This window comes from Alligator mississippiensis, chromosome 2, assembly GCF_030867095.1.
Source record: "Alligator mississippiensis isolate rAllMis1 chromosome 2, rAllMis1, whole genome shotgun sequence".
Classification (NCBI taxonomy): Eukaryota; Metazoa; Chordata; order Crocodylia; family Alligatoridae; genus Alligator; species Alligator mississippiensis.
Window position 1 is genome coordinate 275,375,815 of NC_081825.1, and position 72,089 is coordinate 275,447,903.

The 72,089-nt window shown below is 47.8% G+C and overlaps 1 long non-coding RNA gene across 2 annotated transcripts; it reads right to left on the reverse strand.

Annotated features, from left to right (window-relative positions):
- Positions 1-29,708: 29,708 nt before the first annotated feature.
- Positions 29,709-43,928, reverse strand: LOC132248432 (uncharacterized). Of its 2 annotated transcripts, none has more exons than XR_009459626.1 (3): positions 43,861-43,928; positions 32,385-32,604; positions 29,709-30,559 (listed from the first exon to the last, which is right to left on the reverse strand). It is a non-coding gene; the product is annotated as an uncharacterized LOC132248432 (long non-coding RNA). The 2 variants fall into 2 exon arrangements; XR_009459625.1 differs by lacking the exon at positions 43,861-43,928 and adding an exon at positions 35,895-35,987.
- Positions 43,929-72,089: the final 28,161 nt, after the last annotated feature.

Below are 72,089 nucleotides of genomic sequence, written 5' to 3' on the forward strand. Positions count from 1 at the left end.
CCAGCAGATCAGTTGGGAGAAGGGGTAGAGGTGGATTAAGGTGTACTGGGGCTCTGGGCAAGCACAAAATTGGAGTACCCCACCCCCAAGGGAGCTGAGCTGCAGAGGTGGGGAGAGGGGCCCCTTCCCCTCCTAGTGCTGGGGGGGGAGGCTAGGTGGACCCTGCCGGGCTGGGGGGCACATGCCTGCCTCATCACCCTGCTCCTCATCCCCGCTATGGCTGAATGTGTACACAGACACAGGTGCGCACACTTTACTCTCTGCACATGGATGTAAACACAGGCATGCACACACACAGATGCACACATTTTCCCCTCACAGGACCTTCCCACTCTCAATCACACAGAGACAGCGTGCTGTGAGCCGAGCCGTGGCTCAGTCTTACTCCCCACCTGGCCTCCATTACATTTATCTGCAGGGAGCTGCTACCCAGGTGTCCCGTGCATACAGCCACATAGATGCAGAGGGCTGCACTGGAACCACCGTACTGTCTTTGCAGGTGAAAGGCAGCGCTGGGAGGGGTGGAGGTGGGGGGGCTAAGATGAATTTTGGGCGGCTATAGCCCCAAGGCCTTCCCAGTGCTTCCCCTGCAAACAGTGGTGATGCATAGGGGGTACACGGGTGCACATGCACCCTCGGAGAATGCTGGTGCACCCCCTGACAGCCAGTGTTCTCCGCTTAGGCGACAGGCAGGGGGGCAGGCAGGAGCGCTGGTGTCTCCCCTGAGAGCACCAGCTGGGGAGTGGGGGCACCATGAGAAGCGCTGCTGGCACTTCTGGGTTGGTGCGCGTGACCTGCAGGGGAACTCCCCCCACTCAGTCATTGACTGGCTGCTAGCGGGGCAAGTGCCCCCCCACCCCACCCCCAACTCAGGAGGCATCAATCGCCCATGCCTGCTAAGGTATGGCACGGTGCAGCACTCCTGGCTTGGCCCTAACTGTCCCCCCTTTTCCCCCACCAGGTGGGGCACAACTCTCTCAGCTTGGCTCAGCCCCCTCCCTGCCAGACATGCGCCACCCGTCCCACCCCCCCCTCCCTCAGGTGCGGTGTGGCTCTCCCGGCCCAACTTCAGCCCTGCCCCCCCCCCCAATTGGTGGAGGGGCCCCACTTCCAGCTCCCAGGGAAGCAAATGTGAAAGCCACAGTTTTAAACTTGGCTCCAAAAATGGGCACCAAGGTTAAAACTGCAGCTTTTGCTTCCCTGCTGATGAGGATTCCAGGGCCCTGAATTGGTAGAGGCCCCTGGGTTTGTGTCTAACTTGCCCATTCGTTAATCTGCCTATGGTAGGGGGTAGATCGAGGCCCCTGCAGTGAGGGGCAGGGGTGAGTGGGGCCCTGGCTAGGCTGGGTCAGGGAGGGTCTGAACCTGGGTAGCTCATCCAGCTGCACAGGAGCTCCTGCCACTGCATGCGCCCTGGCAAAGGCCTGGGGTGCACACCCCTCCCAGATGTGTGCATGGGGGGGAGGTGCTGCTGCTGTGTGCTCGGCTTTGTGCCCCCAGCCCCACTGCAGCTGTGCATAGTGGCAGCCGCCTTGCCCCGTGCACAGATCATGGCGGGGAGAATTGGGGTGAAAACCCAGTGCATAGTGGCAGCTGCCTCATCCCATGCAGAGTTCAGAAGGGCACGTGCTCCCTGGGGCTCCACTAAGGTGTGTGCAGTGGTGGGAACCCCCCCCCTCCCCCCACGCATCTGAACGAGCCACCTGGGCTCTGTGTCTTCCCTGGCCTGGCCAGGGCCCTACTCACCCAGTGGCAGGGGGTGCAGAGGGGGATAGTCCCACTCCCCTGGCCTGGCCCCACTGGCGGGGGACACGGCTCAGCCCAGCCTCTCCCCATATGCGTCTTGCTGCTCCTGATCATGGAGCCTCTGCCCATTGATCTCAGCACGGGGGGACTTAGCCCCCCCAGAATGAGATTGACTGGGATCAGGGTTGTGGGTCCCCGCATGAGCTCATCTGCCCTGGCCCTGTACCGGAGCTGACTCCAGGCAGGTGCAGATCAGCTGGTACGGAGACCCTCCCCCACCCCAGGATCGAGACATGCTACTCCCCTACTCCTGCCAAAAATCCCAACCAGATCTGTAATCTCATTACTAATGCTCTATTTCACACATTTCACCTGTCTCCCTCCCACAGCTACAGCATGGAAAATAAATCTGGGGGGGGCAAGCAGCCCTTTTCTTTCTGTTTTCCCCCAACTTTTTCCTTGGCAGTCCCTTTCTATTCTCCTTACTGTCAGACCCTGTCACCCTGAGCACGTAGAAGTGAGAAGCAAATTTGAAAACAATAACTTTGAAATTAAACATAGCCATAGCAATTTGCATATAGTACCTATACACTTAGTTTATCAAGAATTGATGCATGTTACTTTGCTTTGAAACTGGTGAAAGCTTTAGCACAGGTACTCCATAAACACACTTTTGAGCAGTACTTTGGTGCCTACTTATATGTAGTACAAACTTTGCGTGATGTTAATTCAAAGGCTCATGATTTTCCATAGAGTTCACTGGGCTGGCCTCCAGCAGCATCAACAGCATTTCAAGCCATGGTGACCCCACAACTCAGCACTGCTCTGCATTAGGGCTGTGCAAAACAGCACTGTTCCAATTCGACTTCCGTTTCGACGATTCGATGGAACAGTTTCACTTAGAGATTCATTTCGTTTCGAAAGCACTGTTCTGTTTCATTTCGTTGAAACGGTCTTGCTGTTTCAGCATTGTTTCAATGTTTTGTCCATAGGTTATTATGGGGAAACATAAAATGCAGCAGGCAGGCAGATCGAGGGGGGGTCACCCACACCCCTTGGAGGGCTGCCAGGATTGTGCTGGAGTCCTCTCAGGGATGTGAGTCCCTGATCTGCCTGCCAGATGAAAGAAGTTGGGTGCTGCCTCCTGGGACCAACACCAGGAAGATCGCTAGTGCTACCGGTCCCAGGTGGCAGCACCCGAATCCTCCCAATCTACCTGCTGGATGAGAGCTTGTGTGCACCCCCAGGAGGGCTGCAGGAGCTGTGCCAGAGTCCTTCTGGGGGTGCAGATGCCCGATCTGCCTGCCAGATGACAGACCAACTTCGGGCGCAGCCTGGACCCAGCACCGGGAAGATCGGTGCTGCTGCTGGCTTCAGGCAGAAGCACCCAGCTCCTGTCAGCCGGCAGGCAGATGGGGGCGTGCAACCCAGGGAGGACTCCGGCACAGCCCCCCGTAGCTCTCCTGGGGGTGCTGGCAAGTCCCTGATCTGCCTGCCGGCTGAGAGGAGCTAGATGCTGCTGCCTGTGGTCAGCAGGGCCAGGGCAGATCTCTCTCGAGACATAACATATTTGGTTTGTAAAAACTATGTTTTCCTTGGCCAATTTAATAGATTGACTGTATGAGGCTGCTGCAGATACAGGTGGGTAGGTATACTGTTTCCCAGCCAGAACTCTCATTCACTGTGTGAAGGAGGGTTTGTAGTGTTAGGTAGTCATCGCACTGGCCATGTTTACACTGTCTTTCTGTATAGACATGGTTCTGGCACTGAAAAACAAGCCCTGCCCACATGCTCTTGCTCTGCACATGTGCAAAACCAGCAGTTGGGCAGAGTAGCAGATTTAGAGGGGTCTAGAGCATGCATCCTGTTGCTACTTTCTAATGCACTATCTTAGGAGAGTCTTAAAATGGTACTGTTCCACCCTCTCCCCCAGTACTTCTAAAATATCTGCTTCTCACCCCTTGCCCCGTACACATTGGGGCACAGGACTGGGAAGCAACTGCCCTGAAGACTGGACAACTTCCTTTGCCCCCAGGAGCCCAGGCCTAACCCCTGTGCCCCCTACTAGCCTGGGGATGGTACCCAGGAGAGCCTGGAGCTCCCCCTGGCTCCTTTAGTGGGGCAGAGGAGGGCCAGAGCAGCCCTGCACTGAACTGCTCTCATTGGGAGCCAATTTGCTCCAGAGGGTGCTTGTGTAGACACTTTCCTAAGGAAAGTTTACTGCACCTTATTTTACCTGTGCAGTAACCTTAAGGCTCATTATTAGCACATGTAGACATACCGGCTAAGCTTTCCAGGTAATAGGGATACTCTTCTATAATCACTGTTAACTTTCTTTGTGTGTTTCAGGAATGGTTTAGGTTCCTACTGGTGTGATGCCTGCAATATAAATTTCTCCCAGATTTCAACCACTTTATCCATATTCAGTGGAAACACAAACTCTCTGTATGATTTTAATGAAAGTTAAAAGGACTGTTTCTAAATATATGAAGTAAAACTGAAGCAAAACACTTTCCAGATTCTTCTGTTAAATGATTGGTCATCAGGGAAGACCTAGTCAAAGTCAGTCAAGCTACTCATTTAACCCATCAGAGGACTCCTAGTGTCTAAGGACTGCAGTGAGTAAGCATGTAACTCACTTGATCTATTTGTGACAAAAGGTTTTGACAACATGCCTAAAATGCCACCAGCAGTCCAGTGACATTTGTGGTTGGTGATTTCTGTTGGTCATTCCTTGGACTTAGTCCACTTTTCTTGTAGGTGACAGTGCATCTCTGCTCCAACATGGATGTCTTGATGATCCATTTGCAGCCAGTGAGAGTCAGTTACTCCGCACAAGACTTGATTAACATTTTAGGGAGTCTTGCTTTTATTGGCCATGTTCAAGTTCCATGTAGCAGCAGCTCAGGCATGCAGCATGGACAGGCCAGCAGAGCTTTTGCCTTCATTATCAGTGCTGTAACAACCAGCACATTGCTGTATCTCAGCACTGGATACACAGCCAAACCCCTTGATCTCACAGAGGAAGCAAAAGAGTTGCTGGAACACTACAAAGTCTGAATGTAGCTGCAGAAAATGGAAAATGCTGTGCTTTGACTGTGTTGTGACTGTAACTATGTAGGTCCATGATCCTGCAGGACTCTTTCCCTGACTTCTGGAAAAGCTGCAATCAAGTTTTCTTTCTATCTTAATGAGACTTTTCCCAGGTTTGCTCCTGTTCTGATCATACTTTTAAAAGGTCTAACTAAACCAAAGCAAGGAAAAGATAATGTTCCCATTTCTACCTGATTTGAATTTAGATTGAAAATCAGTAAGTAAACCTTCATACAGTTCATGTACTTGTTTCCTTGCATCTTGTTAAATGTATACCAGGAACCAGCAAACCTATTATATTTGCCAGAATACATGAAAGCTATAGAGTCTCATAGCATCTGTTCATTATCTGGCTGTTTGTTGCTCATAATTATGCTCGTCTGATCTAATTCTCTTAATCTCAAATATCCCTTCAATGAGTTTTCAGATTACATAGTCACTGCATCTATTGAAGTGAATGAGTAAACGTTCATTTCTAAATTCCTTAAATTTTCTTAATGCTGGCTTAAATTATTTCCATTCAGCACTCTTTTATGTGCTAGTATTACGCATACAAGCATTCCAATTGATTTCATTCTTCTTGATTTCTCCCCCCTCTCTCTTAATGTTGCTTAGGGTGTGAGAGAGGCTGCAGTTCCTAGCTGTGAATTATTCCTTGGTAGAACTCCCCATAGTCCAACCAGTGCAAATGTCTCCACTTTCAAATCTTCTACCATCCTTTCAGCAGTCTAGCTACACCCAGATTTTGTTACCAATTTGAGTTGATTATTATTTTTATCCTACCTAGCACCAAGAACAAACGGAGAGCCTTCTTGATTCCTGATATTTTTTTTATGTAGTAAGTCCTAGGTAATGAAAAAAAGAAACACTTCAATTAAACTATTTTTTTTCTAAAACCAGAACGTATTGTTAATAGCTGACCATTAGAATTTTGTTTTTAATAAAATGTTGCATCTGCTGAGGCTAATATCATGATTGTTTGGGTGGAATTTTTGCTTTTAACTTCTAAAAACATCAGATGAGGAACCTTCATGGGAACCTTGCTAATAAAATAACAGTTTTTTTCCATGAGTAAAAATCTAGTTTTTATTACAATAAAAGTATTTAAAGCAATGTAGAATCATAACTTAAATCCAGTGGTTTGCAAACTTGTTATACTGCAGGCACCCTTTAGGAAATGTCTCTTAATTTGCACTTATTTTTTGACTACAGAAAATAATAGAACGATTCTTCTGTTGCAAAGACGTTAGGAAGACCGCAACAGATCAGACTGTTTTTAACATTTTGCATTAAACCCAGAGATTTCAAACAGGAATTATCTTGTGAATCATGTTTGCACACTTAATAGTGCTAACATTGTGCGACACCCCGAAGCACCCCTGAAAGGATCTCAAGGCACCCCAGGGAGCCATGGCACCCTAGTTAGAGTAGTGATTCTCAAGCTTAGTATCTTGTTGTAATAGGGAACCCCAACCCTGTTAACTGCAATCAGAGGGGGAGCAGGACTTTTGTAGCCTGCAGGGGCAGACTGCTGCTATAGCCAGCCCCAACAAGAACACCAGCCTTAAGGCCTGAGCCTGTTAAGAACCATGGGAAGGCTGCAGGGCAAGAACAGCCCAACAACTCATTAGGCTGCATAGGAAATACTGAGCACATCTCCAGGGGCAGCAGTCAGCTGACTGGAAAGGGCAGGGCTTGGCTACATATAAGCCCAGCCTCTAAGATGGGGTAGGCAGTCCAGGCCTGCAGACTACAGGAGAAGAACCTGGCAGACCAAGCTGGCTGCCAAGGAAAGGGAGGTACCCTGGGGCTGAGGGAATGAAGGCTACTCCTTATGATGATTATGGCCCTGAGAGGATGGATTTTGAGTTAGAACCAGATGGTTAACCCTTTGTTTGTTGTTTTTCTTTTCTTTATTCAAGTTTGTGACTGGAGGACTGAGTTGTGGCTATAGGGGAGATCTGGAGGCCACAGAGCAGGGTGCCAGAGGTAATCTGTGTTTGTGAGATCAGTTTTGGTCAGGGACATGTGGGACTAAGGCCCAGAAACTCAGAGTCTGAGGTATTGGACTTGGACTGAGGGAGCTCATCCAGATAAAGAGGGCAGAGGCCGAGAAGGCTAAAGCCCAGACAAGGGCTTGGGGCCTGCGGGGTCCAGTGTCAATTTGGAACCCAGAGATTCCCCTACAACGGGCAAATGAGTCATCTGTGAGGCATGGGCATGACTATGGGGGTGGCTGGAGGTTGCAATTCTAGCCCCTAAGTTGAAACCCATACAACCCATACAGCCTAGGGAATGACCTGCTGGGTGGCACGGAGGTGGAAAGGGATCTTGGAGTCCTAGTGGACTCCAAGTTGAACATGAGCCGGCAGTGTGACGAAGCCATCAGAAAAGCCAATGGCACTTTATCGTGCATCAGCAGATGCATGACAAATAGGTCCAGGGAGGTGATACTTCCCCTCTATAGGGCGTTGGTCAGACCGCAGTTGGAGTACTGCGTGCAATTCTGGGCGCCACACTTCAAGAAGGATGCGGATAACCTGGAGAGGGTACAGCGAAGGGCAACTCGTATGGTCAAGGGCCTGCAGACCAAGCCCTACGAGGAGAGACTAGAGAAACTCGACCTTTTCAGCCTCCGCAAGAGAAGGTTGAGAGGCGACCTTGTGGCTGCCTATAAGTTCATCACGGGGGCACAGAAGGGAATTGGTGAGGATTTATTCACCAAGGCGCCCCCGGGGGTTACAAGAAACAATGGCCACAAGCTAGCAGAGAGCAGATTCAGACTGGACATTAGGAAGAACTTCTTCACAGTTCGAGTGGCCAAGGTCTGGAACAGGCTCCCAAGGGAGGTGGTGCTCTCCCCTACCCTGGGGGTCTTCAAGAGGAGGTTAGACGAGTATCTAGCTGGGGTCATTTAGACCCAGCACTCTTTCCTGCTTATGCAGGGGGTCGGACTTGATGATCTATTGAGGTCCCTTCCGACCCTAACATCTATGAATCTATGAACCCAAAACCCTTAAAGAGGGGATACTTTGTAGGGTGAGGGCAGAGAAGGAAAAGGCGCCAAGGAATAGGTCACCCTAACCCCTACAGGCAGCCTCCCCTTCATATATACAACATCAAGTCATGGCAGGTGAGCGAGAGGAAGCAGAAGAGGCCAGGTAACTTGGGCAGGCCTGTCTGGCATGAGGGGTGCTATGCTCCAAGGAGGGCAAAATACCCGAGCCTGTCACACTTGTTAATTGACTGGGACTTGATCCTGAAAGAGTCTTAGTATTCATGTCAGTAGGGCAAATACTTAACTTTAAACATATAGTACTCCTGCTGAGTCCGACACATGTAATGCGTGCATATCAATAGAATTACTCAGATGCTTAAATATGTGCTTCAGTGCTTTGCTGGTTGAACGTCAGATTATCAAGTACTTTCACAGAAGCTAGGCCTTAGCCTGATGCTCTTCTAAATATGACTGCTAAGATAGAAGATATTCTACCTCGGGGTGCTTGACCTCTGGCCCCTAGGCCAGATCTGGCTTCTGAAGCCATATCATATAATCCAGTCTGTGGGTCTCCCTGTGGGTCCAGAAATTTGGCAGTGGGTGGTAATGAACACTGCCACCACTTCCCCACTGTCAATTTCCAAGCCCCATGTGGCTGAATCAGCCCTGACCTAGCCAGCTTAGTGCAGAGTAGCTGGATCAAGATGAGGCCCAATGCAGCTGCACAGGAATGGCTCACCTGGAGCCCGGTGTAGCTGCATGGTCCCAACTGAACCAGTTCTGTGTGGCTGCATTGATCCCAACCAGGCAGTTTCTGTAAGACTGGATCAGGCTCCAGTTGGGCCAGTACCTTGCAACAGACTGGGCCCACAGACCAGAACCAGCCTGCAGATAGATATAGAATCTGTGGGCCAAAAAGGTCAGGCATCACTGTTCTACCAGCAGCTCACTACACTTCTTTCAGTTGCTGAGAATCTTTGTCATGCTGAAAAATACCTGGTGTGTAAAATTTTGTGTATAGGGACTGAACCAAAGGGCTCTTCACTCACATGACTGAACTGCTGTACTCTAATGCTTGACTAATCATGTGTCCAGCATATAGGAAATATAGCCAGATGAAAGTTTTGTTGGAAACAGCAAAGGTCAATACGCAAGTGGACTCTAGAGCTATATGCAAATAGCATTATAACAGGACTACAGAATATATTTACCAAAAAGCTCTTCATGCTTGTATATAACACCTGCTTTGTTCCTCTGATGCTACAATCCCAGTACGCTTTTCCTTAATAAAAGAAAAAAGAGCTACTTGAGGTTTAATCAGTTCTTTCATATCTGTTTGTATGACACTAGCAGCAACACTTGCAGTATTCCGTAGACAGTTTAGTGACAGCTTCCTAGAGAACCAAAAATATTTGAGTTAAGTCCCTTGGCCCTGAAATAGACACTTGAAAAACCTGGATCTTAAACTACTAGGTTATATTTCCAGACCACCTAATTTGGATATGAATTTACAGCACATTAGCCAATTCCCCGTGTGAGTGGTTTTGTCTGCCTGTGTGCTGTAAGCTCACATGCTAGCTCCCTTTGCAGTTATTCTCCTGTATAGACAAGCCCTTAGTGCAGAGAAGCTAGTGCACAGTAACTTCATCCTGTAGCTGAGGAGTCAGCAATATTTCTTTGTGGTGGGCCAGAATGGCTCATCTTGGTTCCAATGCAGGCTGGCATTAGGACCCAGTGCCACTGCTACCACTACCACCATGGCTGCTGCTTCTCCCTGCCACTGTTTCTCTGCATTTGCACCCGAGATGTGGCATGGGAAAACTTCCCACCTCCCAGCCACAGCACAGTGCAGCACAGTATGGGTAAATCCCCCTGCTGTGAGGCCTTCCACCTCTATGGGCTGGATCCAATGGCTTCAGCCTGGAGGCCATAGGTTGCTGACCCTTGGTCTAGTTTACTGTGCACTGGCTTTTGTAGGCAAATGCAAGATCAGTTCTTAAGCCACGTGTAGACTGCAAATTTACCATGTCTGCAAGTAACATTCTCATGTGCATAGACTGGCTCTGCATGTGCCACTGTCTAGACTAGAAGCAATGCAGCCATATCTGCATGGCACCAAGGATGTAGTAACTGACTTTGACTCGGCAGTAATAATTAGCCAGCCCTTGGCAGTGCCATGCAGTATGTTTTAGAGTGCTTGCCACCAGATGCTCTAAATTGGTAATGCACACGTAGCCCTAAAGTTCTTGTAGTTCTTTTAATGGGACTTGGTTCCTAAGAGATTCAGGAGCTTTGCCAATGCATAACACTTAAAAAATATATTTAAATTGGTAATACTCAACTATGTGAACAAGCTGTTTTAATGACAGCCACAACCACATAGATGACTTGTAGTAAACAAATTCCAAATGAAAAAAAAACAAACTTACAGGACTCTTGAACAGGGAGAGAGCATCCATGGCTTCTTTGTGAATTGTCTGAATTCCAAAGATAATCATTACTGGTGGGTATAGTCTTTTCCTGTGACCTTGAGAATGCTTCTTATAGGTTAGCAATAGACTTTAGAGTATTAGTTTTGAAGCTTTATGACTGGTTTCATAGCTATTTGCAGATATAAAACAAAGTGGTTATTGACCTTACCTTGAATTATAGGACAGGTGGTCTATAAGTTACTTGATGACATTTTTGGCCTCCAATGACAAAATGCAACCCACATAATGTTGGGTGTTTTTGCGTATGCTGACTACAAGTGTCACCCCCATAAAACCTCTGCATTTCTCCTGAAGTTGTCTTGGTACCTAAGGCAGCATACTGATCTAAGAGTGCGGGACAAAGTAAACATTCTCCATGGACACAACAAGTCATTATTTAGTACTATTCTAAGGAAATTGAAAACGGAATGGGAAAACATTACAATAATTGCCGCAGTTGTCATGTTGTTCCCGTACATGACTTTTGGCTTCACTAAATACTAATATCCCAGTAATAACATTGAGTTACTTAATACCTCCTCAGATAACTTGGTCATCTACAAAGCAGTTAAATAGAAAGACGGAAAATGCAGAACTGATTTCTATGGCCAGACTCCAAAACATTGAGAATCTATTTCTTGTTTCACTTTGAAGCTTTTTAATGATTCATTATTAGGATGCTAAGGTTTAAATCAAATGTAATAATGCTCAGGAGGAAAACACAATATATCAACATTTCCAAAGGTGAATATTGAAGTCACTGGTTCAGCATGTCCAGTTCAAATATTAAATATGGAGGGGGTGGGGGTCACAGATATGGACTCAAAGACTGGCAACATTGAGCAGGCTGCTGTCACTTACCTGCAGACCCTTAAGAAGCTGAGGGGGCTCCCTGTGTGCAGTGTGGACCATTGGGGATCAGGGGTAGAATAGCTAATCAGCAGGGATCCAGGTTTTCTGTTTCCCATGGAAAAATGGAGAAAAATGTGGATTTTCCCCTTTACCCAAGGCAAATGCAGATTTTCATTTTAATAGAGAAACCTGTGGATTTTGCACTTTTACAAAGAGCTCTCTACAGGCTGGCAGAGTTCCTGTCTGCAAGGGGCTGAGGTGGTAGGGAACAGGAGGAGGGCTGTCTGGCAGAGGGTGCCATGTGCATGTATATGTATATGCACATGGCTGCCAGAAAGCATGGAGAGCAGCTCTCTCAGGTAAGTCTGGGGTGGGGGATGGGGGCCTCCCAAAGGGGGGAGGGAGTTGGATGGGGGTGGGGGCGGGGCTTGGGCTGGGGCTGCTGCTCAGCCAAGTAGTGCATCGGGCTTGGGGCCTAGGGCCAGAATGCGTGTCTGTAGGGCCCTTGCAGGGAGCAGGATGGGGCCACTGGCAGCTTTGTCTGGGGAGAAGGGGTAGGGCTGGCTCGCTGGTGCTGCATGCACTCCCAGGGGAGACCTGTGCCCCCCAGAACTTTGTGCAGGGTAGGGGTGGGTGTTAACTGCTTTCTGCAGACTCAGGCTCCCTGCCCTTCTACCCTTCCCTGATGTCTCTGTAGCCCCGCAGGTGCAGCTAGCTGCTGCAGGGCTGAGCAGGCCATGTCAGGAAGCTCCTTGCCACTATGAGCTCCGCACTGCTCAAAAACTCAAAACTAAATACCAAAATTTATTTAGAATTTATTTTATTATAGTGATTGAGGCACTGGTAGGCTTCCAAATTGCTTTAAAATTGTAAATATATCAAGAAAATGTTGTGTTCAACCAATACCTATTTATATAGTGGCCTTTCATTTTAATCACAGATGTGGGGTTTTTAATAAGAGAATTTGCAATTTTTTTAATCAGAGAATTTACTTTTTTTTTTTTTTTAAATCAAGGAAACCAGGATCCTTGCTAATCAGACCATTTCCCTGTGAAGATGAATTGGCCTACTGCAGGTCAGAAAGAGTCCTCCTAAAGGGTAAACTGTAAGGATTTGTGTGGGTGATATCTTTTATTGGACTGACTGCATGTGTGTGTGAGTTATGCTATAGACTGGGTTGAAAAAGTTAACCTGATGTAAAACATTTCAGTCTCCACTGCAGTTCATTTGAGTCTGGGGCTGATGGCACCACACTAGGAAGTAAAGAAGGCTTTATTGTGTTGGGTAAAAGTACTGGAATGGGAGTAAGAGGTAAAAGGGCCTTTGCTAGGATCCTTATAATTGCTTGTGCTACATTAACCTTAGGAGAAATGAAGGGAAAGGAACCATTTTTGTAAGAAGGGAGAAGATGCAGATGTGTGCAAAGGAGTAACGATTTAATTTAACAGCAGTTGAATACATATGTAAATATAAAATCAACCTCCTGAACAGCATGTCTTACACTATGCAGGGCTTTGACCTTAACAATGGGACTAATGAGAACTGCTACTTCAAATAACTTCACTCCTGTCCTAGGAACAGAGTCTGTGAAACTAAAAGAAACTCAGAAATACATCATCAGTTACAATATTTCAAAGGCTGGCAAGAGCTTTGACTGCGAAGGTTTTTTGTGCCCATTGTCTGACAAGTTGGAGGAAGAGGAAGCCATGCAGTTGGTAACTAGCATATGACTCTAACCCTTTCAGAATGCAGTACCAGCAACACAGCCAAGCTAGGTGCCTTAATGGGTTTTGAGGCTGGACAGATGCTTGTACTGGCACAGGGCATACTTCCAGGAAGGCCTGGGGTTCAGGATGATAGCGATGAAATAAGAAGCTATCTATTCAGTTGTCCAATGATATTTTGTGGCACTTGCATCAGAATCATTTTCATTGCGTTCCTCTGAAAGCTGTGAGCTTTGTGGACATTTCATAAAGTCCACAGAGCTATAGATGACAAGACAAGAGACCTTGAGAAAATGTTCAGAGTAGGTGATCAGTGGTTGCTTAAACTATTGATATTCAAAAAGGTGAGCTGGGGTACAAAGATGCACAGGGAGTGGTTTTGGTAACCAGGCCCTAGAAATGGTTTGCTCGTATAAAACAACAAAGGTGACATCTGTTTCAAATTGGGCAGTGAACAGGCAGAGAATGAAGAACAACTCAATTTCTAATTGGGTCATCTCACCACTTTGTTCAAAGACAAGGTTGTATTTGGATCAGTTTACTTCTATTTTTCAAACAGGTTCAAAATGGAACTCGGACAATGAACTGCCATTTTGAATAAAGAAACCCAGTCACTTGAATACATTGTTTTCCACCAATCCAAGTTATAGCAAGGTTTATAAAAAAAAAAAAAAAAAAGTTACCATTGTTTAAATGTTTGGATAGTGTTACTGTGACAGGTTGTCATTCTGGGCCACCCTTAATGTGGCCCACACACACCTGTCTCTAGGGCAACTGCCCACCTACTCTCCTGCCACACCTTGTTCTTAATTAATTAAGTAGTATTAATTAGCAGGAGGCTGCCCTTATACTGCCCCTCCACTAGTGGCACTATCTGCAGCTCTGCTTCCTCCCCTACACCGCAGTCCACACCTCGCCGATGGAAATCGCTGTCGTCTCAGTTCTCTCGCTATTCGGCTCCTTATCGTTCTCCCTGGGCCTTCCTTCCTTTAATGCACGCTCCCTCTGGTGCTAGGGCTCCCTCCAGCCCTCTCTCGCTCTGTGCCCTCTTCTCTGGGGCCTTATCTACAATGTTGCCCCCTCCTGGGGCTTACTGGGAAGCCCAAGGGTGGGCACAGAAAGGCTGCCCCCTATCTGGGGCTCTCCGTACCTATTCTTGGGCTCCTCGATAATGCTGCCCCTACCTGAGGCTCACCATGCCCAACTTAGGGGGCCACATTATTGGGAAGCCCATCTGGGGCTCCCAGGGCCCACACTTCAGCTTCCTAATAATGCTGCCCCCTTTCTGGGGCTCACCGTGCCCAACTTGGGCTTCTTAAAAATGCTGCCCCCCCCCCTTCTCTGGGGCTCGCCGTGCCCAACTTGGGCTTCTCAATAATGTGGCCCCCTTTCTGGGGCTCGCCGTGCCCAACTTGGGCTTCTCAATAATGCGGCCCCCTTTCTGGGGCTCACCACGCCCAACTTGGGCTTCTCAATAATGCGGCCCCCCTCTTGGGGGCTCGCCACGCCCGCACTGAGGCTTCTCAATAGCGCTCCCCTCTCAGGGGGCTTGCCACACCCGCACTGGGGCTTCTCAAATGCCCCTCTCTGGGGCTGGGGTCTATGCACCCTATGTGCTGCGCCTGCTGACGCTGGGGTCCTCACACTCTGCTGTGAGTCCCCTATGAGGCCTCCTCCATCCCCTGATAGCCTCACCCAAACCACCGGTATAACAAACAACAAAACACAAGCCCCTGGGCTGTAACATAAATTGAAGCCGCCTGGCTAAAACAACATTGCTCAGGCATCTTAGAGCTGCCATACGCTGTACCTGTGGTCAGGCTTCTTCCTGCACTCTGGCTTAGAGAACTCCTGCCTCTCTGGCTGCTGGCAGGGAACTGCCTCAGGCCTCTGCTCCTGGGCTTTATAAGGGTCAAGCCCTGCCCCTTCTGGTCAGCTGACCTTCCCTGGTTGCCCCGGCAACCCACAGCTGTGCTCCTTAGTCACTGCTAGGGTTTCTTCCCTAGCAGTTTTCCCCTCGTCAGGCACAGGGCACCTCAGTGCTCTGTGACAGTTACAAAAAGATAAACTGAATGTAGGTATATAAGATCACTTGGGGCAATACCCAACACCAAATTTTTAAAAGTAGTTTTGAATATTTAAACAAAGATTGGGAAAGGTACAGGGGCATAAGGAAGAGTCTTGGATATAAAGTATCTGGAAGATAATTTTAGTAATTTGGACCCTGATAAAAAAGACACTGGAATCCATGGAAGGACTCTGTTTTAGTGAATATTACATCAGGCCCTGTATATGATTCTTCTGCACCATGTTAGGATTTTTATTGCATAGGGCTTGTACAAGGTCACACACGAAATCAGCAATACAGCTAAGACCCAGGAGTCGTAACTCTCATACATCATATCTTAGTCTAGCTGTACTTCTGGTCTCATTGTAGTCTTTCTGAGGGCACACCCTGAAGGTATCTAGCCTGGTACCTTTACTTTTCCTGAGATGAAAGCATACTATGCTCCCCCTCTTAAGCAACCCGTTATACACCCATGGTGCTAACTGATCGCTAAAGCATAATCAACCCTGAGCGATCATGGAATACACCTCACACCATTCAACTTAACTAAAATCTAACTTTATTAATATATTTACTGTATTAATAAGTTTCTAATAGAGAGAGAGAAAAACAGTCCAATGGTCTCACCCAAACCCGATGTTACTCCAGTTCACAGAAAAGGTGGCCAATTAGTTCCTGAAAGTAGAAGGTGGTCATATATGGGTAGTCTTTTTGGCTGTTTTTCAGTCCAGATGTTGTTGGACGATGACACACCCAACTTTCTTGTTGCCCCCCTTTTATGCTTTTTCTTTAACTTTACTCCTCTGATGACTCTTCATTTCTGGGTACCATTGATTGGTTTCCCTGTAATCATCATACTGTTCATTGGGGCTGTGCAAAATTTTGTCTGGTGTTTCATTTCGAAGCTGTTTTGATGCGTTTCGAGCTCAAAACAGCGAAACTGAAACAAAACAAAAGCCTTTGAAATGAAACAAGGAAACTCAAAACATTTCAAAAGATCTGAGTTTCGAAGCCAGGCTTATTGGCTTTAGTGCCAGTCCCAGCCAGCAGCACCCACCTCCTGTCATTTGGAAGGCAGATCAGGGGCTCCCCACGCTGCTGGGAGGGCTGTAGGGGCTGTGCCAGAGTCCTCCCAGGGGTGCTGGCCCCCAATCTGCCTGCCGGGTAATGGACCAGTGCTGGGTGCAGCCCGCACCCAGTGCTGGGAATATTGAGGTTGCTGCTGGCCCCAGCTGGCAGCACCCAGCTCCTATCTGGCAGGCAGATCGGGGGCACGCACCCCTGGGAGGGCTCTGGCACAACCCCTGCAGCCCTCCTGGGGGGTGCCATAGGCCCCCAGTCTGCCTGCTGGCTGACAGGAGCCGGGTGTTGCTGCCTGGGGCCAGCAGGGCAGGGGCAGATCAGCTGCTGCGGGGACCCTCCCCTGCCCTGGAATCGGGGCAGTGGGTCCCTGCACAAGCTGATCTGCCCCAGCCCTGCTGGCCCCAGGCAGCAACACCCGGCTCCTGTCAGGTGGCAGGCAGATTGGGGGCCCACCGGCACCCCCGGGAAGGCTGCAGGGGCTGTCAGAGTCCCCCCGGGGGTGCGTGCCCCCGATCTGCCTGCCAGGTGACAGGAGCTGGGTGCTGCCACCTGGGACCGGTGGCAACAGCAATCTTCCTGGAGCTGGTCCCAGGTGTCAGCACCTGGCTTCTCTCATCTGGCAGGCAGATTGGGGCTCACACCCCTGGGAGGACTCTGGTGCAGCCCCGGCAGCCATCCCGGGGGTGAGGGTAAGACCCTGATCTGCCTGCCTGCTGCATTTTATGTTTCCCTATAATAACCTATGGGAAACATTGAAACAGCGTTGAAACAGCAAAACAGTTTCAACGAAATGGAACAGTGCTTTTGAAATGAAACAGAACTTGAAATGGAAACATTGTTTCATTGAATCGTTGAAATGGAAGTTGAGTTGGAATGATGCTGTTTCGCACAGCCCTACTGTTCATGTTTTTGTCCTGTCAGCATATTCCTCTAGTCCAATAAACCCATGACATGTACACATCTTAAGCTGGTCCCTTAATTTGGGCATGCCCTGGACTCCTAATTTGGTCTGTCCATCAAAACTAGAAATTCCAAGGATTCTGCAGATAGGCACTGTCCAGTCGGTTCCCTGTTATCAACCTTCATTAATATACCCAATAATGTCATCCTTCTGATTTAGCTGGTTATTGCCAAGTTCAGTTAATCTGAGCTAGTAACAAGGCTCACAAAATACACACTTATGTTGATAACGCTGGAACATAAGTTCCCTGTGAAAGCTAGCTCAAGGCTATAGCTGATAGTGCAGATACAAAATGCAAAAGAAAAATTCAAATAATAATGTCATACAAAAACTTAAGCAATGGCTAAGTAAGGCTGAATATAAAATAAAAGTTTAAATAATACTATAATTCACCACTCAAGGGGCATGTCTACACGAGATGTGTTACTGCACAGTAAGCATGTGCTTACTGCATATGTGCACGTGCTTACTGCACAGTAAAAGCCCTTAATCCCACTTAAATTTGCTACTTCCAAATGCAAGCGTGAGGTGTGAGGGTGCACCGGGCAGGAAGAAGTATGTGCCAGGGCAGGAACAGCTAGCCAGGTTCCCTGATAAGCAGAGGCAGGACCACGATTGTGCCCAGCTGCAGGCCTGGCACCCCTGGCATGAAGCACCCACTCTCCACCAGGCCCGGAAGGCAGGAGTTCCTAAAGACACGGATATCATGGGCACTGCTGCCCAGCCAGCACTCATGTGCATGAACGTGCTGCGGTGGTCCATGAGGGCCTGGAGGATCATGGAGTGAAATTCCCTGCAGCTGTAGTGGGGCAGTCTCTATGGGGTGGGCAGGTGACAGGGATGTGGATCCCAACCAGGGCCCCGATGCACTGGGGGAATCTCAGGGCATGTAACCCTGCCACCATCACCAGAGGGTCATGGACATGGAACAGTGTCCCCCAGCACATCCTGGAGGGCACCACACACCTCCACGATGGCCTCCCCAGTGGTGGCCTTGCCTATGCCAACCAGGTGTCCAATGTAATGGAGGCTGGCAGGTGTGGCCAGCTTCAACAGGATGAGGGTCAGCCAACTGTCCACAGGGAGGGCTGGCTGAACGTCAGTGTCCTGCCACTCCAGGTGGGGCCAGACCTGCTGCAGGAGGTCCTGGACGGTGGCCTGGGCCAGCCGGAATACGTCCAGCCACCGCTCATCATCCCAGGTCTGCCAGGCGATGTGCCACCACCAGTCCTGGTGCAGCAGGCCCAGAAACGGCAGGGCTGGAGGCCCAGGCAGGTGATGGTGGCCCCAGCAGTGGCATCCTGGAGCCTCTCATTGGTATCCCTGCTGGTTGTAGCTGTGCACCGGCAGCCTTGGGGCAGGGGCTGGAGCAGCCATAGCACAGGGAGGCAGCGTAGCCAAGGAGAAGTTGCCACGTGCTGCCTCTGTGCTGGGCTTGCTGCCCTTTGGGCAAGGAAGGGGAGCTGGCTTTTAAAGATGACTGCTGGGTGCTGACAGCTGCATCTGGAACGGGGCCCATTGCAGGGCTGCAGGAACCTTGGTGCAAAGAGCAGCAAATAGTCTCCCTAATCCCCACATGTGTAGACACCTGCCCAAAAGGGCTTACACTAGAATAAACTTAGGCCAGATCAAATGCATATGTATATGGACCCAAGCAGGTGAGACTAAAACTAAACGTGACAAGCTACCCCAACAATCCCCTCCTTGATGGTGAGGTTTGCTTATGCTATCACCATGTGTAAGTCAGACTGGTAATGAAACTCTACTCCTGCTGCTCAAGGCTTGTATGGTTTGCAGCCACCAGCTGAGGTCTTCAAGCAGTGAGTGGTCATTTCACCCCAGGCTTGCCTGGCATTCTGCTTTGTATCAACCAGGAAGTCTGGCTGTGTTCACTTTCAACAGCTTTTACTTTTTGAAAGCAGTATCTATAGGTGAGGACAGTAGCCAGATAGCCTTCTTAAACAAAAATGCTGTTTACTTATCACAAGAGGATCCATGCCAAAGAGAGAGGACTTTAAAAACAGACTACATGTAAGTCTGGTTTACCAGAAAGCCTACCATCTCAGACAGAAGGCCTGACTTCTACAGGCACCCTAATGAACACCTTTATTAATCTGAACAACTCCTCAGTAATGGCATCCATTCTGTCAAGAGTTCCTATATCCAGTCAAAGATCCTTTGTTCCTTTCTGTCTCCAGATTTGTGGCTCTGGCACAAGTGAAAAAACATCTGAAACTTGGCTGGAGATAGAATCTTCATAGCTCATAGTCTGGGCATTGTTTCTTAATAAGCCTGTGGTGTTTACAATTTACTGGTTTATTTCAAGCCATTCTTCATTCTTCCTGCTTGTTTTCCCTTTACAGCTTCCTATTAAACTAAGATGGCAATAAACATTTTACTAACCACCAGGTCACATACAACATTCATAAATTATTGTAAAGCAATTTGATGTGTATCATGCTCTGTTTGAAATACTATGCTGAATTATTTCTGCTGAAAATATAGCTAATATGAAAAAGATACACAGTATTTAAGTAACTTTAGGTAGAACTTTACATATAAAATTCAAGGCAATTCACAAATCTTTAGCTTTTCTTGTTACTCTTTTGTTCAGAGTATACCAAGGCATTTAGTGTAACTGCCTCTGTTCAAAGTTTCTTAAATATCAGAATTGTTCTGCAAAGATTAGAAGGGTTTTCTTATTATTTAGTAATAAACAGACTGCATTTTTCTCTCTTCCCCCTTCAGCTGCTCAGAGGAGAATACAAACTTAAAGCTCTGTCAGTACCTGAGCGTGTCCTTAGTCTGACATATTACATACTGTTGAATCATCAACAGAAGAACCCTTATAATGCTGCATTCCTAAAGGGAGACTAATAATATTTTCCCAATGATTTCTTCTGAGCTGACCATGCAGGTATAGGATCAAGGAGGTTTTCTTTGTGTTTTTAGTATAAATGGCATGCCTAACACCTGTAGGAATAAAATAATCATGTATTTCACAGTTCCCTTTGCTTGCTACTGTTGTTATCATTAACCACGTTCTTAAAGCCTAGAACCTGCCTTTTGTATGGCACATTGTAGTTTTGGAGCAGGGAAGCAAGTTCTTTGTCTGCAGATAAGGATGCAGCAAAAGAATATTCTCACAAGCACTTTTTTTCTTCTTCTTTCATAAGAAAAATCCCAGCATATAGGACTCTGTGCCACTTTTTGATTCAAGTAAAATCTTGGCAGTTCTCTCAGTCCTTTTCCTCTTTTATATTATCTTTTACCCCTCACAGACCCTTTTATTTTAACATTTTCTTAGTTGTGCATTTGCTCACAGTGAGGTATGGCCTGCTGAATTTTTAATATTTTATTTTTGTGCAGCGGATGCTAGTTTCCAAAATTGTTAAAGGACAAATAATTTCTATAGCAGTTCTTTTTAGAAGATTAATTTCAGAAAGCAGTTTGATGTAGTATTCCTGTAAGATTATAACCATGATTGATGTAAACTTTCTAACATCTACCAGTTTTCTAAAAACCTACAGGTGAGATTAAAGAAATGGTCAATTTGCAAATGGAGAACAAAAATATGCTATGATGAAGGAGCTGCAGATTGTGTTAGCCCTAATTCTGATGTATTTTATATTAGGGATAGTTTAATTTGAAACCAATGGGATATCTGATGGTGCATGGTATAATCAGTGGCTGGAATCCCAACTCTCTGAAGTTAAAGGCAAAACTTCCATTGACCTCATTAGTCTAAGATTTCATCCAACATGTGTTAACGATATAGCAATCTGCCATTAAATTTCTACCCCTGTGCTTTTAAGATGTTGCCTCTTAAATGCTAGCTATTTTTGACACAAATTAAATGATAAAATTCCCCCCACACCCCCAAATCAGCAGTTATATGAGATGATGCCCACCCTGTTGAAATAATACATATAATGATATTTAGCCAGTGGCATAAGGCAGGTTTGTGTGCTGCACCAGTTTCACCTCCAATACTTTGAATTCCTGCTTTTTCATCTGCGTACTGTGCTGTGTGGTAAATGAAAAACATGCTGGAGATCCCTGTGCTTCACAGCTCTGAAGATGTCTGAATTCAGTCAATTGCTCTCAAGAGAGGGCAAAGCTTAGTAGGCCAAATGGTCCCTGCTGTAAATCCCCTGGAGCTGCACCAGAGATGAATTTGGCTTCTTGTGTTTTTGTACAGATGTTCCTACAAAGGGCTGTGATGTCTGTATCTTGCTGCTTTAACTGGAATAGCATCTTTTATTATGGTCCAAATTAAATATGTTCTAAAGATATTTTTGTATTTGAAGCTACATTTTGGTTCTGAACAAACTGTGCTCATTAACATTCTGAAATTGCAGTAACTTACACAGCTTCATTTCTGACACCTAGCCTTAAATGGGTAATTAGGTTTTTTCTTTTTTTAAACTCACCTTCCTGCAGATGTTGGAAACCTTCTGCAGGGCTTGCAGGTAACGTTAATTCCCTTTTTAGAATTTTCTTTCAAGCATAAGTTCCTCAGCTAATTATCTATAGTTCGGAAACAAAAGCAATTTAAAAAAGGGGTCTAATTGAAACAGTTTGTAATGGGGTAGGTAATAGCAACCCACAATTTTATTCTGAACCCAACATAGATATGGAACAAAAGGGAACCCACAGATGAAAACAAGAGAACAATTCAGAACAATGACCTAAGACAACCAAAAACCAGGTGAGAACTTTCCCCCAGTAGCCTCTGGTTCTCTCTCCTGCAGAGGCCAATTGGGCGTGTGTATTTCCACCCCCCCCTGCTTATTGGAACTATATCTCTGAACTTATGTAACATTTGCAGGTTTGCTCTTGTTGCTTTTAGCTAATGTATGTAGAGTAAACCCCAGGCACTCTTTTCCTTGAGGAATTTCTCAGATTTGAAAGGTAACTGAAAGCTAGAGAAACCTAGGTGGACCTCCTACATGCTAGAAAAATACACAGGGCAAGACCAGAAACCAAGAAACAGGGGGTGGGGGATGTAGATCTGGTGATAAGATGTAGCTGGTAAATAGTACTTAGCACGAGGTCTACATTCTCCCCCCACCCCAAACTGTTTCTCACCTGCTGACTGCCTCAATTTGCATTTTCACCGATTGGTATTCTTACATACTGGCCTCTGGCTTCTATTCTATTCTATCCCAGCCAGGAAGTGCACAGAACAACTGCAGATACTTCTGCAGCCTGAAGAAGGGTGTTTGTAACCAAAAGCTTGCAAAGAAGAATTTTTCCAACTATTTTAGTTAGTCTAATAAAAGATATTGGATTTACCCAAAGAACCAGGGCAAGACTAGAGTCTGTTGTTCTAGGTGCTATACAAATATGGAGAAAAAAACAATTCCTACCCTGAAGAGTTTACAGGCTAAATAGAAAAGATAAGCAATATATAGCATGGTAACTATGCCCTTTTATGGATAGGGATCTAAAACACAAAGGATAAGTGCCAGGGGCTCAATCCAGAAAGAGTCCTAACTGGTATCGAAGTGCCTAAACCCTAAATAAAAGTCAAGCACCTAAATACCTCTCTGCATTTGGCTCTAGATGCACAAAGTGACTTGAGCCAAACTCAAGGGCCTAAAGCCGAATTTAGATCCTCAACATCTACTGCCTATCCCTGAATGAACTTTAAAGTCTTGACTTTGTTGAACAGTTACGCATTTAGCCCAAACCTAAGCCTTATCAGAATTTGCTAGCTAAATATTCCTCCTCCTAGCTCTCCTGTGGAACTCAATCCAGTGTGTCTTCTCAAGTCATGAATTACCCATGAATCAATGACCCTAGAGTCAATTCCCTTCTTTGCTTGATGGGACTTGGACCTATACCAATTACCTGCCAGGAGAGTGCTGGGATGGGACAGTCATTCTCACGTCTCTTGTTAGAGCTGTTCATTTGCATGGACTAATTAAATGCTTACTGACACGGAGAGAACAAGGGTGAACATGTCTTTATAGACTAGTGGTTAAGACACTCACCTAGGAAAGGGGAGGTCTGGGTGCCTGATTCTGTTCTAATGACATTTTAAACAGTAATAGAAAATGCTGTGTTATAATTAACATTTGAACACTTGACAGAGAAGGAACTGAAAGGACTGAAAATATTCCTTGGTAGCTGGATTTCCTGGTGTCTGAGCCCACAGAACAAAGAAACCATAATTTCACACACAGTCTGGCCTGGAGTAACCAGCAGATTAATCCCCTGAACAATCACCCCACAGTAACATTTGCAGCTTTCTGAACCTCCTCCCTCCACCCCCTTATCTCCTTCCCACTTCTTGGTTGCTGAATATATAAATGTGTAACAAATTGTGGCAGCAACTTCTAGCTAATTAGCAAAATTATTGTCCTTGTCAAAGGCAGTGTTTCCTATGAAGCACTTGTATTAGAGGGATCTGTGGTACATGATTTTTTCCCAGACTGGTAATTTATATGGAGTGTGAAATTTCTTGGAACCAAACCATTTCTAGGTTAATCATGTAACTTAATGTACAATTAGGCAGGCATGAGACAGCCGACATCCAGAGCAGCAGATAATTAACTCCCTTCTGGCTAGCAATTTCTTTTTTGCTTGCCATCAATCAACAGAATGTGAGGAGAATGTAAGCTGCAGTCATGCAAGAAGCAAACATTATTTGCAATTCCATTTCTGTGTTAGCATTTGTCAGGCTCAGCCTTACCACACAATAGAGTACCTGCTCCAGAAATGTGATGGGTAAGAGAAAGTTGCACTAGGCAATAGCTAGAACAAGGGACTGAAAGCCAGCAGGTGAGCACTAAAGCAGGCCTGACACCTAACTCTCCTTGAAATCATGTAAAAGAAATAGTTTACTTCACTGGGACTTAAGATGCCAAGGGGGTTTAACGTACCTGTCTGCTTACTCAAGTGTTTAGATATGTTTTGAAAAATCTGTCCCTTAGAACTTGTCTAGACTAGAATCCTTCTTGTGTTGCAAAATGTTTTATTTGGTTTCCAAAAACACCTGTGGATTATAACATTTTTAATTCTAATGCAGGCAGCAGGATTAAACCTTTGTGAAACGCTTCTGAAGATGTCTATATTGCAGCTCTCTCAGACTTCTCTGAGTTAGCTTTAAATCAGCTAGCTCAGGTACTGGCAGCCATGCTACCATGGCCCAAAACACTTCTGGTGATTCCCCCTACCCAGCTTCCCAGGTAGGCTGTGAGCAGGCTGATGTAGGTTGCAGCTGTAGTGGTGATTGCAGTGTACCCTGCTTACTCTGTCAATGTTAGTTAACACGTTTAAATATGACCAAAGCCTCAAGTTTAGACAAGACCATTGAGTGAAATTTGTTCAGAGATTACTGTTAGAAACTGACTCATTCAGCTGCACGGGTGACTGGTAGGAGGCGTGGGGGGCACGCGCTCCCCCCAAGACTGGCCCCTGAAAGTGGGGCAGTTTTTTTGCTGCGCGGGCTGGCGGCGTTGTGGGGGGAAGGGGCACTACGCCGTGGCGCAGAAGTGTAGGAGTGGATATGGGGCTTCTGGCCCACCCTTGACCTGCCCACAAACTGTGCACCCCCAGACTCAGGAGGCACCAGTCACACCTGTTCAGCTGTGAGAAAGTCACCTCACATCTCTCTAAATCCCCACACCATTGTAACCTTTTTGTATTGGCTGCAAACATCAAGCTGGGAGATCTAGCCCTGGGGAAATCTCCCTATAACGTGGAGCCAACTTCACATTTGTGCTAGAGACAGGACCTATGCCCAGATGACCTCAGCACTGTATGAGCAGAGAGATGGTTTGGGCATTGTTTATCCTTACCTGCCTCTGCCAGTAGAAGTTCTCTGAATAGACAGAAGATGCCATTGTCCAGCTGTCAGTGTGCATACACATCCAAGTACTTCTGATGGCTCTGCAGCCTGGGCAAGCACCGACTGCTGAAGGCATCACTGGACCTGGCAGAAGGCACAGGAGCATCTTCCTGCATCTTCTGCTGGATGACGGGAGGGCTCTGCTGTTGCAAAGGACTTCTGAGTTTGGATTTGCTCCAAGTCTTGCTGACTTCATAATGAGACAATGCACCAAAAGAACTGCTTGCTGTGATATTTTTGGATAGTTTGGTATTCAATATGTTTTGCCTGGGTCTTGGTTTAGTTCAGTTCTAAACAAAAGAACAGGCAAAATAAATGGAGTACCTTCCCACCTTGGAGAGCCCCAGCAACTGGGAGCAGGAGGTAGGGGCTGCCAGGGTACGCCTGACTCTGGGAATGGGGCTCATGCTGGCTCTGGTGACAGTGGGCCCAAGCCTGCTGGCCAGGATGACTCCCCAGTGGTTTCTGCTCAACTGGGAAAGCTGCCTTCCTGCCCCAAGAGCCATGAAGTGGAGGGTGCCATTTAGAGGGTGGGGACCATATGTATATGTGCTTGTAGCTCCAAGATACATCTGAGTAGCCATGGCTAACAGGATAAATAGCCGTGTTGGTGTTAGAAGGGAAGGAAAGGCAGAGGTACTTCCCTGCTTTGGGAAAACTTTGGGTATAGCTCAGGAGGAAGCACCCCAAGCTAAAGCAACTGCTTTTCCTGGGGCTGCCTAGTATGATTTCATATTGGAATAGGAGTGCTCAACCCCTGGCCCAAATATGGCCTGTGGAGCCATGGCATCTGGCCCACAGGGCTCCCCACACATTGGGAAATTTGGTGATGGGGGAGTGGTGGCAATTAATGCTGCCACACCTTTCCTGCTGCCCAATTCCCCAACCCTGCGCAGCCAGCTCATGGCCAAGCCATGCCATCTCACTCCCATGTGTCTGGAGCAAGGCTGAGCTGCTCTCTGCCTCACTCCATGTGGCCAGACTGGGCCGATCAGCTGGATCTGGCCCATTAAGAAACTGGGCACCACCCATCCCGCCCATGAGGCAAAAAGTTTAAGCAGCACTGTTGTAATGTAAGAGAGGCATATTGTTTCACCATAGTACTTAAGTTTTATCACATGAAGGCCTAGGCTACACTATGAAAATTTGCTAGGAGATGCTTGTTTGCAACCTAGGCTCTGTTTTTAAATGTTCAACAAAATGAAAAGACTCATAGTGTAAATGGGTTACATGTTCCAGAGCTGAAACACTTGTCAAACTACATTGTGTGGAGACTGTCCATTGAGGCAGCAGTAGCATAACCTAGGGTGGGCAACAAGGGCATCAACTCTGGGCACTAATTCTGAAGGGGGTATAAAAGGGGTGGCTACTGCTGCTGGCCTGGCTGCCATGGCTGCCTAGGGCACAAGCTGCTTTTAACACCTCTACTGAGGTAACTGTTGGAAACTAAACCAAGCACAGTCTCGCTGGTGGTCAGGACTACAGCCTATCAGAGAACAGGTAGAGAGAACTTTTTGGAAATGGAACTGAATAATGATCACTTCTCCCATGGTCATCGTTTGATCTGAAATGCATTTGTGATCTTACTTCAGTTAGTAGTGGATGCATGTCAGTGTGTGTCTCCTGCTGCTGGCAAAGCAACCACTCAGTAGGGCTTGTGGCATGCTTGGGTAGAGCAGAAAAGCTAATGTGATGAGTCTTCCCCAGTTTGTCCTGTTCTGAGATCAGCGGGTTTTTGTGGCTGTAGATGCATTGGAGATACCCATATAGCCCCAATGATGTCAGGGTGTATTTCTATGTGGAAATCCAGCACATCCCCTCCATCATTTGGGAAATAAGGGAAATAGCCTGCAAAGAAAAAAATCTCATAATAAATTGAAAACCTTAAAAACAAAGCCATGCAGTGTGGAGATAGAAGATCTAATTGGTTTCATTGGGATGTATCCTCAAGAAGAGACCCTTCCTTTGATTTGACTTACTGCAGGCTCTGCCTTTTTCAAGTTTCTAGTTGTCTTTATGAGTATGGAATGTTAAATAATATCTCAGTGTAACTTTTGCTGTGCAAGTATCCCAGCAATTATGAACTGAAGTATGTGGCTGTTCACAGTTCTCAACTTGTGCCAAACCACTGGGGGATCACCTAGTAAAAAATGGGAAATCCCCCTAGCAGAAGCAAGCATAGAGCCTCTTGCAATCCAGAGGAGTTCATATGTACGGTATTTGTAGTTCACCTCAGAACTGGAACCACCTGTGTCTCCAGGCATTTGGCCCATAATCCACATGCTCTCTGACAGGTTTTCACCAATACTAAACACAATTTTGGACTTGCTTACTATATTGTAACATGCTTTTCACATTCATCACAACACTGCATCATAAATGTGAGAGATCCAGCCTCATTAATTAGGCTTGATATCTCTGATAACTGCTGGGTTTATTTCTCTACCTGGGAACCTACAGCAAACCCCAAAGCAGGCTTGTTATGAGAATGCTGCTTCAGTCACCTGACTCAGAAAGGTACTGAAGCATGTGTCTAAATTTAGGTCCCTAAAATGTTCTGTTAATTTCATTGAGGCTACTGACAGGTTTAAGTACCTTGGTGAATGCAAGCCCTTTAATTGTGAGAGGTCCTGTCCAGTTGTCATTGTTATCTTTTTAAATAATTTAGTTGAAGCTGGATTTGCTCCAAAGTGAAGAAGTAATACATCTGTATTAGGAGCCAGGGGTGGCATTAGGGCACTTGCAGGAGCTTCAGGCTGGCCATGGTCCCATTGCATCATGGCTATGTTTTTTTAGTATAGTTGTCTAGTAAAGAGCAGAGGTTCGAAACAGAGCTTTGGCACAGGGCCCCCAAAGGTAAGCAAACCTGCTGTTGCTAGGAAGAGGGAATCATCCCTGTTAGCTTTTTCTTAAGTGTGTAAAATAAAAGGTGCTACGAGGTAAAAGAGGAGCAAAGTGAGTAGTTGGAGGTACTTGGAGGAAGAAGAGAAAAAGAGCTTCTCTTACAGCTATTTCTTCTTAAACTCCCCTGGTAGAAAATAGGATGTTCAAAAAGAATCTAGCAATGGACATGCACAAAGGAGCAGAAGTCCAAGCTGCCTGACTGATCCAATACTTAGTTCCATCTAAAGGTGGCACTAGTCCTTCGCAGTTGGAGCATTCAGTGAGCAATGGGAAGCCCAGATACTTCTAGGCCTCAGCTAATCCAACTCTTCTTCCCCTGTTAATCCTAAACAAATAATCGTTAGGATCTGGTTTTATCCTGCTTAGTCCTTGCTGGATAGTGAATTATGTAATCTTTGTTTTATTAACATTTAGCGGCAGCTTATTATCAGGTGTTTTTACCTCCAAAAATGTGCTTTGGTTCTTCATGCATGTTTCACTTTCCTTTCCTGTCCCTGAATATTTTCTTAAACTCCTGAAAAGTCATCAAAATGATCATTTGTATAAACATTTACCAACATCTGAGTAAATGAGTTTACACACACACAGAGAATATTGCCTTCTAAGAAGTTGTAGATATTCCTGGGACTATGTTATGACTATGCCATACAGCAACACCCACAAGGACCACTTCCTATTCTCTAAATTTTATACAGATTATCTCAGCACTTGTCCATTCTAGCCAACATTTTTTAAGTGTTAAAATAAATTGTCTTATGATGCAAGAGTTCTTCCAGCACATGCATAGCAGCCTCCAACAGACAGCAATTAGACTACATTCTCCTGCAGTCACTGTGATAGAGAAGTAGCCTTGTATCTTTGTGGTGCAGAGGCAGAAACAGTGCTCTCTGGAACAGGACTGGACATTAGAATTCCTGGACTGTATTCTTTCTTGGCTCTGCCAGTGACTCACTTCATTTTTTTGCACCTGTTTCCCTATTGGGATTGGATATAATAAATAAAAAGGTTAATAAGTAATTTGATGGGCCTAAAGCATCCAGTATGGGAGAGGATGTCTGATACTAATAAACTGTTTGATCTGGCAGACAACCCAGCAGGTAGGTGTGAGTACAATTTACACTAGGCAGTAGATGGAAAGGAACAATGTGGACAGATTAGATTAGCAGATGATGTGGTAAATTCTCCTTGAGGTTTTGAACATTTTTCTAAAATATATAGTTCAAATCAAACAGAAGTCATAGGTTTATGCTGGACTAACTAGGTAAACTTCTTTGCCCTGTGCTGTGGCAGGAGATCAGACTACCTGATCATAATGATCCAGTCTTACCTTCAAACCTGTGAATATTAAATTTACCCTCACTTGGGCATGATGGGGGTGGGAGAGGCCTATAAAATATTGTAAAATCATAGGATGAAAAATGTTCTGATATCCAAGACATTATTTGGTGGGATTATTTCATACCTTTTTACCAGGAGCAGGCTAATTTAATCCACCAATTTTAGGTTATCAAGACTTATTCTGGTTTTTTTTTTTTTAAATATGTTTAAATAGCGTAGAGCATAGGATTGCACCTTTTATTTTAGCATGTAAATTTAAAAAAAATGGAGAATATTGATGGAGCTGAAATATGTGAAAACACTGTTTGACTTTTTAAAATGTAATCTATAAAGATAGTAGGCTTAAGGTAGTTGTAAACTGGTTGATTTTTAGGTTTATAGTAGGAGATTTTGGAGAAACCTGAAATTTAGCAACTTCACTTGGAAAGAAAAAAAAAAAAAGCATTCACTCATCCTCTGAATCAGCGCTGTTTGTTTTTTAGATGGCTTGTGAATTTATTATAATGACGTTGAGACTTTAAGCAGTAGCTTTTTGAGAAGTCTGGCCAATTAAACTATCCAAATAGCTGTAGAAAGAATGCGGGGGGGGGGGGGGGGAGTTGCATTATTTCCAGCAGGTGAAATTAATGTCAACCCCATGTTAAACTGCATTACCATATAGACCTGTGCAGGACATGCATCATACATCTTAGTAGCAAGGGACATAACAGAAACTGAAGGAAGGTTGTAACAGTAAGTCAAATATCCCTCAAGGTTCACTTGAGCTGTCATGCTGGAATTGGTGCTCCCATGGAACTTGCACCTTCTATAAAGTGTGATAAGCACTTCTAGAGAATACTACCAGCATGGTTCAGCCTGAATTATTACAAGAAGCTCACACTCCAGTAAATGCCGTAAGCTATCAGATTCATTTCTAGAGATCCTATTAGATTTCTACAGGTTTTATTTGTAGCACCCTCTTGAGTAGTGGGGTGGATTTTTCAGAAATTCCACATTCTCTTCATTCATATCATACCGCGTTACGTATTCCCTGCCTCATTCTATGTTTGAGAGCAGGTGGATGGTGGATGAGACTCTGCAGGTAGGAGGCCTGCCCTGAGCACCAAATACATTACTAAGGAAGCAGGCAATTCTGTGATCTAAATTAAGATGTGCCCCCACATGTTAAATCCAGCTTGAAAAATCTTCATCAGTAAGGGCAGATTTATGTTCCTATGAACAGGCTGTGTCTTGTATAGGGGACATGACTCCCCGAAGGGATTTTCACTGGCTTTGGCAGGCAGCCTCTGGAAGGATTTTCACTGTTAGGATGCTCCCAGCAGGGATCACATATGTTATTTAAAGGGAGAGTTAAGAAAGAAAAACATTTCCCTGGCCATTGGGAATCCACTCCAGTCTCACACAGGGCCAGCTCCGGAATGAGTCCCTCACTGTCTCCTTGTCCACTGGTCTCACTGTACATCCTACAAAGGTTTAAAGAAGACAAAACAAAGCTCTAGCAGTTATGTGGTGGCAGCTATGGGGGTGGGGTAGAGATGGGATCATGTACACAAGGAGCTTTCCCCTGTCCTTATGTCCAAAGGCCAGGCATAACTGCTGTCCCTGCAATCTAGAACCACAAGGATTGTTCCAGTCAGAATCCAGAATGATGCCAGTTTCTTAATTGGGTCAGGGGAGCTCTATCATATTACAAACCAGGGCCCCTAGTAAGGCTCTGTCTCCAACCTGGCAAACTGGTCACCCATGATAGGGGCAAATGCACCCTACAGCTGAGGTTTTTGAGGTGTTCTGGCCATCATGGCACTGTGTATCCAGAACTCCTCCTGTGGCTGTACATCTCCCCAAAGGCCCCAGCCCAGGGCTCTGCCTCTAAAGGCAAAACTGACACCCTACTCACACTGTCTAGAAGAGAGTCTTGGCCTGATCAGGATTTGATGAACCCATACAGGTGGGATGAAGGCAGAGCATGGGAAGTGGGCAACATTTTTCTGTAAGAGTGATTCCCCTCCTGAGCCTGAGGAGACTATTCAGAGTTCCCACAGCCGATGCCAAGGCATCTCTTTACTATTTTCTTTCATTTTTTAATAAACTTATAGAATCCTATGTAATCCTTTTGCCAGGCACCGTGGCAGCAACAAGGGCCGAGTTCAATTTTTGGGGTACTAAATATATTTTACTTTGGCTTGAGCCCCCACCTAGAAATCTGGGAACACTAAATTAATTACTAGGGTGTCCCACATAAACAACCTCCTCCTCCTTGCTAGCAGTGTAACCAAAACTAGATTTGATACAGAAAACAGAAGAAAACACCAAATGCAGTGTGAAACACTACTAACTACACAACACAGTCTGTAGGTTGCACTGTGCCTGAGGAAGCTGCCTGAGAGTGCAGGTCCTTCAGCAGTGCAAGGGGCAGCTCGGTTGGAGGGTTAGTGGCATGGCATCTTTTGCTCCCACAGAGAGGCTGTATATGTGCATGGGGAATGACTGTGGCTCCAGACAGCATGCGTGCACCCCACACTTCTGAACTGGATTATATGGCCTGCTGAAACAACAGCTGCAGGAAAATCTCCAAAGGAACCAAGCTGATTAATGGCTACAGCTGGCCCAACCACATGGCTCACTAAAACAAAGGGACTATCAAAAGAAACAAGGGGAAAGACCTAGAGGGTAAGCTTGGGCTGGCCTGTAAGTGATTTGGGTCACAGCTCCACTGGAAGCAGAAAGTTGCAAGCTTCAACCCTGGCCCCAAAGTGGCAGGATTAGAAACTCTCCAGTTCCAACCCCACCTAAACTGCCAAGCCTAAATCTTGACCAAGGAACCAATACTCTCTTTCTCCCAGTATTAATTCCTTAAAACCTCAAAAGAGGAAAAAGGAGGGGAGAGGAGTTCCCAGACACAGGGACAATTCTCTCCCTCTATCTGAGCTCCCATCTGTAACTCCCTCTCCTTTGGAAGAAACCTCACTTCTCAGCACCCCCCCCCCCCCCCCAGCAGCTTCTCCTCCCCCAAACCAGTCTAATTCACCTTATATCCCTTGCATGACATAGCTCTGGCCTTGTCCAGTTACGGAACAGCACCTCCAGTTCCTCTCCCCTCTCTCACCCAATCAGCCTGAAGAATCCTCTGCTTCCCTTGGCCAATGAGCCCAGAAGAGGGTTTTACATACTTCCCCCAATACAGGGCCCAGCTGGCCATGTGTTCAGCACATGGCCAAAATACAGGGGCCATCTTGCCCATATAAAAGAAAACATACACAAAAAAAAAAACACAACACAATATATAACCTGAGTGTGTGGGTGTTACACCTATAACATGTGATTTCTTCCTTGTGACTCATAGTCCGAGAAAGCTCCAATTTGTTCTTGAGTTTCAGGAAAATCTTTCCACTGGTTTCAGGAAGAAGGTAAAATTAAAAACCTTCTCCTGCTCACTGTGCCATCTGCTTCTTGTATTCTCAAGCTGGCAGGTTCCATATAGTCAGTCTGCAGGCAGTGCTCACTTTTCCTAGACAGAGGTAAATACATGTTTTTCTGGGCGCTTGTCACTACCCAGGGGAAGCAGGCTTCTAGATGTCCTGGGAAATAGGGCAGGGTTTGCTCATGCTAGTCACAGTGGATCCAAATCTGGATCTCAGTTTTCTCAGCTATAAAATGATATTTACTGTAAGTGGAGTATAAAGACAGATACATTTACGCCAACTGAGGATCTGACCCATAGGGTACATCCAGACGAGCTTTTGGCATGTCAAAGTAGTTTGAGATGCCACAAGAGGCATGTTGGGAATGGAAAAATGTTCCCCAGCTATCAAAAAAGTTGAAATCCAGGTACCAAAAATACTCCACGGGGAAAAAATGGGGCAAGGCATGGTCCAGGACCATGCCCTGAGGCAACCGGAGGCAGGGGTCCTCCAAAGAGATGCTTTGGTAGCCATCCAGTGTCTTTGACTGCCTCTTGTTCCTGTGCTTCAGCACGCTGCCTCCACATGTGGGGCAGCCTGCAATGGTGCAGGCTGCAGCATGAAGGGACTGGGCTCTGTTCCAGGTAAGTAGGGACTGGGGGTGAAGGAGACTGGAGCAGGGGGCTGTTTGGGAGGTGCAGTTCAAAGGGACTGTGTGTTGTACCGGGCCAGGTCCTGCCTCCATGGAACAAGGTGACAATCCAAGTGGACTGGTGCTGCCTGAAGGCACATGGTCCTGCGCTGAGCCAGGCTAGGCCCACACAATGTGGCACAGGCAGCACTGGATGTCAGGTGGCCATAGCCATGCTGCGCTACCCCGCGCTGTCAAGGGGCTGTGCCAGGAGGGCCTTGAGCACCCTGATGGCGACTGCTGCTTCGGGGGTTGGGGGGCTGTGGCCTCGTAGGGGGGACTGTAGGCCCTTCAGGGGGGCAGTCCATGTGCTGTGCAGGGGGGCTACACCCTGTGGGGAAGCAGGGGACCCACCATTCCTAAGCAGCCCCCCACACAGCGCCCCCGCACACCCAGTCCCCCCCACAATCCACCCACAAAACCCACATCCTCAAGCCACCCTCACAAACTTCTCACCCACATACCCAGCCATAAACCCCTGCACAAGCCCCATACCCCCGCAGTCCTCACTCCTACAAACTCTACACCCACCCACAAGCTCCCCACCTCCTTGCCCCCACAAACCCCAGCAATATCTGAGGAGGAGAAGAGGCAAAGACTGCAGAATTGTGGGGTAAGGGGCAGAGATTGGGAGAAATACGGAGAGGGGCTGAGGCTGTGGAGAGTTGGGATCAGGCATCAGGGAGGCAGGAAGGCTGCAGGGAGAAGTAGTTGGTGGAGCAGAGGGCAAGGGGGGGGGTCACCTAGCCTCCCCCTCCCCCCAGCCACTGCTTTCCCTGCTGTAGCATGGGGGGAGGGGGAATTCAAGACAACCCTCCAATACTTAAATTCTATACCTGGAAAATTACAACAAATTTACACATTTTTCCATATAGACAATCTAATTATTGGACATTTGTCTTACATTCAGGTTTGTCTTATAGTAGGGGTGGGCAAAATGCGGCCCACAGGCTGGATGCAGCCCACCAGGCCATTCTATCTGGCCCGTGGTGCCCCTAAAAATATTAGAAAATTAATATATCTGCCCCTGGCTGCTTGGCATGTGGCCCTTGATGGCTTGCCAAAACTCAGTAAGCAGCCTCTGCCCAAAATAATTACCTTCCCCCATCTTATAGTCAAGTAAATGAGGTAACAGATGCAAAGCAGAATTTAGGTGAACTTTAGGCTCAACAGTACAAAACTGATTAAAAAACACCTCTTCAATAACCGCCCAACTCTGGATATGCCTAAACCCTAGGCGCTCCCTTTGACCTGAAAGTTCCTACAGTCTTCTGCTATTGTGCGCACCCAGAACTGTTGTCATCTGAGCAATTAGGTGCCAAGCTCCCAGCTAAGCCCCAATGTGATCTAGAAAGTAGATGGAATAGTTTATATGTCCTCAGAGACCATCAGTCCAGTATGCTTGCTCAGAGGAGCCCTAATGTCCCCCCTGTGGCCAAGTGGGGTTCCCCACCTAGCCACAGTGCTAGGTTCCCCACATGCCTTTGGGCACATCACCCACCTGACTCGCATGCCATGCCTTGTTCTTAATTAATTAATAATTGTTAATTAAGGCAGGAGGCTGCCCATTCATGCCCCAATCCCAGGGGGTGCTTTCTGCAGCTCTGTACCTTCCCTACACCACAGCTCATGCCTCGCAGATGGCATCCAGTTGTTCCCATGCTCCTACCACCAGAGCAAACTTAGGCTGCACCGTCAGACCTCAGTCACACGCACATTCATACCACCTGCTTCTCACTCAGGCCTTACACACTCCACCTTCTCCCACAAGGTCTCTTTCATCCATCAACGACTTATTCTGCCTTGCTCCCTCTTGGAGCAGGCCCCTGAGGCCATAGGTTTAGCTAGTCCATCCCTTGGGTGGCAGATGTACCATCTTTTGGGCCTCTCCCGTGATCCTCACCAGGTCAGTGGCCAGCCAATTACCTGACCGGGTCTAAGCTTATTCTGTCCCCTTCTGGGGGCAACCCGATACATGTAAACACACTGGGCACTCCGCCCTCTGGTTCTTCTTCCCCCCACTGGGGTCCTTTTCTCTGCCCCCTCACTGGGGCTACCCCTCACCAGGGTGTTCTTATCCAGCACCATGACTGGTGCTCCAGGGTCTCAGGGGACTCTCATGCCCACCCTGGAGCAGCATGTCAATGTGCTATGTTCTGCCCCTCCCTTCACTCGGGGCTACTTACCTCTGCCCCCTCCACCTGGGGCTCCACACCACCCCCTCCCCCCAGGGCTTCCCTCCCCAGTGAGCTCAGGTGGCTGTAGCCATGCTTGGCCCCAACTACCTTTCAAAAGGGTCTTGCACCCCACAGGGCTCAGATGGCCACAGCCATGCCCGGCCCCCATTTTCCCTCCTCGGGGGTCTCTCAGGGTCTTGCACCCCACACAGGGCTCAGGTGGCCCCAGCCATGCCTGGCCCCCACTCTCCCTCCTCAGGGGCTCTCGGGGTCTTGCACCCCACAGGGCTCAGGTGGCCTCAGCCATGCCTGGCCCCCCAACTACCTCCGGTGTTACACAAACCACCCGAAGGTGAAGGCTAGGGTTAAGGTGCCCCTACCTGCCTTTCACCAGGGTGGTAACTGGCCTGGCATTTCCTGGGGGCTCCTACACCACTGAGAGGCCCACCAGGCCACCCACTCCCAGCAGGGTGCAGTTTTAGGTCATGCCCAGGAGCCTCCAAGCCATCCCCTACAGGTCCTCCCTTACCTCCAAGATGATACACAAAGCCTCGCAACCAGGTGATGTTACTATCTTGCCTACCAGCAAGGAACTGCCCTGTTTATATGGGCAGGCCAGAGATCTAAAATGGCCTCCGCAGTCGGGCACCTGCTGGCTGCTTGGCCTAGGTCTTAAAGTGGCAGGCACCAACAGTGCCTTGCCACACACCTCCCCACTTAAAATGGTAACCAAGGGAGGTTTCCCCTGCTGCTCCTCCAAAAGCAGGCTCCCCTTGGAGCCTGTGAGAGCCCTAAAGTGGTGAGCATCCCAAAGGTGCTCCACCACACCCCCCTTCAAAAGGCGCATTCATAGAGGTTTACAAATTGGCTGAAGGAGGAGGTGGTGGCAATAGTGCCACCTTTTATATTAAACAGTAGTGATTTTCCAGGTAGCAGGAGACTTAGGCTCAATGCCCTTTTCAAGATCCTCACTTCCCACTTCTCAGCAGGATGCCTGTACTACCAGGCTATAGAGTTGTTCTTTTTGCAGTCCCATGCATCCTTCCTGTTGAAGCTAAATAAAAAAAACTTCTGCATAGCACATGCCTGTGCTTTTAGAAAATACTGATATTTTTGTATTTTGCTCTTTTTTTGGATAAAAAGGTTACATTTTTATAGTGACAGGATGGCTGTGTGGCTCAAGATACTTCTAAAGTCCTTTGGTGGTTAGTTACCAGTGCATCTTAGAAATATGCACAGGCAGAGATCCTTGTCCGTGTAGTGCTACAAAAGATAGGGTCTTGTGAAATTTAAATGACGTGCTAAGCTTTTTATTTTCCAGTGTATTAACCCAATGTAACTATAGGAGGGAGATATGGTCTGTTACCAAAGCTGGAAAAGTCTTCTTATACTCAGCTATGCCAAGCACCGATGCCAAAACTCATAAATCAGGTTCACCAAAACTCAGGAGATTTTTAATGCATTTAGGTACCTTATTATTTGTTTCTTGGCATTTTAATGATTAAGATATTTTTGGATCTTACTTATGAGCTTTCTTCCACAATCCTGAAAGCTAAAAACTTCCTTTTTTAAAAAGGAAAGCTGGGATTCTCATATAATGATATGTTGCTGGAAGTTTAAGGCAAAATACCAAACATAAATTGGAGGAAATAAAATCAAGAGAATGGACAACACTGTAGAAAAAGGGTGACTTAAATTCACAGCATCATGAGGTTGATCACCTTTGAATAAAATTCTTCTCAAACCTTCAGTGGGTAGGATGAAGAAACTCAATAGATGGAAGATGAGAGAGGCCCCTTAAAAACATTTATATGGGAATAAAAGACACATTGATAACAGGAGGAAATGAAGAGGCTTCCTGACAAAATTCCTGTGGTTCCTTCCCGCTGGAAAGTACCCAAAGGATTTGCATTTCTTGCTGCTGTCCCACCTTCACTCTGCAAGCCTGTGCTTATACTCTAAAGTTCTAGCTAGTGTAGGAAAGTAGGTGGCAGTTCAGTCTTTTGTCTCACTAACTTTTTGGAGTTAGCCCCATGGTTGTACAATTCTTATGACATCTGTGCCTCCCTTGGCTGGCCCATCCACATCTTGAAATTTTTTTGTGATTGTGGATATGTTTAGCTGCCATATAATAGACTTATGGTAAAAATAGATAGTTTGGGGTCTTCAGTTCCACTCCAAAATAACCATCATGTATAAAACAGTCCACTGTAGAAAACAGTTCAGTACAGAAAGGGCTGTACCCTAATGGCAAATGGATAAAGTTTATAAATGCAATGCCAAACTCTATTCCAGATAGCACCTGTGTGACTTTTGCTGATTTAAGATGAAAGGCATAAGTAAATGATATATTTGGATTATAACTTGCAAAACACTTCAGAAAGAAACCAACATTAAACTTGATTATATAAATGGCTTTTTCTTGACTGTTGTGAATGATAACCCTGTCTAGTTCAGTCTAGGACCCTTGTGATTCTGTCTGTTCAATGGGGGATTTCACCAGTACAGTGATTCTGATCAAAGTTGACATTTCTCATCGTTTTTTTATATAGAGACTGTTCAGTACAAATCATCCCAGATGAGTCACTGACACCATGACACCATCTAAGTGTCACGCTGCAGTCAGAGAGTATTAGCAAGGGCTCAGATCAAGCCCCTCTTAGCTACTTCACCCTACGTTGTTGTGTAGTTTTCATCAATAGAAATTGCTGTTTATCCATCAAAAACCAACTGCTTGCTGGTTTCCATGGTGTGGGTGGCCAGAGAACAGGTTTTTTACCAACCAAGCTGCTCATCCTCTAAAGCTGCCTGGCTTCAGTACTGTTGTCAACAAGTTTCATGGAGGATCAGGGGTTGGTAATGCATGCTGAATCCCTCCAACCCGTTTCCCACTAGCATCACCACCCACGGGCTTGGCCTGATTCACAAAGCAACACATGCACTCTTTCTCTCATCTATTTAATTGCTTATTTTTTAAACAATCTTGGCTTAATTCCGTTTGATCTCATCAGTTAAGCAAGGCCAGGGCAGGGTATAAGTGTGGGAAGGGAAGTGTGGTCACACTAGAGCATAGGCTGGCAATTCAGGCCAACCTGGACAGGCTTGCAAGGTGGGCAGATCAAAACCTGACGGCATTCAACACTAAGAAAAGCAAGGTGATCCACCTCAGGGAAAAAAAGTCTAAATTATAGTTATAGGTTCGACAGTGCAATGCTTGCTAGCATTGTGACAAAAAGGGACTTGGGGGTCATGATTAACCACAAGATGAACATTAGCCACCAATGCAATGTCGCAGCCAGCAAAGCAAACAAAACCCCGGCTTGCATCTTTCGATTCATCTTGAGCAAGACCCAGGAAATCATCCTCCCACTGTGCTCGACCCTGGTGAGGCTGCAGCTGGAGTACTGCATCCAATTCTGGGCTCCACATGTTAGAAAGGATGTGAAGAAGCTTGAGAAAGTTCAGAGAGCCACGCACATGATCAGAGGACAAGAGTACAAGTCTTAGGAGGGGCTGAGAGACATGGGACTTTTCAGTCTGGAAAAGCGAAGGCTCAGGGGGGACTTGGTGGATGCCTATAAGTATATTAGGGGTGCACACCAGGAACTGGGAGAATGTCTGTTCACCAGGGCACCTCAAGGGAAGAGAAGGTCTAATGGTCACAGTATCTGGGAAGACTGTTTTAGGCTGGACATAAAAAACTTCTTTATGATCCGAGTCCCCAGAGTCTGGAATAGACTTCCCCCAGAAGTGGTGCAAGCATCTACTCTGGACACCTTTAAGACATACTTGGATGATTATCTTGCTGGGATCGTTTGAACCCAGCTGACTTCCTGCTGCTCCCTGGGCAGGGGGCTGGACCTGATGATCTTGCAAGATCCCTTCCAGCCCTAACGTCTATGAAATCTATAAGGTTCTGACACCACTAAATACTACAGGAAAAGAAAAAAGCGGGTTGGGCCTCCTGGGTTCCATATGAAAGAGTCAATTGATGTTAGAGGTACAGAATTGGTGCTGTCCTTTCAATGTGCTGTCAAACAGTCAGGATCAGTTATACTTATTAAAGAAACTGTGGCACTTTTTGCAGGACTAAGGGCCTTAACCCTACCCTTGACTTCTCCCAGGGCTCACTTTCTGACAGGACAGAAGTTGCACCCCACAGTTATGATTCCCCTCACATCCTGACCTTGGGCACTTGGATCCTCATTTCCTCTCCCCTTTCTTTCCCTCCAGTGCAGTGCCCTGGCCAAGAACCCAGTCAGCGCATTGCATTCTGCCTCCTGCACTGCTCCCTGTAATTGCAGTTGAATATAGTGCATTTACTCCTTTCCTTAAGTTCACCTTCCTGGACCTTTCTGCATAGATTTGTGACTGAATTTCTGCCATCAGTGGGACCTAAAACTAGAGCCGGTTGCCCCCAAACTTCAGAACCTGAAGAAGAGAGCTCCTAATTTTCCTGAATGTTCAGATTTGAGACCCATGATGTCGGCTGAGCCAATTACCGTCGTTGCCTCGCGGTTCAGCCTGATCCTTATCTGAACAGTGCCAGACTGGTAGTTTGAATGGGCCTGGACTGAGGCCTTTTTGAGATGCCAGACAGTATTGCTTAGTAATAGACAGCTGCAAATCAGTGACATTGAATGAGTTTACTTCAGCATTCTTGCTTGGGGCCTGTGTATTCCCCTCAGGACTTAAGTGGCAAGCAGCTCTTGATCCTATATAAAGAGATGAAGTTGTTACGTAGGAGAAAGGTGTAGAGCTGCAGAAAAGTAATCCCTTGCCTCAGCAGCACCAGGAACAGCAATTCCTTTTGGGCTCTGCAAAAGTTTTGGCTCCAGCATCCTGCATGCAAACTACGCTGGGATGTTTTGAAAACCAGAATGCCCAGAGTTTAGCCGAGACCATTAGTAGATGTGTGAACATGCCCGAAGCTGAGGTACTACATCAGTAATTTACATCAAGTAAAGCAACAGCAGACAAGAGTCCAAAGCAGTTTTCAGTCTGAGCACTCCCTGCAAATTCACTCTAACTGGTGAACAGATGGAAGCTGTATATATCTTCGCAGACTAAAAACACAACCACCCCATCATATTTCCACTGCTGCTATAACAACACAGTGTGGCTCTTTCTAAAGAGAAGGAGCATGGATTGAAGGGGCTCATTTTTTTTTCCAGTGCAGTGCCTGCTGTATCCACTTGTATCCACTGTGACCATTTCTAGTAGGAATCCCATGTTGGAAAAGGTACCTCCTTTTTAAGAAAGCTCATTTATGGTTCATTTGGATTCATTTAAGCTAGATTTTTTCCTCTTCAAATATCCTCTGTGTGTTAGAACACAGTACACCATAGCAGGAGGAAACACTTCCCTGAAGTTAGCAATTCCACATTGTTTTAGAAGGAAGGGGAATCTTATTGCGGCCCAGAAGTTAAGATGCTGGGCTGCTGCTCAAGACCCCGAGATCATTTCTTACCTCTGCTACTGAAGAGCAGTGCAATCTTTGGCAAGTCACTTTACTTCTTTATGTCTCAGATTCTTAATCTGTAATATGGAAATAGCTTAATTTTGAAAATTACTACTTATAACTCAGGTATTTTAATATGGTGGCCGAATCTCTGGATTTTATATCAGGACAGTTAGGTTCTGTTCCTGCCTCTGCTACAAACTTCCCGTCAGATAAATAGCCTGAGATTTCTGTGCCTCAATTTCCCATCTGCATACCTTCCTAACATATTTTACTTATATATTAAATTGACATATTTATATGATATATACACTACCTTTCCCAACAAAGGCTCAAGGAGGCTCATAATAATATAATAGAGTAACTTATAAAACAGGAGAATGAACAAGAGAACAAAATAATTTAAAAGGCAACTAGAGTATCAACATAAAACTGACATACTGTCTGCAGCGGGGGGGGGGGGGGGGGGGTATCTCAGCCTAGCTTTATTTGATAATTTTCTAAGAAAATATAGACTAGATGAAAGGGCTGTCAGATGGGTACATAACTGGTTAGATCATCCTGCTCAATGAGTAGTCATCAATGGCTCCATGTCTAGCTGGGAGGAGGCATCAAGTGGCATTCCCCAAGAATCTGTCCTGGGTCCAATATTAATATTTTCATTAATGATTTGGATGGTAGGATTGAGTGGCATTCTTAGCAAATTTGTGTGTACCACCAAGTTGGGTGGAATTGCAGCTACTCTGGAGGGTAGGGCTAGGATCCAGGATGACCTGGATAGACTGAACAAATGGTCCATAATCAACGAGATGAGATTATGAGCCAACAGTGTGGTCTTGCTGCAAAAACAACAACAGCAAACTGAGTTGAATTAACAGGAGGGTCACTTGCATCAAGGGAACTGACTCTTCTGCTCTATTCAGCATTGGTGAGACCTCATCCAGAGTACTATGTCCAGCTTTGGGCCCCACTCTTCAAGACAGATGTGGACAGATTGGGAAGAGTCCAGTGGAGAGCAACAAAAATTATTTGAGGCCTGAAAAGCAAGATTTACAAGGAAAGGCTGAGATAAGTAGGGTTATTTAGCCTGAAGAAGAGAAGACATAGGAGGGATTTAGTAACATTCTTCCAATCTCAAGGGCAATTACAGAGAGGATGATAATAAGACTATTCCCAGTGGCTGTTGTGGGCAGGACTAGGAGCAATGGCCTCAAACTTCAGCAGGGGAAATGTAGGCTGGAGATTAGGAGGAACTGAGGTGGTCAACATTGAAATGGGCTACCTAAAAAACTGTGAAATTTCTATCCTTGGAAGTTTTCAAGAACAGGTTAGACAGAAACTTGGTTGGGATAGTTTGATCAGGGATGCTCCTGATTTAGGGAGCCGGACTAAATGGTCTCATGAGGTCCCTTCCAGCCCCACTTTACTATGATTCCTATGCCTGTCTAAATAAGGTTTTACAGTGCTTCCAAAAGATTTTGCAGGAAGCATCAAGCTACTGGGATGAAAGGTATTCCATAAAGTGCAATTATTGCATCCAGTACTTTAAATTTATCTTTAACTTTTAGTGGGTTAAGAACCAATCCCCTAAGTATGGATGTTAATATGGGAGTCCAAGTCCTGTATGTGGAGCAATTGTACATGTCAATATTTTTACAAGGTTCAGTGCCAAAAGAGCTGTAATTAAGTCTGATTCTCTTGCTTGGGTTCACAGACTTGGATCACAGGATTGTAACATCAGTCTAATCTGGGAAAGCTGTGCCCTAGTAGCTGCTGAAGACTTGCTTCTGGCTGGGGCTGTCAGAGTCCCATCCTGCTCTAGTGCACAGGGCTGAGAGAGCTTCTGAAGTCTCTGCAGAAAATTCTAGCTGCTTCTGCTGCTTTTTGAACCTGCTGATATAATACACACAGATGCTCCCCTACTCTCCCCCCCAAGCTCTTTTTACACTTGTGGTATTCTCCCTCTCCTCTTCCAATCCCCTCCTTTAAAAAAGTTTCTCTTTGGGCTGGCTCCTACTACTAACCTCTGCTCTGGAGCCATTTGTTCCTGCCTGACTTTCTCTTGCAAGGACAAAAGAGAGAGGGAAAAGAGAATGAGAGTTGGAGAGATTTGGAGTTAATGAAGTCCACACATCAATTTATGGTACAAATCATAGACAGCCAAAGTCCAAATTATGACAGTAGTGTAAATCAATCTCTTTCATAGCATTTGTGTTCCCAACTGTAACAGGTACACAATCTGGGCCGCCCTTAATGTGGCCCACACACCTGTCTCTGGGGCAACTGCCTGCCTACTCACCTGCCACACCTTGTTGTTAATTAATTAATTGGTGTTAAATAGCGGGAGGCTGCCCTGGTACTGCCCCGCTGCCAGGGGGCGCTATCTGCAGCTCCTTTCCTCCCCAATACTGCAGCCCAAGCCTCGCAGATGTTAATTCAGGTCTATCCCTATCTTGGCCCCTTCCTGTTCTCTCTGGGCCTTCTCTGTGATGCTAACACCCTCTCTTGGGGCTCCCCATGCCCAACTTGGGCTTCCTGAATTATGCTGCCCCCTATCTGGGGCTCACCATGCCCACACTTAGGGGGGCAGCATAATTCAGGAAGCCCAAGTGTGGGCACGGTGAGCCCCAGATAGGGGGCAGCATAATTCAGGAAGCCCATCTGGGGCTCACCATGCCCAGCTTAGGCTTCCGAGTAATGTTGCCCCCTTTCTGGGGCTCACCGTGTCCAACTTGGACTCCTCAATCATGCTGCCCTCTCCTGGGGCTTGCCACGCCCACACTGGGGCCTCTCAGTAGTGCCCCCTCTCTGGGGCTGAGTCTATATACCCCCTATGCTGCGCCCGCACTGGCGCTGGGGTCCTCACACTCTGCTGTGAGTCCCCTATGAGGCCTTCTCCAACCCTTAATAGCCTCACCCAAATCACCGGTCTTATAACAAACAACAAAACACAAGCCCCTGGGCTGTAACATAAATTGAAGCCACCTGGCTAAAACAACATTGCTCAAGCCTCAAGAGCTGCCATAAGCCATACCTGAGGTCAGGCTTCTTCCCATATCCTAACTTAGGGAGCTGGAGCTGCTACTGGCAGAGAACTGCCTCAGGCCTCTGCTCCTGGGCTTTATAAGGGTCAAGCCCTGCCCCTTCTGGTCAGCCGACCTTCTTTGGTTGCCCTGGCAACCCACAGCTGTGCTCCTTAGTCACTGCTAGGGCTCCTTCCCTAGCAGTTTTCCCCTCTTCAGGCACAGGGCACCTCAGTGCTCTGTGACACCAACCCTACCTCATTGCCCTTGCCTGTTCATGATTTTGTGCACAATCAGATCTCAGGTAAAGGATTCATTACCTCTTCTTTATGAGGTACCAGGCACAATAAGAAGCTATAGAAATGTTTATTAATTACTATAATAACTGAAAAGGAGACTAGCTTTTCCAACATCATGGTGTTTCCTGGCTTTTTGCCTTGCTTCTGTTCCTGTCTGACGTGACTAGGCAGCTTTTGGACTTAAAGTTCAGCAACTCATGTGAGTGATGCAAAACATTTCCTATGATTTTCTTATATGTATTGCACATACTGGCTGATGAATCACAGGGTACCCTCTTGATCCTCACATGATAAGACAAAAGAAATGGATGTCAGTGCCCTAAAGCCAGAGTTACTGTACCGTCATTGTGGACGTTCTTTTCCAAGTCATGTTTTGATTGGCTGGTCAGACTTTGAGATGTCACAGCCATGCTCTAACTTCCTCTGGTGGGTAGCTGTAATCTCAAAATCACAGAAGCACCCTAGGCTTGACTCTGGTATTTCCCTTTGAAGTTCTGCTGCTGGGAATGCAGAACTCAACTTTCATCTTCATTTCTGCCATCAACTAGCTTTAATACTCCTTTGCACCCCTATACTCTCATATGGCATTTCCCAAACATTAATACTTAGACCTCCTAACAGTTATACAACCCCAGGTTTACAGAATAATGCTTATAGACATAGCTGGCATCTGGGAAAGGGAAAATCATGTTAGTTTTCCTTTACCTTTAGATGAGGAAAGACATGGCAGAACAGATAATCAGACTTTTGAAGATCTGGGTGCTGAGGGAATCTTAAGAACTTTGTTGAGAGCCCAATTTTTGGTACTTGTTATTAATACACTTTGGGTTAAATTTTTCCCTGCCCTGTGTTTAGCTACATATGGCAAGGTAGTGCATCACTGTGAGTGTACATTGTTCCCCTTCTGGTTCTATAGTATTTTTCAGTTTTAACTTACCTTGTGCCAGAAGGAAGCTGCACACCACATAGGACAATTAAGAATTAAATCTTCCAACTCAGTGTTCACATCCAGAGCAATTGGTTTATTCAAGTAACAGGGTAGACCAGTGACAAGAAACAAAACTACAACCACTGCAGGGTAGACCCCTGCACAGAGCCCCACTGAAAGCAGTGGAGGGTGGGGTCTCTGGACATCTCAGTTCAGTCAGGATCTTCAGCACCCTGGGTCAAACACTTGTGTTGCACTCCTGTCAGTGGGGCTTTGCATGTGTAACAGAGCAGTGTTTGGCTTGGTATGTCCCAAAATGGTATACACAAGTTCTCAGGGAAGACTCGGGGTGAATTTGTAGGGGCTCTGTCCAGTCTGATTTGTCAAGGTCTTGGTCTCTCTACAGTCGTGGCAGTGAGAAATAAACTCTTTTCTTTTCTACAGTGCTGGGGGATGCCCCAATTGCTTCATAGAAAAAGAAGAACACAAGGGCCTGCCTTAGGGGATTTGGACATCTATAGGCACAAAGCAACAAACAGAGGCTACAGATAAAGTGGTAAGGCAGGAGGGGTTGACCAGGGCTAGAGGTCATGGGGTTTGTGTTCCATCTGTGCACACCCAGTTAACTTGGGAGACACTGATCAGACAGAAAAAAGAGTACACTCTAGTGATGGCACTACTTTTCCAGGTCTCCAAAATCACCAAAGTAATCGCTGCCTCACACTTTGACCTCTTTACAATGAATTTTTCTCCTCTCTCTGTGCCATCTTATTTGATGTGTATTTTAAACCCCTGTGGATTTTAAGTCAGTTCTACTTCATACAGATCTTCGTACAAAAGTCTTTAAAAATGACACTGATGTCTCCTGTACTTGCACTTTTTAAAAACAAAGTTTCTGCCAGCTGTTTGTGTCATTCCCATAGTTACAGCAGCTTCATCTTCAGAAATAAGTACATGTGTATTCAGAACCCTTGAGAGCCAGGATTGTGTTAAATCGTATATAACTAGGGAAGTGTCTGTCCTGCTTCTACAATACTAGTGGGGGCACCACTTTCCAATACACCCTGTCCACCTGTACTTATTCCACATGTGCAAAACTCATAAATGAGGCTCTGAGAGAGTCCCACTGCTGCTGTCAAGCACACCAGAGAGAGATATCAAGAACAGTGGTAGAGGCATCTTCAGGATGGCTTCACTGCCTTACTTTCAGTTTGGCAGGTACAGTGCAGGATCAGGGTAGGCTTGGAAGCAGTGCTCCTGAGAGTGCTGTGAAAATGGTAGAGACACGCTCTATAGAGAACAGGCAAGTTTAGCAGATGTGTGTGCCCCATGGGCATAAGAGAGATGTTTCCATGCAGAACAATTTGCATAGGGTTGTAGATCTCAGATGTACCAGCTGAGTTTGCTTTTCAAGAACGTGCACTTGTGTTCCTAATGCCATTCTTGCAAGCTTTGGTATTTGTTTTAGTGCTCACACACCTTTGATTTATGACATCTCTTAGCACAGAACCATGCTCCCTTTCCAGCTTAAAAATGCCAATTCAGTCAGGATACAATCAGCCTGAAATCTTAGCTTTACATTGGTTTTGATCAGTGACTAGAGAGAGCAACAAGGGTGATGTTATGGTGGATGTGTGCTGTAGGCCACCAGACCAGGAGGATGCGGTAGATGAGGCTTTCTTCAGACAACTAGGAGATGTTTCCAGATCACAGGCCCTTGTTATCATAGGGGACTTCAATCACCCTGCCATCTGCTGGGAGGGCAATACAACAATGCGCAGGCATTTCAGGCAGTTTTTGGAGAACATTGTAGACAATTTCCTGGTGTTGGAGAGACCAAATGGGGTCCATGCTCTTCTTGACCTACTGCTCACAAACAGAAAAGAATCAGTGGTGGATGTAGAAGTGGATGCTGAGTTGGGCAGCAGTAACAATGAGATGACTGAGTTCAGGATCCAGACAAAAGGAAGAAAGGAGAGCAGCAGAGTTAAGGACCTTAGACTTCAGAAAAGCAGACTTTGACTCCCTCAGGGAACTGATGAGTAGGATCCCCTGAGAGGCCAGTTTGAGGGAGAAAGGAGTCCAGGAGAGCTGGCTGTATTTAAAAAAAAAACTTACTGAGGGCAAAAGAATAAACCATCCTGATGTGCAGGAAAAATAGCAAATGTGGCAAGCGACCAGCTTGGCTTAGCAGAGAACAACTCTTTGGTGAGCTTAAATACAAAAAGGAAGCTTACAAGAAATGGAAACTTGGACAAACAATTTGAGAGGAATATAAGAATATTGTTTGGGCATGTAGGTATGAAGTCAGGAAGGCCAAAGCACAGTTAGAGTTGCAGCTAGCAAGGGACATGAAGGGTAACAAGAAGGGTTTCTATAAGAAATAAGAGAAAGGTTAGGGAAAGGGTGGGTCTCTTACTGAATGGTGGAGGCGACCTTGTGACAGATGATGAGGAAAAGATTGAAGTATTCAATTCCCTTTTTACCTTTGTCTTCAGAGGTAAGATCAGCTCCCAGACTACTGCACTGGGCAGCACAATTTGAGGAGAAGGTAAGCAGCCCTCAGTGAAAAAAAATGAGGTTAGGGACTATTTAGAAAAGCTGGATGTGTACAAATCCATAGGGCCAGATACAATGCATCCAAGGGTGAAGAGGGAATTGTTGATGTAATTGTAGAGCTGCTCGCCATTATCTTTGAAAAGTTGTAGCCATCAGGGGATGTCCTGGATAATTGGAAAAGGGCAAACATAGTACCCATCTTCAAGAAAGGGAAGAAGGAGGATCCAGGGAACTACAGCCTGGTCAGCTTCACCTCAGTCCTCAGAAAAATCATGGAGCAGGTTCTCAAAGAATCCATTTCTAAGCACTTGGAGTTGAAGAAGGTGATTAGGAACAGTCAGCATGGATTCGCAAAAGGCAAGTCATGCCTGACCAATCTGATTGCCTTTTATGATGTCACTGGTCAATTGCCCATCAAGAATGATGGGGGAGGGAGTAGGTGGGGATGGAACCCCATGCCGCCTGCCCCATCCAGGCCCACTCCCCCCTCCACTCCTGCTGCTTGGGGTCCAGGCCCATTCCCCCCCTCCCTGCTACAGCAGCGGGGGAAGGGGAGGAGTGGACCCAAGGCTGGGGAGAAACCAAGCCTATTATTCCCCCACCACCATCATGTTGTCCCACGTTGGGCCCTGCAGGCTGTGACAATGGTAGTGGGTGGGGCAGGCTGAGGCCAGTGCCAGCAGCCTCATCCCCTGCCTGCGCATCCTGACCCTGCTCCCCCACTGCGCTACTGCCACCATCACCTGCAAGGAGCAGGGCAGCGGGGGTGAGGCCAGCTGGCCTCATCCCCCCCGTTCCATCTGTTCTATTGCTCTTGACTCCAGGGAGCAGGGCGAGGGGGGGCAGGGCGAGGCCAGTGCAGCTGTCCTCGCCCCCCACCGTCCCGTGTCCCCACCATTATGGCGGCACTCCAGCACCACCAGCTCCTGTTTGAACACTTGTTCGCACTCTGATTGGCTGTTTGTCTGTTTTGTACTCTGATTGGCCAGATAGGCAGACCGACAGACAGACAGGCATACGGACTTAGGCTTTTATAATATTAGAATAACTGGCTCTGTGAATGCAGGGAAGGCATGGACATAATATACCTTGACTTTAGCAAGGCTTTTCATAGATTTCATAGATTTCATAGACATTAGGGCTGGAAGGGACCTCGGAAGATCATCGAGTCCAGCCCCCTGCACAAAGGGCAGGAAGTCAGCTGGGGTCATAGGATCCCAGCAAGATAAGCATCCAGTTTGCTCTTGAAGGTGTTCAATGTAGGCGCTTGAACCACCTCCGGCGGCAGGCTGTTCCAGACCTTGGGGGCTTGGACAGTAAAGAAATTCTTCCTTATGTCCAGCCTGAAACGGTCTTGTAGTAGTTTATGACCATTCGACCTAGTTGTCATCCCTTGGGGCGCTCTGGTGAACAAACGTTCCCCCAGATACTGGTGGTCACCCCTGATAAACTTATAGGTGGCCATCAGATCACCCCTGAGCCTGCGCTTTTCCAGGCTAAAGAGCCCCAGGGCTCTCAGCCTGTCATCGTAGGGTCTGCTTCCCTGACCTCTGATCATGCGCGTGGCTCTTCTCTGGACTCTCTCAAGCTTCTCCACATCCTTTTTGAATTGTGGAGCCCAAAACTCGACACAGTACTCCAGCTGCGGCCTCACTAAGGCCAAGTACAAGGGGAGAATGACGTCCCGGGATTTGCTTGAGAAGCACCTATGGATGCAAGCCAGCATTTTAGTCACTTTACTAGCCACAGCATCGCACTTCAGGCTCACGTTCATCTTGTGGTCAATGATGACCCCCAAGTCTCTTTCTTCCATAGTGCTAGCCAACATAGCACTGCCGAGCCTATAAGGATGCTGCGGGTTTTTCTTCCCAAGGTGGAGAACCTTGCATTTATCGGCGTTGAACACCATCAGATTCTCATCCGCCCACTTGCTGAGCCTATCCAGGTCAGCCTGGATCACCCGCCTGTCTTCTGGTGTGGATGCTTTGCCCCAAAGTTTGGTGTCGTCGGCAAACTTGGCCAGTCTGCTTCTGACTCCAGTGTCCACATCATTAATGAAGATGTTGAACAGTATGGGTCCAAGGACAGAGCCTTGGGGGACACCATTGGTCACAGGACACCATGATGAGTGACTTCCATCATTTACTACCCTCTGGGTCCGACCCCGGAGCCAATTTTCCAGCCAGTGGATCGTGGAGGACCCAAGGCGACAATTGGCCAGTTTCTCCAAGAGGCAATCATGGGAAACCAGATCGAAGGCTTTTTTGAAGTCAAGATATATGACATCAATCTCTTCTCCCTTGTCCAGGTGATAGGTCACCTGGTCGTAGAAGGAAATGAGATTGGTCAAGCAAGACCTACCCGTAACAAACCCGTGCTGGCTATCCCTTAAGATGTTGGCGTCGGCCAGTCCATTAAGGATGGCCTCTTTAATAAAGTTTTCTAAGATCTTCCCCAGGATAGAAGTCAGGCTAATGGGCCTATAGTTAGCCGGATTCACTTTCCTCCCTTTCTGGAAGATAGGCACCACATTGGCCTTCTTCCAGTCTTCGGGCACTACACCATAGCACCAAGAGTTTTCAAAGATTCGCGCTAGAGGCTGGGCTATGATGCTCGCCAGCTCCTTGAGTACCCTGGGGTGAAGATTGTCAGGGCCGGCTGACTTGAAGGTATCCAGCTTCTCAAGAGGTTCCTTCACGAAGTCAGCATCAGTGGAGGGCAGGGGATCACCCTCGCCCAGACTTCCCTGTCCTGTAGCGGGCATGGGCGTCCCATGGGGCTGATGAAAGACCGACACAAAGTACCTATTTAATAGGTTGGCTTTTTCCTGGGCGTCAGTTGTCAGTTGCCCCATCTGGTTCAGCAGGGGTCCAACGTTGCCCCTGCTTTTCCTCCGGCTCCCCACATATCTGAAAAAGGACTTTTTATTGTCCTTGATGCTCAAAGCTAGTTGGAGTTCAGTTGCAGCCTTGGCTTTCCTGGTATGCTCCCTACAGGACTGGACCAGTGCAGAATAATCCTCCTTGGAGGTGACTCCCATCCTCCATCCTTTGTAGGCCTTTCTTTTTAGCCTCAGGAGGTCTGCTAGGTCCCTGGAGAGCCAGGGGGGCTGCTGTGCCCTCTTGCTGCCTTTCCTCCGAGATGGAATAGACTTAGTTTGTGCATTGAGGATCGCTCCCTTGAGGAGCAACCACTCTTCTTGAACTCCCCTCTCCCCGTGGTCATGGTCCCTTAGGGCCTCACTGACAAGCCTCCTGAGCTTGTCAAAGTCGGCTTTCCTGAAGTCAAGGACTTCCGTGTTGCTGACTGACTTGCCAGCTTTTCGACGGATGGTGAAGGTGATCAGCTCGTGGTCGCTGTCACCCAGCTTCCCATCGATCACTAGGTCACCAACTAGGTCATCCCCAGTAGCCAGTACCAGGTTGAGCAGCGCTTTGCCTCTCGTTGGCCCATAGACTTCTTGAGTCAGGTAGAGGTCATCCACGCACGAGAGGAAGCTTTGCGACTGCTCAGATTTTGCTGAGCGATCCTCCCACAAGATGTCCGGGTAATTGAAGTCACCCATGACAACCATGGTCCTGGAGCATGCTGCCTCAGCCAGTTCCCGGGCAAAGTCCTGGTCAAGCTCAGGACTTTGGGTGGGAGGTCTGTAGTAGACTCCCACCATTGTGTCCCCTGTGCTGTGTTCCCCACGGATTTTAACCCAGAGGGTCTCCAGTCGTCCACCCTCATCGCCAATATCAGCTTGCAGGGAAGTGTAGCTTTCCTTAACATAGAGAGCTACAACCTCGTCCCTTTTCTCTACATGATCCCTCCTGTACAGGGTATAGCCATCTATCCCCGTGGTCCAGTCATGGGTGGAGTCCCACCAGGTCTCCGTTATCCCTATGACATCGTAATTATTTGCATTGAGCAGGAGGATGAGCTCCTCCTGCTTATTCCCCAACCTCCTGGCATTTGTGTACAGGCAAGCAAGTGTCCCCTGGGGGACTCCTTCCTTGCCCACAGATTTTACCAGGGCTGGGGCTGGGGTGGGCTCCCTTAAGTGCCGTGATCCGCTGGCTTTGCAAGAATTGCTCAGCGGGCCAGCAGTGGCGGTAGTCCCCCCGTCCCCCAGCGGGCTTAGTTTAAAGCCCGGTGGAGCAGGTCAGCCAGTCTGGCTGAGAAGAGCCTCCTCCCTAGGGGAGAGAGGTGGAGACCATCTCTTCCCAGCAGCTCGCTGCCTTTCTCGCCAAAGAGCGGGCTGTGGTCATGAAAGCCAAAGCCTTCCCGACGACACTAGCGCTGCAGTCTTTGGTTGACCACGTGTATCCTCCTCTCCCTCCTCGGCTCATAGCCTGAGACTGGCAGGATTGACGAGAACACCACCTGTGCCCCCAGACCCTTTAGCCCCGCTCCCAAATCCCTGTAGCGCCTCATGACCCGGCTGGGAGCGCTCCGAGCCGTGTCATTGGTGCCCACTTGAATTAGGAGCATGGGATAGTGGTCTGTGGGTTGGAGGAGCTTTGGGATCCTCTCCTCAATGTCCCGGATGCGGGCCCCCAGGACATTAGCAGACTTAGCAGACTTCCCGGGCTAAGGGGTCGCGGCGGCAGATTGCCCCCTCAGTCCCCCTCAGGAGGGAGTCTCCCACAACAAACACTTTACGTTTTGTCTTGGGGAGAGCAGGGGCGGGAGCTGCAGTTAGGCCCATGTTGCCTGCGGGAGCTGGCAACTCAGCAGGCTCCGCTGGAGCGGCAAGAGGTGCGTACCTGTTGCTCAGCTCTGGCGGGGCAGGGGCCTTGGGGTGGTGGATCTTAGGGTCCTTGACCACTGTGGTCCATGCCTCTGGCTGGACAGAACGGGAGGTCCCGGAGTCCTCCTTTGGCCTGGAGGGAGACCGTGGTCTACCCTCCGCCTCCCGGGGGAGAAGGGCCTGGCAGTAGGAGTCTATCTCCTGCTCACAGTCCCTGATGGCACACAGTCTCTGGACTGTGGCCTGGAGCTCCTCCAGCTGGCGCGCCAGAGACCCCAAAAAGGAGCAGACCCCACAAGGGGAGGTCACCATGCTCCCAGGCCCCAGAGCCTGAAAAAGGGACAGGCAGCCCCCACAGCCGAGAGCCAGGGGCTCCGTCTGCGTGGAGCCCAGAACCAGGGGCTCCGTCTGGGTGGCCGTCTCTGAGGTGCCGGGGGGGGGCCGCGGAGCCCGAGGGGACCCTCGGGGTGCGGCACGTGCCCATCCGTGGCATGCCTCTGGGAGGCTGGCTACAGCTGGAACTGTGTACCCTGGGGGGTTCGCAGGCAGGGTCCGGGGCCCTCCCGTGCAAACTCCGCACTAACTCACGTGCCGGTAGAGAAGCGCACCTGTTTGCGCGGCTCCGGTCGCGTGGCTCCCTGGGGGCTGGGCGAAGTAGGGGCCTGGGCGGGGCTTGACCCAGCCCGACTCCACTCAGCCGCCTCCTCCCACACACACACTAAGGGGTTAGCCCCCTCTCTCCATGGGCCCTGCTTACCCCGGCTATGCTGGGGGTCGGCGGGGGGCTCCGTGGATGCTGGAGGGTCTCTGCGGGGCTTCGGGGGAGCGGGGGTGCAGCAGGCTTTCACCCGCGCATCTCTCGCCGCTCCCGCATCTAACTGGGGCTTTTTCCCTGTCGGTGGGCCCTTTTAAACTGCATGCATGCGCAGTGGGCCTGCCGTCGAGGAAGCTGCTCTTGGGCAAAAGATGATACTGTCATCATTTCGATACTGTCTCCTACAGCATTCTTGCAAGCAAGCTGAGGAAGTATTGACTGTAAGGTGGATAGAAAACTGGCTGGATTTTTGGGCTCAATCAATGGCTTAATGTCTAGCTTGCAGCCGGTATCAAGTGGAATGCCCCAGGGGTCAGTCCTGGGGCTGGATTTATTCAATAGTTTCATTAACAATCTGAAAAATGGATTGCACCCTCAGTAAGTTTATGGATGACACCAAGCTGGGGGGTGAGGTGTAGTAGATGCACTGGAGGGTAGGACTAGGATTCAGAGTGACCTAGACAAATTGGAGGATTGGGCCAAAAGAAATTTCATGAAGTTCAACAAGGAGAAATACGAAGTCCTGTACTTAGGACAGAAGAATCTCATGGACTGCTACAGCCTGGGGACTGACTGGCTGAGAAGGAGGTCTGCAGAAAAGGACCTGGGGGTTACAGTGGATGAGTTGGATATGAGCCAGTGGTGCACCCTTGTTGCCTAGAAGGCTAACAGCATACTGGGCTGCATTAGTAGGAGCGTTGCTAGCAGAAAGAGCAAAGTTATTATTGTATTCTATTCTGCAGTGGTGAGGCCATATCTGGAGTACTGTGTCCAGTTTTGGGCCCCCCCCCCCCCCCCACTATAGAAAGAATGTGGACAAGTTACAGAGAGTCCAGCAGAGAGCAATGAAAATGGTTTGGGGGCTCGGGGAAATGTCGTATGAGCAGAGGCTGAGGGAACTGGGTTAATTTAGTTTGGAGAAGAGAAGACCGAGAGGGGATTTAATAGCAGTCTTCAACTACCTGAAGGGTTGTTCCGAAGAGGATGGAGCTAGACTATTCTCAGTGGTGACAGATGACAGAACAAGGAGCAATGGTCTCAAGTTGCAGCAGTGGAGGCTTAGGAGATATTAGGGGAAACTTTCTCACTAGGAGGGTTGTGAAGCACTGGAACAATTTACCTGGAGAGGTGATGGAATCTCCATCCTTGGAGGTTTTTAAGGCCCAGTTCAGCAAAGCCTGGCTGGAATGAACTAGTTGGGGATGGTCCTGCTTTGAGCAGGAGGCTGGACTTGATGACCTTCTGAAGTCCCATCCAATCCTAATCATCTATGATTATATAATTTGATGCTTCTATGACTATATGGATTTTAAGTTAGGTAAAGAAGTTCTTTTGAAATGGTCAGAATTCTGATCCTTCAAGAATAATACTGCCTTGACTTTGGCCTCATAGGTGGTTTCCTTTTTAACTGAGGCTCTGCAGAAACATATTATTGTCCTCACTAACATTAGTGAAGAAGAATGGCTTTCAGCAAATATTTCTGCACTGATAGTATCCTACATCCCTAGTATAGAACCTGATAATCTCTCTCTGTGCTGTATGTAGGTATCATTCTGTTTACTGTGCCCTGCATCTTTCAGTATTAGAAGCTGATATTTTCCCCAGTCAGCAGATCTGTGAGATGGTGACAAAAGAAGGCTTGGTCCTCACAGCTGGTTACAGTGTCCTTAGTGGAGGAATCAAAAATGGGGGGTGGGCAAAGGTGTTTTTGTGATCCAAAGAGATGCTTCTGGAGTCTCAATGTTACCCTAATTTGTACCAGCTAGTAGCAATACAGAAGGAAGTGTCTACATCCCTTCATGACCCCACACATCCACAGGCCTTGAACCTCTGCCCAGGGGAAGGGGCTTTGCCTTTACAACACTTTCTGAAGGCTTCCCAGTTGGTCCCTTAGGGCAGTTTAACAGATCCTTTGTGTTACTGTAGCGGTGCAAAGGCACCATATCGACAGCCAGGATCTGGTTCAAAAGATCTAAGGGGAAGTCACAGGCTTTTCTTTCCCTCTTGTGAAAAAGTTGTATTTACCCTTTATTTACTTGCTGTTTCCATTCAAATTTGTCTAGACTGAAAGGGCATGTTGAAATTGTTAGGCTCAGAAACACAATACTTTCTTTGTTCAGAACTTTCTCTGAAAATCTCTGGTAGCAAAGGTCTGGCAGGGATAACTTCAAGCAGCTTTCTTCTGTAGCTAATCTTAGAAGAGATTAACAGATCCTGAAGCAGACGCCCTGAAAGCACATTTTGCATTCCCAGCGCCACTTATATTCTATACCAAAATTAATAGTTTAGTTCTTCTCATACTAACTGATGAGTTATTTATGGGCATTAAAGTAACTGCTTAACAACTTCATTATGGGGGAGGAAAACGAGGAGGAGAAAGCTTCTCTAATACACCAAATATCTGTTGTACCAAAACCCCATCAAAACAGCCTCTGAACTCTGCAATGCGTCACTGATTGTTACCATTGACATTAGCCGCCTGATGTCCCAGTTCGACCGGATGACCTCTGAAAAGATTCCTAATGTTTTCTAAGAAATCTCTTTGTAAGGCAACATCAAAAAGACTACAGCGAATATCCACATATATTATTCATCGTTCCCTTCCATTCTGTTCTCTGAAGAAGATGCAGAGTGAAAAAATTTGTGGCAGACTGCAAGAGGGCAACCTACTTAGCTTTGCTTTCAGGTGGGCATGTTCTCTTGTAAAGAACTTTCAGCAAACTTTATTCAGGGAGCTTTTCTCAAAAAGATAGTGTCAGGGTTGAAAAAAAGTCCATTTCTTTCTCTGTATTGCTAATAGTACTTCAGATTATCACAATAGAAAGAAAATATAAACCCTAATTTGCTTTTTATTTGTTTACCTTTTGTGTCTCTCTCCAATGGCTAATGAGGAAAAAGGAAAACACAGGCATTCGCCCCAACTACTAACAATTTCAAGTCAATTTCCCTTTTAGGGTCTCATAAACTAATAAACTCAAACTCAAACTGTTGGCACTACATAAATAATATAATTATATTATTATAATTATATAAATTACCAATTCTCTTCTGTGCCCCCATGATGAACTTATAGGCAGCCACAAGGTCGCCTCTCAACCTTCTCTTGCGGAGCCTGAAGAGGTCCAGGTGCCCTAGTCTCTCCTCATAGGGCTTGGTCTGCAAGCCGTTAACCATACGAGTGGCCCTTCTCTGGACCCTCTCCAGGTTATCTGCATCCCTCTTGAAGTGCGGTGCCCAGAATTGCACACAGTACTCCAACTGCAGTCTGACCAGCGCCCGATAGAGGGGAAGTATCACCTCCTTGGTTCTGTTCGTCATACATCTGCTGATGCACGATAAAGTGCCATTAGCTTTTCTGATGGCTTCGTCACACTGCCGACTCATGTTCATCTTGGAGTCCACTAGGACTCCAAGATCCCTTTCCGCTTTCGTGGCTTCCGTGCCTCCAAGCAGGTCATTTCCTAGGCAGTAGGTATGCTGGACATTTTTCCTCCTTAGGTGCAGCACTTTGCATTTCTCCTTGTTGAACTGCATTCTGTTGTTTTCCGCCCATATGTCCAACCTGTCCAGGTTTGCTTGTAGTTGTTCCCTGCCCTTCGGTGTATCCACTTCTCCCCACAGTTTTGTGTCATCTGCAAACTTGGACAGAGTACACTTCACTCCCTCATCCAAGTCCCTGATGAAGACATTGAAGAATATCGGTCCAAGGACCGAGCCCTGCGGGACCCCACTTCCCCCACCCTTCCAGGTCGATACCGACCCATCCACTACGACTCTCTGGGTACGACCCTCTAGCCAATTCACCAGTCGGTATATGTGATCCAGCGGAGTTGTGAGGGAAAAAGCAGGCAAGCAGTTCAAGCTTGTCCCAAGGGACCTCGGCTGGCCCATGCTTGGGTCAGGACTCAGAGAGGGGTCAAAGGGCCCACCATGAAGGATGCCCAAAGAGCAAAGAGGCTCAGGGTCCCAACTGGCCTGTGACAGGGCCAGGGCCTAAAGGGGAGCTGAAGTTCCCAGGTAGGGGACCACAGCTAATGGGGTGAGGGGAACAGTGGAGTTTAGCTGCCTGAGATGCCAGCTGTGAGGCTTGGGCTGCAAAGTAGGGGTGGAACAGAACTGTGGAGATCCCCCTAAACATCAGGATGCAAAATGGGCAGCCTCCTGCCTTCTTAACACCATAATTATGTATCATTGAGGCATGGCAGGTGAGAAAGGTGGGCGGTTAGCCCACAGACAGGTGGGTGGGCCAACATCAAACTTGTCCCAGGAAGGCCCCACCTGTTACACAGCCCCTTGAGTAGGGACCAGAATCCAACTCCCCTAATCACAGACTACACAGTCTCTTTCTGGCCTAATAAACAATCAATTCTTTCCCTGTGCAATGTCCCAGCTTCAACAGGAGAGGTGGAGATCCCCTCTGCCATCTCATCCCTCATCAACAGCTTATAGTGCAGTCACTAAAGGCACTCTTTGCAGATACAAAGGGAACATGATTTGGATCCTCTCTGGCATAGGGAGGAACTGAACCTGGGGCTCTGATGTTCTGAATGATTGCATCAAGCAGCAGGCCATTGTATAGTAGGGACCCTGGCCCTGAGCATTAGCATCACTTCCAATGAAGAGTGACCCCTGCTCTATTCTTAATTAAAGTATGTAGGAATCCATCTTCATAAGAAAGTTTCTTGCTGAGGATCTCAATGTGAGAAAGGCATGTCCATAATCCCCTAAATAAAATGCCTAAGCCTCAGGAACAGGTGGGATTTAAGCCACACCCATTCCCTACCATTTCCTAGTGGCCTCTTACTCAGTGCATTGGCTATAGTGGATACTCTTCTGAGGCACCTACCTTTCCCCAGGACCTGTGCAGGGGGCCTAGGTGCCTAATTCAGGTTTCTAGATTCCAGTTCAAGGACCAAGCACCTAAGTGTTCAGCCGTGCAATGTACAAACAACGCTGCAGTGCTAAATCCTTTTCCAGATGTAGATGTAGCCATAGGTGCTGAGTCCAACAGTTAGACAACACTGGAGGCACTTTAGTACCTTTGTGGATGTAAGGTTAAAGGTTAGGTCAAAATCAAACTATCTAAAGTCAAAGTATCAAATGTATTTTCCCTTGGAGCAAAACTTCATCTCTGAAGATGAAAGCTTAGTATCTGTTACACCAGGGGTGTCAAACTCATCTGGCTCTGTGAGCCAGATTAGGGGCATGAGGCCAGTACACAGGCTGGATCAAGTCCACGGACCTCCCTCTTCCCTGGTCTGAGCCAGGTCAGCCCACAGGTGCTGCTGAGGGTGGATGTGGAGGGGCCAGCTCAGGCTGGGCCGTGGGGGCAGGGTCCTTCCCAGTCAGCTATAGCTCAGGCTGGGGCTACAGGAGGTGTGTGATGGGATTGCTTCTGGCTCCCCATGCCCAGGCTGGGTGGGGCTGTCATGGAGTCTCAGCCAGCTGGGAAGGGCCTGGCAGGGCTGGCCTGGGCCGAGCTGTCTGTGGCTCCATGACAGCCTAGCCCGGTGGAATGGACAGCAATTGGCCAGGCAGCCAGCTGCCGAGGCCAGCTTGGAGGTGGTGGTGGGCCCACAGCCCAGCAGCCACCCACTGTGGGGGCTTATGTGCCCACAGCCGCCACCACACCATATGTCCTGTGCAGCACCTGCTGACTGTAGCTGCACCACAAGCTGTGAGCTAGCTTGGGCTGGTGGGGCTATTCTGCCTCCCTTCCCTCCAGCTGCCACTGCTGCTGCCACCACTGCTCCTGCCTTGCCACTCTGGATGGGCAGGCGGTAATCTTCAGCCTAGCAGCTTCTGCCCAGCACATGGAGCTCTGGCTTCAGCTCTGGTTGCCTTCCATCTGCCTGCCTGCCTGCAGGGGCTGCTTATCACACCAGGCAGGCAGAGCGGATGGAAGGCCGCTGGAGCTGGAGCTAGAACTCCATGTGCTGGGCAGAAGCTACTGGGCTGAAGCTTCCTGCCCACCAGAAAGTGGTTGGGGGTTGGGGGGGCAGTGGCAGCTGGAAATGAGAAAGGCAGAACAGCCCTGCCAGACCCAGCCAGCACACAGCTTGTGGTGCATCTGCAGCCGATGGGTGCTGCACAGGACAGGGGTGTGATAGTGGCTGCGGGCACACAAGCCCCTGTGGCAGGTGGCTGCTGGGCTTTAGGCCTGTCAGTGCCTCCAAGCTGGCTTGGGCAGCCTTCTGTCTCCTAGCAACTGCCCATCCCACTGGGCTGGACTCTCGTGGAAGGGGCCTGCCCCCATGGCCCAGCCCAGGCTGGGCCCTCCATGTTCTCTCTCAACAGCACCTGCAGCCTGCCAGCCCCAGCCTTAGGCAGATGGCAGGTCCATGCCAGCTGGCTCTGGCTGGGCCTCCTGGCAAATGGGCAGTGGGGAAAGCCAGGTAGACCCCAGGTGGGGTCCCTGTGCCTGTGCCCAAGAGGGGAGACAGGGAAGTTTAATCCCCCTCCCTGCCCCTCTTCACCTGAGGCACTGCCTGGGTCAGTGTCTGGCCTCAGAACAAGCCTAGCAGGGTCTTCTTCCCCTCCCCCCCCACTCCGGGCACACCCCAGCTGGGATCCCTGCAGGCTGGGGTTGGGGTTTAAACCCCTCCCTAATCACACTTAGCATCCTGCCAGGGGCCTGGTCATGCTGCCAGGGGCCCTAGTCAGCTCCCCTCTAGCCTTGTGGCTGCTGAGGAAGAGAAGGGAGGGCTGCTCTAGCATCCCCCCAGCTTCTAGCCTGAGCCACTGTAGGCATGTGCCTAAATTTCCAGAATCAAAAGTGAATGTCTATTCACTTTCAAATTGGTTCAACCTAGACAGGTTAGACTAACCTGCAAAGATTGAATCAATTCAGACTCAGGCTTTTTGAATGTCTGTCCCTAACCCAGGGCTCTGGAACTTATGTATTACCTGTAAGGATTAAACTGGTGTTCAATGAAAGTGCCAAACCACTTTGATCTTCTTGTTCCTGTTGAACTTGATTATACAGTTCCTGAAGACAAGCAGCTAGGGGAGGCCCTTGTCAGTCCCAGACAAATTCAAGGCTTAAAAAGGCACAGAGACATGAGTCACCATGCAAACTGGTTGAAAATTCACCAGGGACAGGTTAGCTTGCTCTCCAGTGTATCCTAATGTGAGTCTGAGCCTAGAAAGAACACGCTCTTGTACTGCTGCCCTGGGTTTATGCTTTCCTCTTACAACTTGGTGCCAGTTTAGTTGAGTTTAATTGGTGATTTCACAGGCTATTAGCTGAAGTAGCAAATATCTTTTTTATGTGATGTGCGCTGAGCCATTGAGCTCTGGCCTGCAAAGCAGTTAACACTGAAAGAAAGAATCAGATCTCCAAATGCCAGAGGTAGTATCTCCAGATTATTTTCTGAGACTTCACCTTTAGAAACCATATATTCATCAATTCTCCAGATGCAACTCAGAAAACACAGTGTGTGCAGGAGAATCTTTGGAAACATTCAACATTTTCTCTTTTCTTTGAGCAGAAATGGGTGTTGACTTTATATATATATAATACACACACACACACACACATACATATGTGCATATATGTATATTCTGGCCCCCACATTCTTGTGTAAGAAACACAAGAAAATGACTGCCTAGCTACTGATGTTTAAGACTAATCTGAACAGCAACATATCTTGCTGAAAACTCACATTTAGGTTCTTCATACAGCTTGCTTGTGGTAAATCCTGCCCTTTTCAGTAAAAAACATGTTTCCTCCCACTGAGCAACAAGAGTAGCTTTTTCCTAATTCTTTCATCAGCTAACCGTATTACCCAAGCCCACATTGGCGACACAGAAGGGGTATACGCAGGTGCACATGTATCCCCTGAGATCGGCCACTGCCATCACTGCCAGTGGTGCCTGTGGGCGGTCACAACCACCCCCCTCGCTGCTGACACTGCTGGCAGCGTCTGCAGGAGGTTGCCTGTGGGAATTCCACACTCCCTGCTGCCACGGCCCCGCTGCTGCCACTGCCACTTCCACTTGCAGGTGGTCACCAGGCCCCTCTAGCCCCGGGAGACATGCAACATTCATGCAAGTCCTCTAACACTTCTGTCCCCTCATATATCCATTTCACGTGTAGCACGCTTGCCTTTCGGAGCTTGGGTTGAGGCTCATTCTTGAAATCTTGCTGTTTTGATCGGTGGAGCCCATCCACCAATCAGAAGGCAGCAAGAGGTGTTAAGTCATGCCCCTTTCCTGAGGGGAGGGGGAGAGGAGCTCCCCCTGCCTGGACCTGATTGAAGACTGCAACACTCAGGTCTGGAAGACTTCAGGGGCGGAGCCCTGGAGAGTATAAAACCAGCTGAGTGCCTGGCATGAGGGAAACATATCTGGGACAGAGAAGAACGGGGCTTAGAAGAGCTGAGGAGAGCTGCTCAGCAGGGTGAAGCAGTAACCTGGAAGTGCCCCTGAAGACTTCCATCGGCAGGGAATGGCAGACAGCTCCAGCAGCTAGGCTTTTGATGTGCAGCACAGTGCACAGCACCAGACCCTGGGAGCTGTGTGAGGTGGCTCAGGTCTGCTACCTCTGGTGTGCAGCCAGAGACACAGTGCACAGGCTGGTGCATGGAGCAGGATCTCTGGAGTGCTTGGGCGGCTCAGGTCCTCAACACCCGGAACAAGGCTGGGAGCTCGGTGCAGGAGGCGCTGCATGGAGGTTCTGGGAGGAGACCGAGCCTGGTGCTGCACGAGGCAGCCCAGGCCTCCGACCCATAGCAAAAGGTTGAGTCCAGGGATTCAGACAGTAATCAAGCTACTGAGCCAGCAGACAGGGCCAAACCAGAGGCCCCAGAAGCCCTGCATAGTGGAGCCCTGTTCAAGGGGACAGCAACCCCTGCAAAGCCCACCGCAGGTGAGAGAGCAGCTTGGCGTAGAGGACGAGGGTCACCCTCCAGGCCTGGGAGCCGTGAATTGCAGGGAAAAGAGGATTCCTACAGGGGAGGGGGAGTCCCCCCTGGTTAGTTAAGGGCTCCTGAAAGTGGAGGTCCCACTGGGAGGCCCCCCCTGAAGTTACCAGCTTCCTTGTAGGGTTTCGGAAAAGCCCCAGAGCATTGGGGTTTCCCCTTGGGATTAAGTTTATCTTTGGGGTTCTTGTGCATAAGTTGTATGATATTGTGCCTTATATTTTGTGAACTCTCATGTTTGTAAATTAGTAGATGAGTAGAGTCCTAGGGCTCTGCTGGGACCCCCTGTTGCTATTATTTCAACTGTTGTTTATTTGTATTTATTTGTGGCTTATTTATTGTTCACCCATACTTATCCATAATTTATCTGTTGTCTATCTATGTTTATTTTGGGGTTTATCTGTTTCAGATCAGATACTTACCTGTATCTGGAGCACTGGTGTAAGGTTTTATAGCATTTACCCAGAGGGTAGTGTTTATGTTATTTGTTTAGCTATCCTATATATATATACACACACACACACACACACACACACTAGTGTATATATATATATAGTACATATGTTTATATCCATGTTTCCTTTCCTTGTGATAAGTTAATGTGTAAATAGCATTTGGTGATGACACTATGAGCCATGCAAAAGTTTTTTAATGGTATCAGCGGTTTAAAGAAGGACGATCATCGGTCGAAAGTGATGAGTGTTCTGGGTGCCCTTCAACATCATGAAATGATGAAAATGTGGCAACGGTTTGCAGTTTGATTTGAAATGATAGGCAATTGACTGTCCAAGAGATAGCAGAAGAAGTTGGAATTTCATGTCATTCCATTCTAACCAGTAAATTGGGAATGAAGCAACTGGAAAAATTACTAGAAAAGTGGGTGTCTGACTCTTAGATGCTTCACCACGATAACGCACCTGCCCACTCAGCCATCTTGTGAAGCAATTTTTAGCCAAATTTTAGCCAACCACCATATCCCACAAGTGCTGCAGCCTCTATATTCACCTGATATAGCCCCATGCAACTTTTTTCTCTTTCCTTAACTAAAGAAAACCTTGAAAGAAAGATGATTTTGTGATGTGGAAACCATAAAACAAAATGCAACTGAGCAGCTTCTAGTGATTCTACAAATGGCTTATCAGAGGTGCTTCCATCAATGACAGAAACATTGGGAGAAGTGTGTGACTGCAGAAGGGTCATCCTTCAAAGGAGATTAAGCTGAAATCCCTGTAAATAAAATATTTTGTTTCCTACAGCATCAGTCTCAATACTTTTTTAACAGACACACTGGCTGCATCCAGACAAGCAAGCATGTGCCTGTTGCAGCGCCTCAAAGCAGTTTGAGATGCTGCAAAAGGCACACTGAGAACAAAAAAATGCTCTAAATTTGATACTAGGAAATTCTGGTATCAAAAAAATAACACACTGTAAAAAAGCAGTGCAGAGGCTGGGTCCTCCAGGAAGACATCTCTATGGCTGCCCCATGTCCTTGCTGCTCCAGCACACTGCCTCAGCATGCTGGGGAACATAGGAGCAGGGAAAGGCTACAGTGGTGGCTCAGACCCAGGCTCTGTCTCCGGTAAGTAGGGACATGGGCGGCAGGGAGGACCGTGGGGCGGGGGGTGGGGAGGATGGGGGGAACTATGTGTTCCCTGCCCACCTGAACAGCACATAGCCCCCCAACAGTAGCCAGCCATGGCCCGCTGCAGGCACAGCCCCATGGCAGTGTGGCACCATCTCAGACCTGGGGGGCACTAGTGAGGCAAGTGGCAGGGCCAGCACCAGAGACCCAGCTAGAGGGCAGATGAGGTGGCTGACCTCCTGGCCATTTGAGGACATTTTCATCAATTCATAGATGTATAAATGCTACAGTCAGAAGGGACCTCAACAGATCATTGAGTCCGACCCCATGCCTAGGCAGGAAAGAGTGCTAGGGTCAGATGACCCCAGCCAGATGCCTATCCAGCCTTCTCTTAAAGACCCCCTAAGGCAGGGGAGAGCACCACCTCCCTTGGAAGCCCATTCCAAATTTTGGCCACCCTTACCATGAAGTTTTTCCTGATATCTAGCCTAAATCTGCTCTCTGTCAGTTTGTGACCATTGTTCCCTGTTACCCCAAGAGGCACCCTGGTAAACAGAGTATCTCCGATCCCTTGCTGAGTCCCCCCAATGAATTTGTAGGCAGTCACAAGATCCCTTCTCAGCCATCTCTTGCAGAGGCTGAAGAGGTCCAGGTCCCTCAGTCTCTCCTCATAGGGCTTGTCCTGTAAGCCCCTAACCATATAAGTGGCGCTCCTCTGGACCCTCTCAAGTCTATCAACATCCTTCTTGAAGTACAGCGCCCAAAACTGGATGCAGTACTCCAACTGCAGTCTGACCAATGCTGCATAGAGGGGAAGTATCACCATATTTGGTTCTATTTGTCATGGATCTGCTGATGCATGATAAAGTGCGGTTAGCTTTGCTGATGATTTTGTCAACAGTTCAGAGTGGGCCACTGTAAGAAGCACATCTTCTGGGTCATAGCAGAGCGGGGGCACCAGAAGATATGACAGCAGTGCTGCCCAAAGACCAACTTTGCAGCCATGACCGCTGCCCCAGAGGTGCAGGCAGCTGTGCTGCAGTGCCTGTACCACAGCCCAGACAGCCGTGCAGTCTCCATCTGGGTTTGGCAGGCACACTGCCATGGGGCCACGGGTCCAAGGGGGCAGATGCTGTTGCAGGTGGCAGCAGGTTACAGCCAGGCAGCAGCCCCCAGGGCCAGGCTGCTGTAGTGGGTAGAGGGTGCAGGGGCTGCTAGGTGCAGGGACTGCTTCACCAGTCCAGCTGGCACAAGGGGATAGTGTCCCCAGTTACTAACTAGCAGGGGCTTAGAAGCTCCTGAGGGCAAGTAGCCCTGAGCTGCTCACCAGGGCAGGTTTTTATACAGCTGGGTCCAGGCCAGGTGCTGGCCCCAGCCTCTAGCTCCCCCTGGCTGCAGATCCAGGAGGAGCTGGGCAAGGTAAGTTTGCCCCAAATGACACAATGTATCCCACACTAAAGTACATGTTCAGGAACATGTGCTGAAGCACAAATCTCCAGCACAAATTTGTGCCACTGCTGTTTTACCTGCTGCAAGCACACGTGCCTGTATGTGTGGATGTTCCCACTGGTGCTGAATCTGTCTAAACCCCATGATGTGACCTGCTGTCTGACTGATTTCACTGGCAGTCATTTGGACGCTGCTGTGTAACACAGATTCATAGATTTTAAGGGGCTGGAAGGGACCGTGCAAGATCATTGGGTCCATCCCCCCTGCACTTGGCAGGAAAGACAACTGGGGTAAGGTGACCCCAGTGAGGTGACTGTCCAGTCTTCTCTTGAAGATTTCCTGGGTAGTTGATTTCACCACCTCAGGGGAGAGTTTATTCCACAGTCTGGACACCCTAGCTGTGAAGAAGTTTTTCCTAGAGTTAAGCCTGAAACAGTCTTCCAGGAGTTTGTGGCCATTACTTCTGGTTTTCCCCAAGGCTGCCCTGGTGAACAGTTGTTCACCAAGCCCTTGATGTAGTCCCCTGATATCGCGGCAAGCTGCTACCAAGTCCCCTCTCAGCCTTCTCTTTTTAGGCTGAAGAGACCCAAGTCCCTCAGCCTCTCCTCGTATGGCTTGCCTTACAAGTCTCTGATCGTACGGGTAGGTGCTCACATTTAGTCAGATTATCCTGATAGTCAGAAGGAAGCTGAATCAACCCCCACCATGCCCACATCTGAACTGTGACAATGTTCTGTTCTAGGTCCAGAGTTTTTTCCCTGCAGAGCTGTGCTTGCCTCTGCTGATGATAGAGTCCCAATGCATCTTTATTAGCACTCAGAGTTAAGTTGTGCTAACCAAGGTCTGACTTTGTTAAGAGACTCAGTGCATAAGAAAACTTTAGTGAACTGACTTTGTTTAATCATATCACAGATTCTGCAGCTTGTCCCAGGAGACCCATGCTAGCATATTTATCCCTTATTTTCTCTGTCTCTTTCACTTGGCTGAAAGCTTCTGTTATTGCCCTATATGTGTCAATTGTAAGTAAAAAAAAAAAATTATCCTTGGCAGTTCAGCACGAAGCTTGCTGAGAAGATTCTGATTACTGACCTCAGGCTGTTACAGTACTTATTTGTCAAATGACAAAATGTGCCATATAATGAGAGTTAATTTTTTTTCTCTTAAAACATAAAAAGACTGATATAATGGGTGTAATCTTCTGATCACCTACTGATCAGTCAACTGTATACATTTGTTTTATCCCTGTTTTTATTTATATGTAAATAAAATCACTCATCTTTGAAACCAGATTTATCTATGTTATTCCTTAAAAGCTGAGACCACCCTCCTTCAGGGGCCAACCCCCTTGAGACCCAAGGATGGAGGAGACTTGATCAAGGAAAGGGGCACCATCAATGCCTGTAGAAAGCAGCATTTTGAAGACCATCTCAATCAAGACACTGTTGTTGACAAGAATGTCCTCAATTCCATCTCACAACACCCAGCCAGACATGATCTTGGCATCCTTCCAACCCTTGACGCAGTAAGGAAAGCCATAAGCCGATGAAGAATGACAAGGCATTTGGAGCAGATGGAATCCCTGACGAAGTCTTCAAACAGTTGGGAGAGGAACTTACATCATAGCTCCATGTCCTCATCTTAAGGATCTGGAATGATGAGGAAATCCCAGATGACCTCAGGGATTGTGACAATCTTCAAGAAAGGAGACAGGTCTGACTGTTGAAATTACAAGGGGATTGCCTTGCTGTCTACCACAGGAGAGATCATTGTGAGAACCTTTCTGAATCATCTCTTTCCATTTGCTGAAGAGCTCCTTCCGGAATCTATATGAACCCTAAGGTATAAGCTCCTCACAAGCATTTTATTCCCATTTTTATATGGGAAAACTGAGGCATAGAATTGGTGGGACTTGAAAATCCAGGTCCAAAAAAGAATTTGGGTTCCTAGCATGGGACTTAAATGGAATTAAGTTCAAAAGATCCCATGTAGTTGCTGCCTAGACCAAGAGACACATGCACTCTATAAGTGTCTTACTTTTTGAGAATCCCCAGGTGCCTGAAGTTGTGCTTCTGGAGATATCTAGAAGTGGCTTAGTCTTCCAAGTGCAAGCTGCTCCACTCAGCTTAGTCAAAATCCAGCAACTTGGCACTCCTCTGCTGAAATCCCGTGAGAGGTTCAAAATTATAGGTATGTTCTGAAAATGCCAAGAGGATTGGTCTCTGTGGCAGTGCACCTTTGGTGCCTGCCATTTTAAGGGCAGAGAACAGGTAGCAGCCAGGTGCCTGATTAGGGCAGCCATTTTTGCCCAGTGATATAAGCTAGGTTGCAGTTTGCTACAGGAAGGAAGAAGGTAACATCAGGCTGAGAGGCTGCCCTGGGAATATCAGGAGGTAAGGACAGGGGCTATGGGGTGCAGGTGACCCCTTGTCTTGGGTAAGACATAAAACTGCAACCTGCTGGGGAAGGGTGGTCTGGTGAGGCTCCTAGTGGCATGGGAGCCCCCAGGAAATGCCAGGCCAGTTGCCTCCCCAGTGAAAGGTGGGTCAGGGTGCCTTATAACCCTAGCCCCACATCTCTGGTGGTGTTCTAACAAGCAGGAGGAGCTTGGGGCTTGTTAAGGAGCCCTGCAGCAGAGCTTAAGCTGGAGGAGGGACCTGGGGCCATGCCCAGACAGCAAGGTAAAGCCTGGAGGCAATGGATAGTGAGACCCTGAGTGTGAGGGGTGAGGCGTAATGAGACCCTGAGTCAGGGGGCAATGAACAGAGTGGCCCCATGAGTGTGGGTGAGTGAGGAGGCCCAGTGGGGGCATAGTGGCCCAGCGAGGGGCCAGGAGCAAAATACGCCTATAGTGGCAACGCTCAGGTGTTGGTAGCTGACTGAGGCAAGGAGAGCTAAGCCCGAAGCCAGGTGAAGCCAGGTAGGATGAATGTGGCCCTGAGAGAGGGCAATATGAAAGAGGCTGGGTGAGAGCCAGCAGAGTAAATGGGACCCCAGTAAGAGAGGGGTGGAATGTGAGTGGCCCTCTAGGGCTGTAGAGAAGAGTTATAACTGTGTGTCCAGTTTTGCACCAGCCATAGGCCAGAGAAGTAACACCAAAGTAACATCTGCAAGGTATGGAGGGGAGGTTGGAGCAGGTATTAGGCCCTTGTCAGCAGAGCGAGAAATGGGTATCTTCCTGCCTTAATAAAAAACTTACATTTTTCCATCAAGGCGTGGCAGGAAAGCAAAGCGGGTGGTCACTCCAGGAGCAGGGCAGCCAGCGGAGACCTGATGAGGAGGCCACCCTGTTACAGTCTCCCCAGGGACACAGGGTGTCTAACACAACAAGGCCAATGGATATAGACATAGCCTGGGAAATTGTTGGCACACACCACACTGTTCCATAACATGAGATAAAGGTGGCACCAGCTCACAAGGCTCCAAAATGGGGGCCTGAATTTTCCAGTTTTGGGAGAACAGACCAAATTAGGAGAAGACCCAGAAAGCCCAAATTAGGATGTATGCATGTGATGGGCTTGTGAAACAAAGGAATATGCTAGCAATCTAGAACACGGATGGGCAAAATACGGCCCGTGGGCCAGATGCAGCCTGCCAGGCCATTCTATCTGGCCTGTGAGGCCCCTAAAAAATTTAGAAAATTAATAGTTATCTGCCCCTGGCTTCCTGTCATGTGGCCCTCGATGGCTTGCCAAAACTCAGTTATTTCGGCCCTCCACCCGAAATAATTGCCCACCCCTGTGCTAGAATGTGGACAGTATGACAACCACAGAAAGACCAGTCAGTGACAGCCATGGATGGAGAATCATCAGGAGGAGAAGAGAGTACAAGGAAAGGGACTTTCGAGCAACAAAGGGCTCCCAAGGCACATGGAAAGAGTGGGAGAGGAGAACCCGAGGCACCACAGACAGAGGCCATACCACCAGCCCGTCCTATGCACCCCACTGTGGGGAGGGAGGGTGAGTGGGCCTCAGCCTCCAACTGCGAGGCTGCTGACATCTGACATTGAAGAAAGAACCTCAGAGTGAAGCTCACATCCTGGCTAGACATTCCTTGACTTTGATGACTGACCTAGGATTGGTAGATATATAGAATTGCTTGCATTATTCTTTTCTGTTATCACTGTGTATCAATGAAATTTGCCTACTATCGAATGGAATGGTCATGGTCAGTCTGAGGGTTTGGGCCTGCCCAGAACAAGGTATCTGGGTCATAGATCCAGTGCCAGCGGTGGCTACCACTTTCTTGTTGTAGATGATACTGGTAGTGGTGTCCCATTTAGCAGCAGCCTGATGGTAAGAACACTTGTCAAATCTGACATCCCAGATATTGAATTCCTTCTTGACCTGAGGGGGTTCAAACCCACAGCAGCTACTTCCTTGAAGCACACTGTCCTGATCAGCAGACTATACACTACTCTGGGTTGGATCCATTCCCTACCCACTCTGTTTAATGTATTGAACTGCACAGAAGAGAATTCTAGATTTACTAAGCCAGAAACAGAAAGCATGAATGAGCCGGATTCTAAAGCCTAATGGCAAGACCACTCCCCTTGGTGGTAAAGTGCATCTGGTGTCCAGTTCCAGATGAGACTGCTTATTATGAAAGAAATACTAATTTAATAAAATACATGAACAAAAACAATAACCTAAACCACATACCTTAACTGCTAGGATAGAGTCTCTCTCAGTCTTTATGGATCATTGCATCTTCAGTTCTTTCTTGCCAGGGGAACAACTCTTACAGGATGCAGGCAAATGTGAAGGAACACCTTGAGAGGCTGGACATCTTCAAGTCAGCTGGCCCAGACAGCTTACACCACAGGGTACTTAAGGAGCTGGCAAGCATCATAGCTGTGCCACTAACACGGATCTTTGAGAACTTGTGGCGCTCAGGCAAAGAGCCCAAAGATTGGAAGAAGGCCAATGTGGTGCCTATCTTCAAGAAAGGGAGGAAAGTAGATCCGGGGAACTACAGGCCCATCAGCCTGACCTCTATCCCAGGGAAGATCTTGGAAAAAATCAAACAGACCTTCTTGACAAACTGGCTGAAGGCAACATCCTGAGGGATAGCGAGCACAGGTTTGTTGTGGGTAGGTCTTGCCTGACCAATCTCATTCCTTCTATGACCAGGTGACATATCGCCTGGACAAGGGAGAAGAGATTGATGTCATATATCTTGATTTTAAAGAAGCTTTTGATCTGGTATCCCATGATCATCTCATATAAAAACTGGCCAACTGCGGCCTTGGCTACATCACTGTCCACTGGCTGGGGAATTGGCTCCGCGGTTGGACCCAAAGAGTGGTAGTTGACAGAAGGCAATCATTGTAGTGCCCCGTGACTACTGGGGTCCCCCCAAGGCTCCATCCTTAGGCCTATTCTTTTCAACATCTTCATTAATGATGTGGACATTGGTGTCAGAAGTGGACTGGCCAAGTTCACTGATGACACCAAACTTTGGGGTAAAGCGTCCACACCCGAGGACAGGATGGTGATCTAGGCTAACCTTGACAGGCTTGGAAAATGGGCGGATGAAAACCTGATGGCCTTCAACACTGAAAAATGCAAGGTACTCCACCTTGGGAAGAAAAACCTGCAGCATGCTTATAGGCTTGGCAGTGCTACGCTTGCTAGCACCATGGCCGAAAGGGACTTGGGTGTCATGATTGACCACAAGATGAATATGAGCCACCAATGTTATGTTGCAGCTGGCAAAGCGAGCAAAACTCTGGTTTGCATCCATGGATGCTTCTCTAGCAAATCCCAGGATGTCAACCTCCCACTGTATTCTGCCTTGGTGAGGCTGCTGCTGGAGTACTGCATCCAGTTCTGGGCTCCGCATCCAATTCTGGGCTCCACAATTTAAAAAGGATGTGGAGAAGCTTGAGCTAGTCCAGAGGAGAGCCACGCGCATGATCAGAGGGCAGGAAGACAGGCCTTATGATGAGAGGCTGAGAGCTACAGGACTCTTCAGCCTAGAAAAGCACAGGCTCAGGGGGACCTGGTGGCTGCCTATAAGTATATAAGGGGTGTACACCAAGATCTGGGGCAAATACCTGTTCACCAGAGCGCTCCATGGGATGACAAGGTCAAATTATCACAAACTCCTCCAAGACCGTTTTAAGCTGGACATAAGGAAGAACTTCTTTACTGTTCAAGGCCCCAAGGCCTGGAACAGATTGCCATCAGAGGTGGTACATGCACCTACTCTGGACTCCGTTAAGAGTCAATTGGACATTTATCTAGCTGTGTTCCTGCGACCCCAGCTGACTTCCTTCCCCTGGGGCAGGGAGCTGGACTCGATGAGCTTCCGAGGTCCTTTCCAGCTCTAATGTCTATGAAATCTATCAAATGCATCTAACTCAGGGTAGTCAGAGCCTCATGGTGAGGGCACTCAAGAGAGGTGTGGGTTTGGGAGAGGTGAGAAGTGGATCTGGATTGCCACTGCATAAAAGGAGACTCCTTTTCCTTTGGTCATGTTTTAAAAGAACGGAGTAACTGTAACAGAGAGCCCTGGGCTCTCTATTACTCTAAGATAAAGGCAGTCCAACCAGGGAGCACTGAAGGGCAGGCAAGGTGCAGCAGCAGGGAAAACTGAGGCAGTCAGCAGGCACCTGCAAGTGGTCAGCTGATCGGATGTAGGCAGGGCCTTGGGAACAAGGCTGGGGCTGGCAGGGGAGTCTCTCCCTGGCTGCCACAGGGAAAGGAGCTCCTGACCTGGGGAGCCACTTAGGGATGCTAGGCTGACTGTTTTGCTGCCTACAGGAACAGGGAGACTCAGGGAACTTGTGAGGTACCCCTAGCAGGGAGGCACACTATACTTGAGTTAAAAGTTTGCCCTCTTAAAGGGCCAGAGGGCTGCTTCCATTGCTGTTGTTTGTTACAGCCCAGGGGTTTATGATTTATGTTACTGTTTTTACCGGTGGTTTGGGATGAGGTGGGAAGGGGAGGTAT